This window comes from Anarrhichthys ocellatus, unplaced genomic scaffold, assembly GCF_004355925.1.
Source record: "Anarrhichthys ocellatus isolate YVR2014 unplaced genomic scaffold, GSC_Weel_1.0 scaffold23, whole genome shotgun sequence".
In the NCBI taxonomy this organism is placed as follows: domain Eukaryota; kingdom Metazoa; phylum Chordata; class Actinopteri; order Perciformes; family Anarhichadidae; genus Anarrhichthys; species Anarrhichthys ocellatus.
This window is the reverse complement of record NW_022280053.1, coordinates 3,568,422-3,638,653: the sequence shown is the minus strand read 5'-3', so window position 1 is coordinate 3,638,653 and position 70,232 is coordinate 3,568,422. Positions and strand designations below refer to the sequence as shown.

Sequence of the window (70,232 nt, the reverse complement as noted above, 5' to 3'; positions counted from 1 at the left end):
TTTATAATCTTACACATACATTAAGAGTCTTGCTTTGCATGTTACAGTGACGAGGAGGAGTTGAAGAGCTCCGTGTTGGTGGACGAGGACGCAAGGGAAGATGCGCCGCTGCGTTCAAAGGCGAACCCCTTCCAGGACGTTCCTCACGACAAAACGGCTTCTGTGGCCAAGCAGGGATTCCTCCAGAGAAAGCTGCACGCCGACATCGACGGCAAACGCAGTGAGTGAGACACGAGCAAAAGTCCAGATTTAAAGGCGCAAAAGTAATTTAGTTCATTTATAATCTGTCGGACGGGGTTTGGTGTGGGGTGTTGAGGAACACAACGTCACAGGGAACTGAGGATTTCTGATGTTTGGCTCTGCTACGGTGAAATGTGCTACTTCTCGGACATGTTGACGATGCAGTAGGCAGCTTCAGCTCTTCATTACTGATCATTTCTGGTCTCATTCGCATTAAGTGGCGCTCATCATTGAGGCCTTTTTATATCAATACTTCCAAAATCTTCACACACCTGCTGCATGTTTCTGTGTGGCAGCTCCGTGGGGAAAGAGAGGCTGGAAGACTTTCTACGGAGTGGTGAGGGGAATGGTCCTTTACCTGCAGAAGGTCAGTAACTCATCCAATAGGATTCTCAGTAGCACGCCGTGTCGTCATTACCTCTCCCTACAGTGTAGATAATTGAGTGTATTTATATGCGTCAGGATGATTATAGGCGGGATCAGCCGATTGACGAGGAGGTGGTGAGCTTGCACCACTCTCTGGCCGATCAGGCGGCCGACTACACCAAGAAGCCACATGTCTTCCGTCTGCAGACGGCTGACTGGAGGGTTTTACTCTTTCAGGCCTCGTAAGTCACAGCGGTGTGTTCGTGTGTGTGTGTGTGTGTGTGTTTGTGTGTTTGTGTCAAAGAGTCGGACAGTCAGTGCCACACTGTTTGTCTTCCTCTCAGATCCAAAGTGGAGATGTATTCATGGATCAGCCGCATCAACCTGGCCTCGGCCCTTCACTCGTCGCCCCCGTTCCCCGCCGCCGTCGGCTCTCAGAGGAGATTCTGCAGACCCATCCTCCCCTCATCGCAGTCTGCTCACACTCTGGTACACACTCGTACCTCTCTTGCTTAACTCATTTTGAGTATGACTGTGTTTTTTGGTATTTGTTATGACTGTGTTATGACTGTTATGAATCTAGCTTGTGTTTAGCCCAGTAAGACTTAAAATACTTGTTGTACGATCCAACTTCAACTCTAAAGTCACAATTCACATGTCATTTACAAGCAACTACCATAATATATATGTACAGCTATTTAAGTAAATTTCCTAAAATCGCAATTGTTTCCATTTTCCATCTTCAAACACTCGCTTTTGTCCTCTTAAAGCAAGACAATGTCAATTTAGCTTCATAAGCTACTGGTCATAAGAGACCAATCAAGGCTGTGGCAGCAAAATCTGAGGGTACTGAATGAAGCAAAGGTACATTTTTATTGTTGAATTGAATTCAACTTCATTCACAGCACAGACATGAATCACGGAGATGCACATCTTTACATGATACACATCTGTACTGTAAACTCCGGGAACGCTTCACCTCTGCAGCTGGAGTAAGACAGGGTTCATACTTTCTGTTTGTTCCTCAGCAGGATTTGCCTGCAGCCTCTTATCTGTCGTGCTGCTCTTCTCCCTGTGCAGGACCGTCAGCTGCAGTCGTATGCAGGAACGCTGGGGTCCTTCAAAGAGGACTTGTCGTACCTGCAGCAAAACCTGCCAGAGGGCAAAAGAGCCAGAGCCAAGGAGCTGGAGGAGCATCGCGTCAGAGCGGAGTACCTGCAGCACGAGGTAATGAATGCGCTGCGAGTGAACGTGTGTGTGTGTGTGTGTGTGTACAAGTGTAAAAATCCCCATAAGTGACCCCGTGCATGTGGAAACCCTTGCAGATGTGTCGCTATGAGATCTACATCCAGGGGTTGGAGGCGTGGAAGAGCGTGAAGAAGACAGGTGGCAGCGTGTCGAGCGTCGCGGACCTGAAACGGTTTGATAAAGCAGTGTGGGCAGACTCTTTGATGGAGGAAGACGAGGTTGAAGGCATGCTGAAAAAGTCCTACTCCAGCCCCTCTCTGGAACTGGAGCTGGCCCCTCCGACGGTGATCAAAGTCAGACGCAACATCTCAGAAAGACGGACTTATCGCAGGACCATCATTCCCCGGTGGAATAAGGAGGTCTGAGCGTTTAGTTGTGGACGCACTGAGCAGAGAAGGAAAGAAGCACCAGAGTCGTATATCTGAGGCCTCAGCGAGTTAGTGTTTTGTTTCTGCATTTTTATCTTGTGTACTTTTACAAAATTACACCTCAGGGAATCCCAAACCCTCAATTTCTCTCAGGAAAGAAAGCGGGAACCTGATTCATTTCCTGAGTGACTCAAAATGTCTGGAGCTAATTTATTTTTGTTTAGTTGTGTTAACTTTGGTCTGTAGTCGTGCTCAACATTGTACAAATTTGCTTTCATTTGTTCTTTTTACTTTGGTCAAAACTGTCCCTTTTTAAAATGTCGACCACTAGAGGGTGCTGTAGCACAGCTCATCTGTGAGTGAACGGAGGGGAACAGGATGTGTGTTGAAAAGAAAAGAAGAAAAAAATCCTAATTGCACTTTCATTGTTTTTAATATTGTCTGTAATATGTTGATGACATCGTTACATATTGTTTCCAAATGAAGGATTTGTTTTTTAAATGTCATGTATTATTTTCCCTTTGGGGAAAAATAAATTGTTACTGCTGTTCTTCATTGAGACTCTTCATGAGCGTCAACACTTCAGGTTTGAGGGCCTGGAATTCAGTTTAAATTTAGATACGACAAACTGTGATTCAAACATTTGCTCCACAGTTACAGGTTTTGTGAGATGTAAAGTCGGATGCAAACATTTTTCCTTTCACCACGAGGTGAGTTGTAACACGAACAGATGCAGCGACACTTTTTCACGAGTGTCACTTTAGTAACATTTTCAACGTTTCAGTAATCAGTTTTTGTTTGATTTTTCATGAAAGAAATCTGCTTTATTATTGATATTCAAACAGTAAAATGCTTGTGGTTTGTGTGTATGTGTGTGTGTGTGTGTGTGTCATCAAGCATAAAACAGAATCTTACAGTGTTACACATTTTGAGGAAAACGTACTTTTTAATCTTAAAATATATCTTTTTTTGGTATGAAACTAACTCAAAGACTTTTACAATATGAATCACGAGGCCACAGTGTGAGTTGCAGACTGATCAAACTGTATGACAACAATTACTTTGTCACTTTCTCCAAATACTGCAGGTGTAAATTTAAATGATTCCATCACCTCAACTACAAAAAAGACAGAAGATGAAGCAGACCTGCAATTGTGTGTGTGTGTGTGTGTGTGTGTAATCGCTCTCAGTGGCACGGGCCCCATTTTGTTCTCTTTCAGCCTGACATGTTGAGCAGCAGTCGACCTGGGGCGGTCAACAATAAGAGCAGGATGTCTGGAATTAAGCCCCCCACCTCCCCTCCCCTCCCGCTCCACACACACGCACACACACACACACATACACACACACACTCACAGGAATGTGATGTGACAATAGGAAACGCAATGAAGAACACAGACAATACAGACGGGGACTGTTTGGGTGCCTGAATCGGATCAAGGCACCGGACAAGCGGACGTTTCATTAGAGCCGAAGCTCCTTGTTCAGATTTATTTAAGACTTCTCCGCCCCGGACAGACAGGTGAAACTCTGACAGATCATCGGTGGTGCTTAGTTAACGTGATAAAGCTCAACCTCTTGTCCCATGAAAGGAAGCGGCCTCCATTCATTCGCAGGAATAACAACAGCTCATTAAGATAAAGTCAGATTCAGCAGATGAGGGTGACTGATGGGCCACGTGAGTGACAGGGGCTCGGGGCCATCATAGCACCTTGAGAAGGGCGGGGAGGCGACGCTGAGAGGCGACGCCATCTTGGCTAACCTAAATGCTCTCGGGCCCGTGACGAAATGTTACGACGAGAGGCGGCCATTAGTGCCCGTTGTTCTTCGGATCAAATTGAAATGTTTAATAATGTGTTATGTTCCGACTGGGGCATGAGTCTGCGCTTGGAGGTTTTCTCGTTGTGCGCTGGCGTCACACAGGAGCTCTCCAACCAAAAGCTTCTTCTCACATGGCCTGTGGACCATGACTTCAGCGGCGGTGGTGGCCTTGTTTTGGAGTGCCATCTCTCTTCTCCTCTCTAACAACAATAATGACCGGCTGCAGCAGCAGGGGCTGCATTAGCTGCTGGGTTCAGAGGGCACCCTTCCCAAGGAATTGGCCTGTTTTTGTTCCATCTGCACCACTCCATTCTCAAGCTTTGTGCGACTCAGTCAGGCCTGGGTGGGTAATTAAAAAGGCAAGAGCTCAAGTTGTGATCATTAGGGGCTTGTCCAGCATGGGCTCCAAAAAAAGACCCCGACACCTAAGGTCACCCTCTTTTTCTGTTTTTCCTCCTTCCCCTCTCACACACACACGTTGTTGCTTTGAACATTGCTCTACATCCTCAATGGCTCTGAGATGCCCTGTAAATATTAACACCTGCAAACACTGCCAGCAAACATAAACGGTGCTGTAAACACTCACATTCATCCCTGGGATTCTCTTTTTTTTTCCTGCCCTCAATGCTCCTCCTGACGCACATTCTCCATCTGCTGCCGACGCGTCGCACGCTCTACTTGTTACTTTTGATCTCTTATCTGCACCAAACACTTGATTTCTCCCACTCTGGCTATTGAAACAAAAGATTTTTTTGTCTCACTCTCGGTGTCCTCTCCCCCCTTCATCCTTCGCTCTTCACTACTGTTGTTGTGATTTCCTCGTCTAGAGCCCTCGAAGCCTCTCTGCGCTCCTTTCAGGGGTTTTGTTTTTCCACTCGGAATCTACTCGCCTCTTTCCCTGAGACATTAACTAATAACTCTCTTCATATTCTCTCCGAGCTTCCACTTGTACCAGACATCTCCTGTACTTTTCTGCAAACGCAGTCAATATATTTGGCTTGCGTGTGAGTGTAATTTCCAGCGGGAAGTGATATTCTTTTATCGCTGTAACTTGATTTGAATGAAATGGGAGGCACTGAAGAAAAACATCTCCCCTGCCTTGTTTCCCCCCACAGACTGCACTCATTAGTATTGCTTCTCCCATGGCCAGACATTTTCATTTTATTTGCCTATCAGACCCAAACATGAATCACTCTTTAGATTTCATCAGAGCCGACCCTCCATACCTCTTATACAAATGCTGGCTTTTTGTAGCAAAGGAGCCTCTCATTGAGAGAGTTAAGGCAAGTGCCTTGCTTAAGGGCATTGAAACGCATGACCTCTTTTTGCCCTCTCCTCTTCCACACACACACACACACACACACACACACACACACACACACACACACACTCCTGCCTCTGACAACACTCCTCGGGCACAGACTCTTTTAAGGCTTTTAAGATGCAGGACAAACACACCGGTCGTCGCTCCATAGGTTGATGCAACGTATAGAGCAGATCAAGAATGTTAGTGAAGTTATCTCCTCCATCTTATCTCATTTCGTCTTTCAGCTGGAAGCAGGAATCAGTTTGAACTTTAATCCAAAGCTATGAATATTTGCATGAATTCATGATGCAGTTTAATTCAAGGATAAAGCAGCATTATCGGGATGTGTGCGTGACGTTGAGTGAGCTGTGTGTTTGACTCCCCCGGCCTCCACAGGTCAACCCTCTCCCTCAGGGCAGTACCTGATACCTGGCAGATTTTATCCTCCTCCATGTGTGTGTGTATAGTGTTGAATGTGTGTGTGTGTGTGTGTGTGTGTGCTTTGAAAGGTGCGTTTTTCTTGATGTCTTCCAGTCAATAGCAGCTTCCTGCCTTCAGGGCCTGTGTGTTGTTTAATAGGCTGGTCGGACACAGGGCACCTGTGTTTCCTCTCTCAGCCTGCTCCCAAACAGAAACACCCTCTGTTTCACCAGTTTGCTCTGTTTGACTGGCACATTTGTTCCAGGTGCATTATGGTTAAAGGTGGAGGAGATTAGATAGCTTCTTGAAATTTGAGGAAGGTGTTTTCTTCTGAAGACCGCTCAGGTGTTCGGAGGCCCTTTGGCTCTTATGCCAACGTTCGGTCGGTCCCGAACCTTTGATGGATTGTCAAGACATCTTGCACAGACATTCGTGGTCCCCAGAGGATGAATCCTAATGAATTTATTTAATCTTTTTCTTTCCATCTGGCACCACCATGAAGTTAAATGTTTCAATTACCCAGTGAAATATCCCCACACTTATTGGATGGATTGGCACAAACTGTTGACTTTAGTGATCTCACTTTTCCTTTAAGCGTCACCATGAGGAAGAGACTTTTGGTTGTAGTGACAGCGATTCATTGTTTAGTTTGGAGGTTTAATTTAGTCCTCGAAAACAGAAACAAGGATGAGTGTTAATGATGCTTTCAACCACAAGGATTTTCCGCTGAGGAAGGTCGCAATTACATTTAGCAGGTGTTCATATCCACCTGAGGATGAATTGTAACATCTTTGGTGATCCTTAACTTTTCATCTAGTGCCATTATCAGGTAAAATATTGTGTCCAATGATTTGTTGTTTGTTTTATGACAAATACCTGCAAAACTAAGGCATTCCCTTCAGCCCCAACATTCCTTTTACTTTACTTCTTTTTGTACATGCATGTCTCTACGTAAGAATAGTAATTGAAGTAGTTTCAAGTTTAAAAATGAACAAATAGAGCTTCAGAGAGAAGTTAAAATTCTGCCTCCATTCCCCTGGCTGCACACCGTCTAATCGTTGCGTAAAGTCGGCGAGATTGTCAGATTGTTGGTTTCGGACTGTTGAAAAAACTGCCGGACACAGCTCCCACAATTCCAGCAGTCAGAAAGGTGAGGTATTGATTGTTAGTCCTGTTAAGTAACCAAAGGAGAATCTCACACTCTGGAAGGGGCTGCTAAATATTCAAAGACAAAGAGGATGGTTTAATGCAACAAAAAAAAGATGACAAAGGGTTCAAAACAATCAGCCAGGCTTCGGCTAAACAATTAACAGACAAGGTGATGGGTTCACTCACACAATGTGGGTTTTCTGGAGGGCCACAAAGGCGCCTGAACCGGGGCGGGGCCCACACTGCGGTGCTGCCATTCAAAGTTTGAAACAACAGCGTGTTCTGCAGCTCATTTGGATGGACAAATTCTGTCAGCCTACATAATGCTTATTTGCCAGGCTGAGTTGGTTGGCCCACTGTCTCGAGCCCAGAGATAAGTGGAGAACTTTCCAGATGACTGGCGCAGGACAACCCCGACCCGTCAGCCCACTGATTGCCACACACTCCTCTGCTGCCTTTTTGGCAGAAATTTCTCCAGGGGCCCCCATTCTGTCTTTGAGTTCGTCCCCATAATGGTGATGGGACACATGCCTTCTCCTCCATCCTACACACACACACGCACACACACATGGACACAGTGTTAGTATGGCTCTGTGTTAAATGTAGTAAGTCCCCGTCCTGCCAGCTTTGTCTGCCCTCAGCTGTTCCGGCCCGGTGCCTGTATTGTGCTGCCGGGCTCATTACCAGAAGCATTGTGGCCCGAAACCTCCATCGCTAATAGGCCCAGAGAGAGACAGAGAAGAGTTATTTCTGCTGTGGCTCGTGTGTAGCAGTGTGATGTTTTTGTTTTTACTCCTCTGGCAGTGAGACTGTTAATGTTTAACGTTAACTGCTGCTATTTCTCTGGCCGGCCATCAGCTGGATGAGGAATTTGAAATTGGGTTCGGTGAAAAGGTTTACCTTCGCCCCTGTGAGGCGCATCAACTTGAAAAGCTCCTCTGTATGTATACGAGTGTATATGGATTTGTGTGTGTGTGTGTTTCTGCATGCCTGAGCAGGGAACTGCAAAGAATGAAAGAGTGTCCAGTCAGTTGATGGGCAGGAGTGGAGTGGGGCAGGCCACTTGGACAACAATGGGATGAAGTGCAGCTATTGTTTAAAGTTTACAGGGTGTGTACAGTAGTGCGGCTGCAGGAGAGGGATACAAAGAGAGGGGTGTAAAGAGGTGAGTCAGGAAAAGGGTGAAATGTGAGGAGAGGGGAGGCTTGGAGGAGCAGAGAGAAAGAGAAGTGCATACTGTAAACAGAAAGACGTCAGGGCCGATCTTCATCAGCAGACAGATAGCGCTCCGACTGAACTGATATTGAGGACTTTAAGTGATTGTCTCAGAAGTCAGACAAAAAACGTCATTCAAGAGTTATGTAATTAGGCTTGAGGGTTTCTTTACTGATGAATTAGGCCATGAACCACACAGAAGGTCTTGAACTGAGAGTTACGGTAGAGGTTGCAGTGGTCTAATGAGACCAAACAGAATATAACCCAGCACTGAAACTGGAGCAAGTTCAAGCGCATGTTTCCCCACTGATGGGAATCTTAAAGTTACTGGATATGGTTTCATTTTTAAATATATGTGAAAAATAAACCCATAAAAACAAAAATGTGTTTTTTAGCAGGTCATAAAAGGCGACTCGATAAATAAACAAGTGAACAAAAAAAGAAATCATAACTATAAGCAAACATAGTAAAGTAAATAAATACTTGACTTTACCTTGGTAAATAATATATTTGTTATATTGGTAAACTTCTGGTCAAAAACAACAACTGTGCTAAAACATCTGTATATTTTCTTGTATATAAATATATTTTATATAATTCAAACTCTGTCTACATTTAGTTTTACATTTACATCACATTTGTTATTAATGAATCATATGACATATTTACAATGCCACGAAAACTGCATCTCCTGAGGAAGACTGTGCTGTGATGAAAGCTCCAGAATGGTCTTTGTGGTGAGATAGTTTGTCCACTATTCATATGAAAGCAGCTGCTTACTAATAAACTAATTCATAGTCAAATATAGACGGGTCTGAATGCTGTTGTATATGATGTAAGTGGAGTAAACAAAGGGTTTTAGGTTTGTTTTATCGCACATTAATCATCGTTGTTTTCATAAAGGATAATTCATTGGATTTTAACAATAAAAATAATATATAAACTCGAAACTCATATCTGGTGATACACTCACTGATACAATATCTGCAATGTATAAGGCTTCCTGTCTGAGCGCGCGCCTAAAAAACAACCAGTTTCACGTGCTGCAGGTCTCGGAGATGGAGCGCGCGCGCGGCCTCTCCCTCTCCATCATCCTAGCGCCATCCCACGCGGCGGCACCAGGTGGGCCGCGGCACCGCCGAACCGTGGCGTCGTTAACGCGCCGCAATTATGAGGCCGCAAAGAGGGACGAAATAATTGCAAATAAAACTACATGATGCAGAAAATAAAAAAAGAAATTAAACAGATGCGCGTGTTTTCGGGATCGTTGCTTTCGTCCTTATAAAACGCTGAGAGGTGCAAAAAAAGAGAAAGGAATGCAACATTTTTAGGCAGCTTTTAGCGTGTAAGTATAAGAGTATATATTACTACAAATACTCATAATATAATAATAATTAATAATATTAATCAGATATTTAGAATCAAATGCTCTTGTAGTTAAAGTAAACTTTAGCACACTAAACAAGCTCAGTTGACTAAAACTAACATATTAGACTATCAGTACTGTTAGCTCTACACCAAAGTAATGATTTCAGAACATATAATTCGTTTATTATTATTGTATAGTTTGTCAAATCAAAGCCATTCTTTAAAAAAAGACCACAGTAAAAAACACAGTAAATTTGTCATGCTTTAATTAAAATAATTCTTTAGAAATTCATTATTTACATCTGCAATAATATTAATAACAGTATAAGAAAAAATAGTCACAGTTCTTACCAAACATCAGAACATCAGCATGACAACAAACTAAATTTATTCGAAGCAAAACAAATGTATTTCAAGCCTTGTTGGTTTTTGTAGCCAAATCACCATCATCCTCCCACCTCATCAGTCATTCTCTGAGTAAAATTGCATCACTTCCCCGTGAGTAATTCATCATTTACAATATGTACATATTGCTAGACAAATATATTAATTGTCTTGGAGGGGCATATGTGGGCATTCTGTTGTAATTGTGATTGAATGTGTCACCCTTTAGTCTATTTTCACTACAGGAAAAGCTCTTGAGATCTGAATTGATGGTGAAAACAAGTCATACAAATTAATTTGCAAGCAGACACAGATCAAGAAAAGGAATAAATTTGTGAAAATAGGACAGAAAGCATTGTAAACAAAAGCAGGCATAGTTCAGTATCAAGACGTTGCATATCCGTATTCACTGGATCAGTGGTGTCAGGTTGCAGATGTGCGAGGAAAGAAAGTCTTTGGCCAAAACAGCATTGAAGAGCTCTAAACTGAAAATATGCACCTTGATCTGAGACGACAGGCTGAGTCTCTGGAAACAGGCCCCGGCATGGGAGGAGTTTGGGCAATGTGTAAACGTGCATGGGTCAGAGTCACCCTGGGCAACGGCATCAGTAGTGACAAATAAATAACATACGAGTAGGTGTGGTAAAATAACATGTGTTGCTGGTTCATCAGCAGAGTCTCAAGTTCACATCCTGCTGTGACTCTCATGCCTCGGTCCGTAATCAGAAGTGTCAGCTGATGTTGAGCTCTCCAGTCTTGGTCCTGGTGGAGTCGGGGTCCTGGTGGACTAGAGGTGGTCGTAGGCGGCCGAAGACGGTGGAGCGGTGCGGGAGGCGGTGCTGTAGTAATAGGGTGAACCTGCGGGGGGGGGACACACAGATGGAGGCCTTCAGAACTGGGAGGCGCTGGTGTTGGTCAATCAGACCTTCTTTATCTTATCTGAGGTTTTACAGCAGATGGTTGAGCTGAAAGTCTGAGCTGCTTGGACTGTTTGTCCTGCAAGACTGGATTGAGTCTTACACCCTCTCATGACTCGAGAGGAATAATCAAAGAGATAAAAGAGAGGCAGCACTTTCCCTTATCTTACCAGGTTGATCGGTAATGCAGTGGAGGAGATTTCCCCCAAAACCCAACTGACACATACTTCTGAAAAAGAGCTTCTAGGCTCATTTACACCAGTCTGATGCCATGCCATCATAGTCTACATTATCAGAGCAAAAACAGGGTGATCTCTTTCTTTTAACTTGCCTTGATTTTTTGTTTGTATAATTTTGAAACTCAGCGTTTGATGTTATCATTACATCTCTGCTAATGACATAAAATGGTGCAAGTTGATCTTGTAATCATTATCTTCGACCTACAAGACACAATATCCGCTGTGTGTCCCCAACGTCAGGTGGAAGAGCTGATCGTTGTGACACTTATCCTTGTATGAGTCTCATTTGGATTGCACCTCATTGGGATGTTGTTTTGGACAAAAGGGTCGAATGAATACATGTCAATGTAGTGACGTATGATGGTGTGAGATGGGAAACAACACCTTCATAATATCTGGAACGTAAAAGGAATTTAGATGGAGTACCTGATTGTAAATTTGGTAAATGACTTCTGTCACTGTTTATTTGAGCCTCTTTTGTTTTATCTTTTGCCTGATTTCTGCCTGCAGGCTGTAAAAGAGGTTTCCAACCTTAAAGGAGCCGATTACATATGGGTTGAATAAGTGAAAATAACACAAACATTGAAGTAATAAGCCTTTAGTGGCAGTTTGAACACCACTTCCTGTTGAGTCTCTCCTCTTTCCTGCAGCCGTTTTTTAAAATTACAGTCATGAGGAAATGTTTGTGAATCATACAGTCAGTAGAAGTGATTTTTTTAATTCTTAATTCTCAGGGGACGTTAATGAGCAGTTTGTCTTTTTATTGTGGAGGTCAAAATGATTACCTTATAGTGACACTAAATACATTTAGAGGTAATGTGCTGGGTGCATGAGGTTGTCAGCAGTAGACATACATACCCAGTATGCTGGAGTTGGTGAACCTCCAGGCTTCACCGTAGGTGTAGGGCGAATGGCTGTAGGTCTGACCCGAATAGTCTGTGCCGGCTGCGAGACAAACAAAACTTCATCAAACACCAGATAAAACACATCAATACAACAAAGAGCGTTATTAAACGGGCAAAGCTAAGATGTCGCCGAGGGCTCTTGTACAGGGTTGGCTTGTTTGTGTGTGTGTGTGCCAGAGTCTGCTCAGGCTTAGCTCATAATTCACCAACAGTTAGTGCAGCCTGTAAACCATTAATCTGTGGTGCAGGTGGATGGCTGAGGGTAAAATCCCTCGACCCAGTGGTGCATGCAGCCAGCCTCTACGCTCCTCCTCCTCTCCTGCACTTCCTGCTTTAGCCTCTCTGGCACTCCTCTTTCTTTCTTTTCTCTTTTTTAATATCTAATTGGTAATTATGTTGGCTGGAATGAATCCCTGCACCCCCCCCCCCCCCCCCCTCTCTCTCCCCCCCTCCTCCTGCCCTACCCCCCCCCCCTCCTTTCACTCAGTAATTGTGTATCAACGCTTCCTCACAGCGAGCCCACCAGAAAAATAATAAATCAGACCCTCTCATTTCGCGCTTCGGAGGGCAGACTTCAAATAAAAAAGGCACATCACACACACACTCTCTGGTCGTATGCAGGCATCCTGACGTAGACACACACAAACGCACACACACACACACACCACAAAGACCTCCTCCTCTTCGCTCATGCCCAGACTTTACACCCCCTCCGCCCACCCTGCATCTCCCTCCTGGGCCCCCTGGTTCCCATGGCAATGTGTGGTCAGAGGTGTCTGGGTGGGGGGTGTGGGCAGCAGGGTGGAACCCCCAGCCTGTTCCCTGTATACCCCCTGGGCCCATGTGCACACGCACACACACACACACACACAACACAGTTCACCTCACTGGCAAGACTACTCATTGACTCAGCCTGTCTTCCTGTTAATCTGCAAGCCTCCATTCACTCCTTCTTTTCCTGCCTTCATCACCTTTCCTTTCCTTTCTTTCTACCTCTTTGACTCATTTGATGCTTTCTATTTCTCCCCTTAATTCTCAATTTGACTTTTTAACTCTAGGAAAAGGGAAAAACAAGCTTCATTGTTTTTTTTTCATTACCTGCTACCATGCCCGTGATGGCAGAGGATGAGTATCCTGACTGGGCAGGGGAGGGGATGTGTGGAGGGTAGCCCGGCAGGGTGGAGCTCACCATGTCACGCCCTAAAAACACACACCAAAACACACACCTTTAACATACAGTTGAGTTATTAATTTACTATTCGTTAGAGCTACAAGATGGTAAAAAACGGTTGATCAGTTATTTCTTTAAGGAAAAAATGCCCAAAATGAACTGGTTTCAGCGACTTTGACGTGAGTATTTGCTTAATTTCTTTGTCTTATGATAGTAAAGTTAGTGTTTTAGAGTTCTAGGCAAAACAAGATACTTGAAGAGGAAGGGTTTAGCAAACTGTTCAGCGTTTTTTACTATTTTCTGCAGCTCATAGACCAAATTATTAATCGCATCCAATAATTGGCAGATTAATCAATAATGAAAATATACATGCACTAATTGCCCTTTTGTTGTACAGCCCGGATGAGTGTGAACATGAATGAGATGGATGCTGTGATTACCTGAGATGATAGACTGACTGCTGAACTGCCCGTACACTGGTGCATGATGGGAGAATGAGTTGAAGGCGTTGGGGTAATGGTTGGAGTTGCTGCAGCTGCTGCTGACAGATACGGGCTTCTGCAGCGCCTGCAGCTCCACGAACGCCAGGTTGGACAATGCCATGTTTGGGGAGGGGCTCGTGCTCGTCACTTCTGGGGACATTTCCTGTTTTAGACAGAGCGGCAGGGGCTGTAGGGATTCTGAGGTGGTGACAGCCAGCGTGCAGGCGGGTGAGAAAATGAAAACGAGTGGTGAACATGAGTGGAACGAAAAACTTTGAGTGGAATGTCAAAAACAAACAAAGAGTGAGCGGTTTCAGGCCTAACAGATGCCGATGGTAAGAGTCAGCGTGTTGAGGTGCTTGACGCGGGTCAAAGGTCATCATCTAACGTTAAGAGTCTCACCGGTCACCATGGCGTAGCTCTGGTGTGCCGTCAGATTCCGTCCAATGGCAGAGCCGGATGTTGAGAGGCTGGTCTTGGCCTCGTCTAGGCTGCCATTGATGAGGGACAGCGGGTACAATGTCTGAGGATGATGAACAGGGATTAGCTATTGGTGTAGAGTGTGCTTATGTATGAGTAGGAGCAAAGATGCATGTGAGCAAGTCAAGAAAAGAAAGGCAGGATTTAATATTTTCAAATTACAGTTCCAAATTGCTCTTCACCACGAATTCCTTATAAACATGTGTGCATATTGGATGTAACACTTGCTTTTTTTACCTGCTCCGTCTTGCTGCTGGAGGCGGAGCCGAATGAGTCCGGGGGATAGTGGTGACGATCGAACCCGCAGTCCAGATGTTGCGAGGCTGCAGAGAAGTGATCCACTCTCATTTGTTTCCTCGGGACGCCTCCGCTACCCTGAGAGTCCACGCTGTGCCGACAACTCTCCTGATCACCTGAGAAGACGGAGGAGAAGAGGGCGGGAAAAAGATGTTGACGTGTGATGCGTGTGGTTTCGGTTAAAGGTTTTCATTCACACATTTGTGCTGGCAAGATATCAAAAATACAAAGAATACTTTGTTGAAATTTAACAATTCTTTCATTTTTCAAAAATGACTCTGAACCATTTAACTGTAAGAAGACAATATCGAAGATGAGGTTCTTCTTTTAAATGTGTGAATAAATTGTTTTTCTAATGCTTGCAACACGAGCCCGCCTCAAATTGCCCTTTAAGGGACGAATGGAGTATTTTGAATGCAATCTAAAAGAATTTGTATTAAACACTTCATCGCTCTTTGTTTTGTGCCTCTTGGACCGTTCTCCCATGTGACAGAAAAACTTGTTCTTGATGAGTTTCAGGTAAACTAAAGGTCAAATTAGTTATTAAATAAAGCAATCTGCAGAGTGAAGGGTGTTTCTCAGCTTTTTGAGACATGATATTTCAGAGTGAATGACTTCCGGCTGAATGCTAATACACTGTATGCAACGAATCTAGTTGAGAAAGTTTGGTGAATCTAAGTGTTTGTATTTAGAAATTACTCCAAAACTATCAGATAATTGTTGTTTTCGTAAAAACATCACGTCTTTCACACTGATACACATCTCATGGCAACATGATGCCAATGGTGTGGTGTCTCCTTCATTTGATCTAATTCTTACTGTCATCGTGGCTTCTCTTGCCCTCGGCGCTGGGTTGGGGGATACCCAACAAACCGCTGATGGAGTAAGTGGAGCCCAAAGAGTCCGAATGTGGAGACTCGGGAGGGGTGACTGCTGAACTCGGGACTGACAGAGAGAAAAACGAACACAGACAGATTTGAGACGGAGAACGGAAATGGTACTGTATGTCTCAGTAGTAGCCACAAAGGTCACGAGCTCAATCCTACACAACAATAAGCACTTTAACCTTAAACCTTCAACATCACATTATAATGCTGGGTGATATGGAAGGCGACACCAGCTCCATTGTGCACACGTGTGTGTTTGCAAATGATAAAGACTTACTTAAGGTGTGTGGACTCAGGCCTTTTCCATCCAGAGGAAGATTGAACGGCTGTTGGACCTTTGTGCGGATTATTCTGAAACAAAAAGAAGAAACGCAACTAAGTGAGCGATAATTTCACATTTAACTCTGTGTGTGAAGGTTGTTTGGTGGATGTAAGCATTGCCACAATGATAGCATATAAAGGTTGAAAGAAGATCTTCAGTAGATGTTGATTTCATAACTTTACTAATGCACTATAGTTCTTCTAGATATCTACAAGCCGCCCGAGACGCAGCGTCATATCTGTATACCTCTAACATGATTTCATTCATAATTCAGTATGTCACCTGTTAATGGAGCTCACGCTGGGCACCGTGTCGCCGTCACACACTCCCTCCGCCAGCAGTCTGTCCCGGATTTCCCAGGCGAACATGGTGGGATTCTGCCTCTTGTAATCTGCGATTTTATCCACAACCTTTGGGGTCGCCACCTTGGGCTTGGAGCCGCCGATCACACCAGGTTTGATGCTGCCTGTCTCGTAGTAACTGGAAGAAGGTTGAGGATTTCAGTCATTACTTTATTGTTCCCGATCAGTAAACAGACTCTCATAGGTTCATAGAACACGACCAGGCGGATCGACATGTAACAGGAGGTTGAGCAAGGCGCTCGCTTACCGTCCCAGGATCTTGCTGACGCAGCCGTGGCTGACTCGGAGCTGCCGGGAGATGTCACAGGGCCGAACCCCTTGGTGGGCCATGTCCACGATGCGTTGCCGGATCACCTCCGGAAGTGGACGTCCATTAACAAACATTCCACCTAGTTGGTTAAAACCCCCATGACCTGGGGGAGGAGGGGGGATGAACACTTATAAATGTCATGGAACCCGAGGTCTGGGACACGCCAATGTTACCGCACTCAAAGTCACACACACACACACACACACACACACACACACACTTGGACACACACACAAACAGAGTGCTGACCAAAGACTAACCTAAGAAAATATTTTAGCAATTCATTAATTACAATTACAACAGAGCACTGCTCAAACACACAAACACACTAAAGCACAGCGTTTCTGTCTATTTGAAATGCAAGTTTAAGTCATCAAATAATTTAATGCTGCGAGTGATAATGTAAGAGAAGCTGTCAAAAAAAGCATAAAAACAAGAAAAAAAAAGCTTCGGAAAACTTAGTGTTATAGCTTCAAGGATTTGATCTAAAACAGCAAAGTAATTAAAATATACAGACATTTCTTTTTCATTTTCTCAAACTGAATATGATGTTGTCCCTCGTTTGCAACGACCTGCAAAATTGATCAATCATTCTTTAACAAGCTGAAGATTAGATGTGTCGTAAATAACTGTAGCAGTGCCGGCGTTGTCAGGTGCATAGTGGACTTTTGCATTAAAGAAGTGGAGGACACAGGAGGAGCTGAAGGCAGTGAGGAGAAACAAACCTTCACTGCAGCGAGCAAACAAGGCGGCTGTGAGTGATGGTGGACGTTCATGTTTCAGGGTTGATTTATTCACTCTTATTTTAAAAGAAGAGATTTAAGGTGAATTGATCAATAAAGTTGGATTAAGTCTTGAGATGTCTACTTTCAACGCATTGAGACTTTTTTATTTGGGTGTAAAAAACCTGTATCAAATATTAATTATGTGAATATTATTAGTGCTTCAGATTATTATATTATGCTCCTATTTAATTTTACCCAGCAGCAAAGCTCATACTTTTAAATGGACTATTGTTTGGTTAATTGCAGATTAATCACCTCCTTATAAATATGAATACCTGCAGGCTTATTCTCACAATTCTCATTTATATGGCCACTAATTTGTTTTGAGGGCGACAGTGAAGGTCCTTATTGTGTGCCTGTAGATTATTAGGAAACATGAGATTTAGTAAATAATTCAGTCTATAATTATAAAGAATAATAATGATTATTATACATGATCTTTCCTCAGGAATAAGACAATTGTGGTATATTACTTATTCTTTTTATTTCATATAAGCTTTTCCCAAATATAAGATATTTTGTTTTTCATTTAAGACATATCCATATCAATTACATTTGTATGCATGTGAAGCTGGTACTTTCTTATTTTGCGTGTTGTTTTGATACCAGTGTATCAAATGCTTAATATATTGTTAGATCAGTGAATTAACTGACACTGTGATTAAGCCTATATTTGACTGTCATAAATATCAAATATATAGCACGTGCATTAGTCGAAATAAACCCAAAAGATCTGTCAAATGTGGCTCCTGCAAAAGAACGTGCAACACTAACTGGTTCTTCCGGTAAACAGCAGCAGACAAAGCGCGCGCTGCGTTCAACCAGCAGCCTCCACTATCTTCTCTATAGACTGCACGGTGGTGACTCTGCAAGAACACCATTGCTTTTAATTTAACCCATTGAAACGCTCCTTTTTTCTCTCTCAGCCTTTTCCCAGCTTTCATTTCCACATCAAACGGCGTCCGGAGGAGGCCGAGGGAGGGGAGGGAGAGAGGGGAGGGAGGGGAGGGAGGGAAGGGAGGGGAGCCTCTATTAACGCTGCCAGCGGAGTGTGGAAAAAAATCTCCCGGCCAAGCTTCATCAACCTGCAGGATATTAAAGCCGAGCAGACCCGGGGGGGCGGCGAGCACGCACACGTGCACGCGCACGGTGCACAGACACCGCGAGCACACCAAAAAACAAAGCGTGTATTCATTACGAGAAAACTTAGATAGATAGATAGATGGATGGTTGGATGGATAGATGGATGGATAGATATATAGATAAATAGATAGATGGATGGTTGGATGGATAGATGGATGGATAGATATATAGATAAATAGATAGATGGATAAATAGATAGATGGATAGATGGATAGATATATAGATAAATAGATAGATGGATAAATAGATGGATGGATAGATGGATAGATACAGTATATGGAGGGAGGATTGTTCTAAATTCTTATCTGACAGCTTTTAGTGTCAACCAAAAGGACCTCAATATCCTGCACAACAACCATAGAAGAAGACAAGAATTACAGTGAGCAGACAGGACACCTATCTGAATCCCATTGTAGGCTTACATGCTCCAAAAAAACCGTTTCATATTGGTCTGAGTGTGACTGTTACAGTCATGCTACACAGCCAAACATGGTTCAAACCCATGTGACTCTATTTTAAACTCCAGTGGAGATCCCAAGGATACGAAATGTCAGGCCGGATATCGGATAAGTGTATAAAATGGTGCACAACCTTCATGTTAACATCAGGTTCAGTAGAGAGCTGGAACAAGCTGATATGGTAACTTTAAGTCACCCTATTTAGTATTTACGTAAACATTTAATAAATGGTTTATCTAACACACTGCAATGGTTGTAAGCAGATATAAGGACTTTATGTGACAGTGCCTTTTAATGCTCAGTATATGTCAACACCTATCTTATGAAGCCTTTTGACTATTGTCCTGTTTTATCTGTATAGCAGCCTCAACTTATGGAAACTCACAGAGGGAGTTCTAGTTGTTGACAAATACATAAATAAACACTTATATCTGCTTACAACTATGTGTGAGTGGGTGTGATATGAACCATTTATTATGTGTTTGTATGTGAAAAGGGGATTTAGGAGATTTGTATTTCTTTCCAAACTTCAAGTTACATAAGGGGAAATAAAAAGGGGAAAGTCATGCGAGCAAATGCCGAATGTGTTCAGCTAAACTGTTCACAGGAGTCCGAGAGGCCAACTTGTGTTGTGTATTTACCTCTTCCAGCGTTGTTGGACATATCCCTGAGTTTTTGGTCCTTGCTCCACCAGCTGAACGTGACGGTCGCCTCCACGCTGTCCCAGTTAAAGTGTTTTTACTCCCCGTCCTGCCTCGTCTGGCATGAGTGTGCTCCTGAGCGCACTGTCGACCACACGCTGCAGGAGGACAGTGGTTTATCAAACTGGCTGTTTGTCATGTGTGACGCCTCTGAGCTCAAATACTCAGGCACTCTGTGTGTCTCTAAAAAGATATACAGCTAAGATTCTTGTATTCAAACCATCTGCATGTGTGTCTCCCTGTATGTTTCACTTTAACGCTACATAGAACAGGCCTGTGTATCTGAATTTGCGTGAAAAATACTACAATTTAACAGTATTTGTCACCCTCTCCCCCTTTGGCCAACCCAGACGGCTGCCCCGTCATACATACAATTTCCCTTCATTAACAGCTTTGTAATCAGGAATGACTGGTTGCATTAATCGGCTTATTAGAACCAGAGAGTGTATTCTATTTTGGGTAATATATTTATCATGATGTGGAGGTGTAAGTGAAAAAAACTGAAGTTTGAAGAGAAAGACTTGCTGCAGTACTGCGTTCAAATCACTGATTATTTGACCTTTTGAAAGAAAATGACAATTAAAAGGAAATTAAGCTCAATCCAATCACTACCATGAAGTGAACATGAGTAAAGGGCTTTTCTGAAAGATATCAAGTGGCCGCTTCATCTCTGATTTGTTGATAACAAACAAATAGGAAACAACACAGATGGACTTCAGAGATGTGACAAATTATCATAAACTCAACTCCTAACTTAAAGATGCTAAATCGGCTGTAAATGTGGTAGCTGGCAGTAGTTTTTGCCCATATGTGAGCTTCGCTTACAGGCTCCATCTGCTCAGCTGCTGCATACCTTTCCACTCTGCTGAAGGAACTTCCAGCTCCACAGTCAAAAAAAAACAACAACAAAAGAAGGGTGATATATCACCCTATCTTTAATGCACAGACTCAGACTGCTGTTAATTTGCATCAACTGCAATTATTGGAATAGCATGATTAAAAAAGTGGAAAATAATCATGTGAAAATGATTGTTAATGTTGCTGTGAGGAACTGTTTTAATGCCATTTAAGCGTGTCAGGTGTTGTCATGTCCTGCTGGGTGGACACTTTAAAATTAACCAAATAATTAGCAGCCTGTCACACACTGTTAGATTCGATGTGATGATTGACACCGTGAGTAAGTTAAGTCAAACTTATTTTGATTTACTGCCTACTGTGCATTGCCATGTTTAATTAGCTTCTGTCTTCTGATAATAATGCATTTATTAGAAAGTTTTTGAAAATTAATTTTAACTTTTTGTTTGGGTTTTTATGTTCATCATGAACATTTGCAGGTTGTGAGTTAATAAATCTCGTAAAATCTAAAAATGATTCCAAACTTAAAATACAAAAATTAAAGCAGCTGGTCGGTATATTTAAAAATTGCCCATTATTTAAAATGTGAGGTATGTAATGATTTTACTTCTTGATTGTCTGAAATAAAAATGCAGCAAAATCATCTCAGTAATTAATAAATCACCAATTCATGAGATCAGTTTTTGGGACATAAAAAACAAGGAAAAATGAAAACAACTAAATGTAACTGTGGCTCTTGAAGTTATAACTAGCCTTTAAACTGTTAATACTACATAACAACTGTTATTAATTGTTCCATTTAACAGTCATAATTAATCATTTTTAGCCTGCAAGTTAACATGGAAATTTGAACAATGACGTCCTTTATTTTTCAACAGTTAAACATCTCATGTCATTTTATCTTATTACCTGACTTTTTGCATTTTAACATAATGTCTAGCTCGCTTTTTGTGTTTTCTATTTGAGAGTTTCTGTGAATTATTTACACTTGCATTAGTTCACTAATTGATTAATTAACAGTTTCTGTTACGGAATCTTTTCTTATTTTCACTTTTTAATAATAAAAATGATCACAGTTTTATTACAGAGTTTAACTTGCCTGCAACAGATGACAGACATTAGATTAGTACTGTGGCCCGTAGCTTCTAACTTGGGGGCCCTGCGGTTATTTTGTGAGGATCATGCATGAAGCTGGCGGAGAAAATGAAAACACAAACTGCGATTCACTCCGGAAAATTCACCACAATTGTTCTGCTCTTTTGTGCAATAACGAAGCGTGCATGAGGTGAATCTGAATGTTTTTGCTCTTTAAAAACTTTCCGCTCATCAAATAAACTGGTCTTAATGCCTCGTTTTTTTTCTACGAATCCCCAAAAGCAGAGCGACAGTAAGTCTACAGTGTTTTTTTGGGGGGATAATTGAAGCATCCTCTGTTCCGTTTTACATCTCGCTGTGTTGCCGGGACTGCGGACGGATACAGCCGTTCAGACATCACGCCACGCAACTAGATAGAGAAGCATTGAAGTGAGAGCTTACCTTTCAACGACGCCGCTCAAAGTAAAAATGTCCCCCTGCAGATATTCTGATATTATCCAAAACGACGAGGACTCCGGTGGTGTAATAGAGATGACGGTGTGTGTCCGGGCTGTGCTGGAGGAGGCAGGGCTGCTGTGCTGTGTTGTGTGTGTGTGTGTGTGTGTGCAGCCAACACTCAGCCAGGTTTTATCCAACCGGGGCTGCGCACCGGATGGAGCCCTGCAGCCATTGGAGGAGGAGGAGGAGGGGAGAGGAAGAAGGAGGCGTGGTCTTACGGAAAAGTGAGGAGCACCCACCCTAAAAAAGAAGAAGAAGAAAAAAAGACAGGATGACTGCCCCTGTGTTTTGATGGCATTACACCCAGTGAGTGACTGTACGGGGACGCTTGTCAGGGAGACGGCTTGTTTTCCATTCACCTCCAGCTACAGCCCCGCTTTAATTAGACGGTGTACGGCCGTCTTTCACACACTATTTAGTACCTGATTTTCTGCAATCAGTCACAGATTGTTCCTGACAGGTAAACTGAGGATCAGACCGGCACTTTGACCCCGAATAGATTTCATAACGTCTACTTGAACAATAGGGACTATTTCGTACAAGAAAGTGGAAGCAGAAATATTTTTAAAAAGATTTCGGTCCAAACCATTGACCTCCAGTTAATTATATATAACATTAATGTGATTTGTATCGCCAGTTGCTCCTTTTCAAGCTCTGACAGTGAAGCAGGTCTTTTAAATAAATGACAAAATGTCCCTCATACATCTCTTTGTATCATATGTTACCAGTATATTCATTTGTCCTGTAAAAAAACATTTTTTTCTTTTACTTAAATGAATGAAAACATCTGAAATTATGAAACAACTCAATCTCAAGTCAGGCGATTGTTCTTCCACAGAGGCATCTTTTACATTGGCCCAATGTGTGTTTAATTATATCCTAATTCAGATAAGTTTGGAATCGAATGACATAGTGAAGCGAAACACTAACTTTAAAGTCCGTGGAACACGTTTGATTGGGCATTCTCATCTTGCTCTTCTCCTGAAAAGCATCTTGAAATAAATGAGATCAAAGCACAACAGAGGGCCAGCCTCTCTGCATCTATTGGCCAGATAACATTAGTAATAAAACACATATAACATCGTTGAGAGCGTGCATGCAACAGCGGTGATGCTACTTCAGGGTTGCTGCGGAGATTTCTGTGCTATATGCAGAGTTCTCGCATGCATGAAAACGACTTGAAGCTCCAGGGAAGTGAGTTGATTTTACTTTCTGCACGCCGCGTGAAACAGGGCTCGTATACACGCGTGATGTCACACCAGGGTGTCAGGGTCCCCCTGAGTTAAAACGCTGTTAATGTTGTCTCTCACGAGTCCGTAAAAACAAACACGACACCTCTAATGACAGCCGTGGATGGCTCCGTGTCGTCTGATGGAAAAGCAGGTTTATTCAGCCATATGGAGCGATTATTAGGAGGAGTTGTCACGTGAGAAAATGAGACACATTTAAGTAAATTATTTATATTGGAGTAAGTTAATCCGCGAGAGGTAAACACTAGTTTTAAACATATGTATTCGGTTTAACGACAGGTTTACAATCAGAAAAGGGAACCAAAATTCAACTTCAGTCCTTATCGCGTCAGCCATGTGATTGAAGTCCGTCTTTGCTTGTCTTTAAAAAGCCCAGTGCCTCTGCAGGACAATGGGGCGAGTGTTTTTAAATGAATAAAACCGTCAGGAGACTAAAGGGAATCATAACCGGAGATGGAAACAGAGACAGTCCTCTGTAAAGTGACCAGAGAGAAATGACAAGTGCCCGGAGGGGCAGAAGTGGCAGAAGAAAGAGACAGAGAGAGGTTAACGAGAGTTTAACAAGGGATTAAAACTCACAGATTGGTATCTATCGTGATGATACTGTGAATTAAAATAGCGCTTAATTATATGGGTCCACTTGCCAAGGGGCAGGAGTCACACACGCCCTAAAACCCCGGACTTTCATAACGCATGCAGGCCGATATTTAGAAAAGCTCCAAATGAATCATCTTCGTGTTTCCCTCAAGCTTCACGTGAATCCGTTTTCACATCATTTGGGCTTATTTAGGATAGCTGTCGTTAAGTGAGAGACATTCTTCATGTTAAATGCCACCAGTTCGCCACTGACATCTACAGTGAAAGGAAAGGAATAAAGATCATAATGTGAGAAATAGACTCAGAGAAATCCAAGAAGACAAATACATTTTCGTTACAATTACTGCAAATATTGTCTATGAATATTGAAATAGTTCATTTCGAACGAAACAAATGTGCAAACATATACCGTGTCTCAATTTAAAACTAAAGCCATTGTACAGTTTATTAAAGAAACTGCATTTGTTTGTGTGCAAATATCAACTTTCCCATATTTGTCCTAATAAACAGATATGTTAAAAATATTTTACCCACGTATAGGCCTAGTGAGAGATGTGAAGAGCTCAAGAAAATGCGTTGTTAATGCTGACAAGGTGCAACTTGGGAAATAAATTCAGAATATAACTTTAAAAGGTACAACAGTGCTGTGCTAACATGTCTTTTGCATGTGCACAGGCTGGCACATTATATTTAATTTGTTTCAATTTCATAATTCCCATATACATTCATACCTCGTCAGACGTGATTGTATAAGTTATTTGATGTTTTCCGCAACGCCCCATCGTGTCAGTGCAATCCCACTATAGTTACAATTATGTGTCAGAAAGATTCAAGGCCAGACTTCATAAAACCTTTAACACACTCACCGATTCAAGTCTGCAGTATCATTTTCCCTCTTCAGCATGCTGCTGATTTTCTGTCGAACTGTTTCGGCTGCAGGTTGAATTTACATGTGAGAAACTGCGTTATTAAAAGTGCCTTTTACATGTTAGAAACTGCGTTATTAAAAGTGCCTAATCATGTCAGTGGAACACATTCTCACTTTAAGGAAAACAACTGAGTTTGCTTCCTCGTTAGGATGTTCCTCCCGGAAGTTACAGGAACAAGGCGACCTTATACACGCTAAGGATGAAAAGAGGAAAATATGCCATGTTTGTGCCGTTGTTCTTTCTTGTCTCCGGGTGTGTCTTGTTGACGGGTGTATCTCCGGATTTACTTCCCCGAGCAAAGTTTGTGTGTCCGCTAAAAAAAAAAGCAAAAAAAAAAAAAGCAGCGTGACCTGCGGCGACAGGTGGCAACAAGAGGTGAGGGTAAAAGGTCAGGGCGAACACTTCCGACTGCAGAGATAAGACATGCATAACTGTGTTTTCTGTTTGTTGTACTTTGCTAAAGGTAACTGCTTGGATGCCACACAGCACAACATAAATTGGACACGATTAAAAAATGCCTTGAATTTTATTTTGACTTCCGCAAAAAAACAGCTTATAGATAATTCTGCACGTCTATAATTCAGGACATGTATTTTATAGCAGAAACTATATTAAACTTTACAGGCCAAAACAAATTATATATATATAATAACATGGAAAGTAATATGGTCCAAAGCCCTTATGAACAAGTTAAGGGTAGAGTGCACCTGGAGGATATTAAAGCGAAACCTGTTGAAGATAAACTATGATTGACACACACATAAAAACCCTCCGAGAGTTTTATAAAAGTCAAATTTGTCCTTCTCCGTTCACCAGCAGCGCATGCTCTCTCATCCTCCATCCCTCACTCAAACTAAGAGAGGTGTGACTGTCGGACTCGCAGTGCGCGCTCCCGCACTGATGCGTCGCCTCCTGCTCCCCTGCGCGCTCCCGTAAAGATGAATGCTTTTCGGGGGGGGGGGGAAAAGCACCCACTTAATGACAACTTTTATAAATCTAGCCCAGCGAGCGCACGTCTCCTCTGTGGCCAGCGAGTCGAGATGAGCCCGTAATTAGGTCATAATAGCTGCAGAAACACCTCACTATTGATGATCCCATTATAGGCGACGGTCTTGCCAGCTCACAAGTGGCGAAATGTGTTCTGCCCTGTTCCTGGTTAATTTAGACATTCACAATAATAATATGGGTCTTTTTTGCAAATATAAGGGAGAATACCAATCATACTTTATGTTTATTTACTCAGATGTCTTTGTATTTCATTTGTGGGTTAAATTAAATATTATTTTATGGGCTTTTTGAGGCCCTTAAGTGTCCCAGTATGTCACCATGAGAACTGGGACACAACACATAATCCTTAAGTTAAGTCCATACTACTATTAACTTAATAGTAAGCTAAGGATAAGGTGATATGATGATTCTTGTTTCTCTTCTGCATAGATGGTGGTCTATGTGTTGCCTATTTGTAACCATATGGTATTCAGTCATAGGTGTATACTGTCATGATGCATGTGTTGCCAATAGCTTTTCAGCTTGTTCCACCTTCGTCCTTTCAGTGCCGCCCTCTTTCTCTGCGACCAGCCTTTACCATCTGTTTGGGCTCCTCTCCATTCTGAGCCCTCATCTTTTTCTCCTCATCTTCCTGTGTTTTGTGCATCCCTCCAGCTTTGTCTGTCTTAGTCCAGCCCCGTCCATTGTTCCCCCTGTGCCTCCCATTTCCGCTTTGGTGTTGCCCTCTGACCCCACAGCCTGCCCCCTCCCCACTTTCCCTCCTGCTGACGTTCCCCCCCGTGCAGGACCCCAAATCTTCTTGTTCTTCTCTTGACTGCTCCCCCTTTAAGTTTTTTTTGTGTGTGGGGGGGTGGGGGGCTAATAACTGTTGCCAGCAAGCTCCACACAAAATCCCAGCGTGATTGCTATTGTGAGGCCTACAATGGCATACAGGCAGTAATGGCCATTAGCAACAGCGGGGCTCGGCCTGTGAGCTGTGTTTAGTTGTGTTTAGCCCACATGCAATTTGGACCGGTGGTCAGATGTGAACTCTTCAATCGAAGTTTTAATCTGCTCAGTCTCCGTTCCTGACCCTCTCCCTTCTTTAACGTCTCCTAAAATAGTGTAACAGTAAAAGAGGTCCCCAACCTTAGTGATTTATATGAATGAATTCAATGTGGGTGATAAAGGCCACAAACAGTCACACACACACACGCACCCCCATCGACACACACTGGTGATTGCAGTAGACTTTGATGATCAGAGCGGTCCATCAGAGTGGACCTCGTCCTCATGCCTGTCAGTCAGAGTCGGTCTCCAGGGAGACGGGCATCACATACGTGCCAGTTGGCCGTGGTGTTATTGAGGCGTGTGGAGATGAAAGTCCTGATGAGAACTCAGGTGCCGTCTTACAAGTAGAGAGCACCGAGTTAATCAAGTGGATGGCAAAAGAGCCTCTTTATCCTAACAGCAGAATGCAGCTGGAGTGCAGAAAATATCAAAGCACAACTAAGCAGGCTGAGTGAATGTCAGCAAGGAAACCAAAACACTTTGTGTCATCTTGTCAGCTTTCTAATTTACTTGCTGAAGAGACCCAGAATTGTAAGAACTTTGATTTTTCATCCAACGCCATCATCATGTCACAATTGTAATTTGTCCAATACCTTTATGACCATATACCTTTAAAACGTCTGGCGTTCCCATCTGCCTCAGATGCACTTTGTGTTTTAGTGCTAACTGGCACATGCGAACCAAGATAACACGATTAAAACTATATCTGCTAAACATCAGCATGTTAGCATTGGCATTGCTAGTATGTTACCAATTAGCTCAAAGCAGCTCTCTGCCTAAATAAAGCCACACATATAGCCGCTACGGTGTGAAACTTTTTTATTGTCAAGCTAGAGAGGTGTGTAGAATAGAAGCGGGTAGTTAGGCATGCATCTATTGTCACATATTTCATTTCATATTTATTAGACTGATATAATGTAAGTGTGACTGGCTTCAGTATATTTGGCTGTCTCTGCTGTCAACAGACGATAAAGTGGAAAGTAATGTTAACACTGTATTTGGTAACAGGCATTAAGAGAGACAGGGAGAGAGAGAGAGAGAGACAGAGAGAGAGAGCGCCTGCAGATTTACTGCTGCGATGTCCCACTGATGCGTCGTGTTGACGATTATGGACAGCCCTGGGTAATAGCAATGTAATTAGGCCTTTACTGTCGTGTAATTCTCCGTCAAGCACATTGTCAATAGCTTGGTTGATGAGGTTGAAAGTGAGATTGGAATCCAGTGACCCGGGTCAGCCACCGTAATACCGGCACACACACATTAACACACACACACACACACTAACACACACACACACACACACACACTCAGGCAGAGTGCTTGTAATGCAGTGTTGATGCTGTGATATTTGCTTTTGTCCCAGTGTTGATCTAAGCTGACATTATGCTGTATGGCCCTGATCGCTGTTTGTCTGAGTGTTACATTTGTCATCTGTGGGAGGGCAACAGAGGGATCAGGAGGACCGGAGAGCAAAGTGAGAGAGAAAGGTAGAGAGGGCCTGGCAGGTAAAGGATGGAGGAATAGAGGGGGTGTGTGAGGGGGGAGGAGAGGAAAGGGGGTGTATGTGCTCATCTCTTGTGTCAGTTGCAGATCTGCTGGTGCGGAAGCAGATCCTTTCCCTCAGTAACTCTATTAATTTACCTCATTTATCTTAACCACCTCCCCCTCCCCCCAATAAATACTGGAGACCTCAATCCATGTGTGTGTGGGTGTGTTAGTGTGTGTGTGTGTGTGTGTGCGCGCCAGCGCACGAGTGCACGAGAACAACCATATATCTGTATGTGTGTGTGTGTGTGTGTGTGGGGGGGGGGAATAAAAACACAGCAGCTCCCCTTTCTATTCCCAGAGGACAAATCCGTGGCGGAAAAACTCATTTTCCTGCAAATAGTTTGTCAGCCAAGCTAGGAGGAGTGATAAATTATCACAGACGTTAGGTGAAGGAGGGTGACTGGAGGAAGAGGGAAGCCCTCTCTCTCTCTCTCTCTCTCTCTCTCTCACACACACACACACACACACACACACACACACACACACACACACACTCCTTTCTCTCATCCTCACTCACTTTCCCAAACTACTGCTTCCTCCTATCACTTCTATTTACCTCTGATTTGTCTCATCCTGCATCTCACATGTAGAGAAAGCTGTCATCTCAACATGATACATGCATTTGACACGCACAGAATAAACACACAAACACAGACACGTAACAACACACACGCTCACACAAACACACAGACATAGTGCGAGTTAGAATTGGGAAAATGGGGTTGCCCCTACAACTCGAGTGTGACTCCACATTCCAAATGATAAATTGATGGCCAGAAAAATGGATTTGTTTTCAACTAGTAACACATCAAAGAAATAATAATTCTGTGCGAGGGAGAGTGGCGGGATGATGAATGGGGTGGACAGCTAGATCACAACGGAGCAATGGAGTGAGTGAGAGAGAGGGGGAGAGAGAGAGAGAGAGAGAGAGAGAGAGATGAAGGAGTAGGATGTGAGAGAGAAACTGTAAAATCAACACGCAAACAAAACACTGTCAAGACAGCTGAAATGTTTTTGTATGTTTTGTAACAGACCAACTCTGGGCGGACAAGTCTGATCCCATGCAGTCTCAATTGAACAAATCAAAGTTTTGACACCTGACTGTTAGGTCTCTACCTATTTGGGTTTGTTGGACATCTCACTCAAAATCCACGGGCATTAATATGCTGCTATGACTGCTTTTTCTCTACAGAGAAGATTCTCACATTGAGCCATGAGGGGCATTCGTGCATTCAAATGTATCACACAGCTGATGGATAAGGGTCAGGGCCAATCAAGTTCATCCACACCAAACTGGAAAACATATTTCTGGTGGACCTGGATTTGTTAAAACAGAAAATGGACTTCCCCAAAAGTGTTGCACAGAGTTGGAGGCCAACTTTTGTCCAAATTATCAGCGTATGATGTAGCACTAACATCCCAAAAGAGGAAATAATGAGCCAAACGAAGACCATGAAAAAGCCGAAATATAAAGTATACGGACACGGCTGTCCACAAACAGGTGAGCCTATATTCATTAAACAAATTGTATTCAATGTTTTTTTTATTCCTTCATAATTAAACCTTTAAATATGACAGAATACATGCATACTTTATTTCTCTCTTTGTATTTGTAAATGTTTAAATAGTGATTCAAGAAAAAGTGTGTGAAAATGATCCAGTTAAACTTAACGCATCATAATTATAATAATATAATGAACTATTCTTCATATGGAGGAAGAACTTCATATTGTTATACGTTTAGTTTGCAGTAAGTTTGTAAAATGAGTGAGATGTTCAGGGGACTTCATTTACCCTTTAATTGGTTGAATTGCATTTGTACACAAACATATTATACTTACAAATATGAAATCCTACTCCATATATTTGTATTGTCTGTTGGCTAAATTAAGGACAATGTGAAAATACACTCAGTGCTTCACGTTTAATATTACAGGTGAATTGTCGGACCACTATGGCCCTGTAATTTAAATACCTATATATGGACTGTACTAAAATACTTCCAATCCTGCTTCAACTCTCAGAGATGTCCCTTAAAAAAACCCTTTGGTTTGGTTTCTAATGCTTTAAACAGAAGAGTGAACACAGAATCAACCAAAGCTATTTCCTTTAATTAACATTTCAGTTTCAGCAGGCAATTGTAAGCATGTAGCCTAAACGGACGTTTGATATCAGGACAACAAAAAGAATCAGGTGTATTTCAGTCACCATCACTTTTCTGATCTGAATTTAAGGAATACATTTAACCTAAAAAAACATCTTTATTCTTTCTCTTGCAACTCAATCCTCCCACTCAACTCTCATCCCACTCAGATAGTCATCTCGCTCAGGTAATAACCGTTAGCATAAGCACTAAAATCACATCATCATGATCATGATCATTATCATCATCGTCCCTGGACCCAATACACTTACAATCATAGTTAGAGCCGGTAATAACACAATTGCATCCACATATTCACACAGTATTCAGGATATTATTTGGACTGCCATCGTGCACAGCAGATCATTAAATGGAAGAGGTGTTCTTCCCACTCGTTTGATTCCTTCCCTCCAGCTTTTTAAAACTGTGCGATGTCTATACCCAATGTGTGTTTTCATCCCGCTCATTTTTTCCCCAACCATATCTTATTTCTATTCTTTTTTTATTTTTTTTTATCCCACCCTCCCTCTACACACTCTTCTCTCCCCTTCGTAGTGATTGATGGAGTTAGGCAACGGAGCACAGAGCAACGTGTGGCCAACAGTCCAAGACAGCCTGCATCTGAGAGGGAAAGAGAGAGAGGTTGGTGTGGTGGTGGTGAGGAGGAGGAGGTGGAGGAGGAGGAGGAGGGTGGGGATTAAACGAAGAGAGAGGTAAAAGGGAGGGAAGAGAAGAGGAAGGGAATGGGGAGTCTGAGTGAGAATGAGAGAGAGAAGGGGAGGGAGGAAAAGGGAGAGTATGAGAGAGAGAGGGGAGCTCAGCTGAAAGCCACAGACTTAATTCTATGCATCATTAAGCAGTCTCACTCAATGCAACATCCCCTATACATCATCCACGCTCAGTAAACACAACGGTGACATTACATTAGCAACTGCAAATGAATTTTCTTTTTAGAAGGAAATTGAGAATACTCTCTTTCTCTCCCTCTCTTTTACCCTCTCTGGCACTCGCAGAGCTTCAGCATAGGCCATAAAAGGCAGGGAGATATAAACAAAAAAAAAACAAACAGTATTTCCCTTTTCTCTACTGCCTCTCTGATGGCACACACACACACACACACACACACACACACACACACAAACACACTCACAGTTTGTCAGACACAACAGTGCAGAGATGTGTGCACAAATACACACCACTGTTCTGCTGTAATTTATTTAAGCAACATCATGAACATGAACGTTTTACTTATACTGCTGCAGGCAATACAGATTATTTTTATTTAAAGATAAGGTAACACTTAAGCTGTTTGTGTTTTGATATCTCTCAATTTGTTAAACTGCATCTAGTCCGAGAAGTGGTTGCTCTAGCTGTTCATAAATTAGCCTAGTTATAACGTTAGTGTTGACTAAGTGGATATTTGCATTTACTTTGTACCACTACATTTAAAAAGGGTTGCACCAAAGAAACTAGTTCTCACATAGAGATTAGTTGTTACTGCCAGATACTGTGTTACTGAACCAACTGTCAGAACTGATGTGCTAGTTTATCACGTGTTTAGACTGACGAGTGAAAGAAGTAATATGGACGATATAACTGATCCGACACTTACTCAAAATGCTGTTTAATAAAGATGTAAACTTACAAATGCCTAGTGCATAAGTGGAAAATGTTATGGCATCGTTAGCTTTAATGGCCAAATACCACAGCTAGGTCAGCGTTAGCTTAATCAGATATTTCCCTATCACTTTAAGCATGAATACTACTCGCTTGTTGTTCAGGGTAGTTCTCTTGATCTAAAAGCTGTTTAATATGGATGTAAACTTACAAAAAAACTAAAATTAATTAATGTTTTACCAGCATTAGCCTAAACGTTGTTTAGGTTAACGTTAGCTTAATCAGATATTTTCCCGATCACTCTTATCTAAACCAACTACATGAATACAAGGGGGACTTCACTTGATCAAAATGCTGTTTAAGATGGATGTAAACTTACAAATAGCTCAAATTAGAAAATGTTTTGGCAGCATTAGACTAAATGTTGGTTTGGTTAACATTATCTGAAGCGGATATTTCCCTATCACTCTGAATTAGATGAATACTACCGACTCACACACATATTTGTGTGGATATATAAACAAAACAGATTCAGACCTACGTTTAGAAAGGATTGTCTGGTTAGTCATACAAACCCACTATAACTGTTATTCTTGGCAGTAATGTAGCTTTCTATTAGACGAAGTTACAGCATTTCAACAACTTCAACTGAGTAAGTCATTACTATTGCTAATACTCACGTTTTAATGGTGGTTAACTCGATTTAGTAATCACTAGACAAGGTAGTAGTTATTAATTTAAGAACACACAAACTTATGAATGGATTCATCAATACGGTGTCACCCAATCCTGAGCGCACACAACATGCGCACACACAGAATTCACACACACACACACACACACGTACATTTTAGCTGTAATGCCTAAGAACATAAATTATCAAGCAAGTCAAATGAATAATTATGTTTTTATTGCACAAATTATGCCCTGTCCCCTAAACTAGCCAGTCTCTGAAGCCTGGGAAATCTATTAAGGCTGTGCTATAGATCATCCCATCCACTGTGGCGTGTATATAGATCGGTCGGCTCATTTGAGGAATATTGAATCGGTTACAGTAAAGTAAGCCTCTGGATTGAGTCAAATGTAAAAATCCATGCATGTGTGAGGAGCTGTCAGTGTGTGCTGTAATGACGGATGGCGCTGGGTCTCTGTTTCAGCGAGAGGTGATAAAAAGTGTTATTATGAGTGCCGGGGAGGGACAAGGAGTGTGGGGGAGAAACAGAGAAAAGAGAATTGGACCAGATCCGTCAAATGATAAGAGCAATCAGTCAATCTGCGAACGCTTCGGACGATGGAAAGTGTTATTTCCTCCCAGCGCAGTTGGAGTCAAGGGTCGGTGAGGGGTCAAGAGTATGACCTCTGACCTCGTGCTATAGTGAAGAGTGAGACACCAGTCAGTCAGTTATTGATTCATGTTCCTTACAGTTAACCCATGTTATTATCTAGTGGACATGATTGGTTTCCAATTGCAGTGATTTGTATTGAAAGTACTTTAACACAAAAGGAGTGACAAGGACTTGATTAGTGAGTAAAAATCATTGTTCTGTAAAAGATATTGGAGCTCTTCATCATGCTATGTTCTCTTAGCATCTTGAATATCACACTGTAACCCTGTTTTAAAAATAAAAAAACAAAAAAAGTTTATGGACTCCCAGATTTGATCTTATACGTTTTGTAATAAAACCCCGAAGTCCAGAAGCACAATCTGAAACAGGACGTTTCCCAGATCCTGACCCCAGTACTCTACCTGCTGAATTAGCTAAATGTGAAGTCAGTCAAAATTTGTGGTAGCATACCACTCACTGTACTACCACAACCTCCTGCTTCACCCTGACGTCTCTCCCTTTCTGCTTCCTGTCTCATCAAACAGAGCCCTGGACCCCCTACCAGGCCGACCCCCTCGCACTCTGAGACTGACCCGCTCCGAGGTGTGAACTTCCGTCCCCCACCTGATAGAGCCCCCCGATCATTTTTATAGTCCCCATCCCTCGCTGTTTATGACTCTGCAGTTGGATTATAGCAAAGGGGGCTTGGAGAGGTAAGAGCCCCGGAGAGGCACACACACATCAAAGGAGCTATGAGAGGAATGTGGACATTTGTTGTTTGTTTTATCATCCAGTACCAGCACTTATCTGCTTAATCATAAAGGATTGGCCTCGGAATGAGGCAGGAGGGACGCTGTGCTGGCCGAACAAACTATCCCCAACACTGTAATTGTTACTGGAGGGATGAGCCAGATTCATTTTGGTTGTCGCAGCTTACAAGGTACATGGGAGTTTAATTTGAGGGGTGAGCAGAAGAACACTTTAACGTTACAAGTCCAGGCAGAGGGATGTTGCTGTTACGGTAAAGATGCATCTGAGTGATTCAGCTGCAGCAATTCCACTATTTATGCTCCTTTACATTACAGTTTAGATAATGCGTTATCTTTTTTGGGGGGTTGAATAGGGGTGTAATAAATATTCAGTAATATATGTTCTCTTGCAAGACATTATTGCTACACAGTTAACAATAGTATCATGCGTGATTAGGGAAGGAACTCATTATTTTCATTATTGATTGATCTGCCAATTATCTTCTTGATTAATGGATAAATTGTATGGTTTATTAAATGTCAAAAAACATGTCCCTCACAAATTCTCAACAAAAAGATTTTCAATGTTCAATCAAATGAGAGAGAGAGAAAAGCAGCAAATCCTCATATGAGAGATGCCAGAATCAGATATTTCCCTTTTATTACAGATATTTTTTTCTGGAAATGTTTTTTTTTGGGACTGTATTTACATTTTAAACATGGTGATCCGCTGTGTCGACCTCTAACGGGAACAGCCGAAAGAGGAAGAAGAAGACATTTAAATCATGGTACAAACATACATGCGTACATGCATGCCCCTGTTAAATTAGCTGAGATCTAAGCTAACGCTAAATGTAGTCCTGCTTTAGAAGCACTTCATGTTTAGGGTGTGTTTTCCTCCTCGGTAGTACAGATGTATTAGTGTATTGTAGATGTCTGCCTTGTAATATATTGTATCACAGAATCACGTAATCACTGGTCAGCGTGGTTAACTATATATGAGAGGCCACACAAAGTGCATGTACATGTTTACCTTTGGCTCAACTACGGGTCTGAAAATATATAGTTCTTTATGACATTAGCTGCACACAACTTAAAAGCACCGATGCAATTTTCTTCGGAAGTGGTTGAGGTCGGAAAACTGAATCTCAGCACTGATATATCTCATCTTGCTGCTGTAGCACCAAAGTGACCGAGCTGTAGTTACAGTGTGTGAGATACACAACACTTTAATTAAGTCACAGGACCTCGCCACCCCCTCCCCCCCTTTTCTCTCTCTCTGGCCCTGAGAGTCAATCAGACTCTCTGCCCTTCGTTTCCCCTGTGTGGGAGGCCGGTGTGCGGGCCTGAGTAGCTGGGAAAGTCCCATGATTTATGGCCCTTTGCAGGCCTGACTGCCCCTCACCTCGCTGACGATAGAGCCAGAGGTAACGAGGACTGGTTGCTCCAATCCACTCTTCTATTTGCTAAATCCAATTTTATTCATTTGGGATTTAAAGGCACTTCACACCGTTTGCCATGTGATGCACACACTATTGGTAGATAAAATTGGAAAGATTTATCAGAGTACTTCTATGTGTAATTGGGTATATTTCTTACAGGCTGAGCGATAATCACACAGATTAGATGTTAATGATTAAGCACTCCAAGGGAAGAGACGGAGCATTTTATCCTCAGTCTCACATGGTAGGGTTTCATTTCCTTATTCATTACTTTTTTTCTCTCTTTTGCTGTATGCTCCATAGAGCCTTGAAAAAGTGTTGGACGCATTTGCACGAGCAAATTGAAAGTAGCTTCAACTGGTCGGTATGAAAATCTGTTGTGGCTTAATATTTACTTTGTGACTCTTGAGTCTGGTCAAGTGTTCGACACCGCGGTATCAACAATATTCAAGTTTACCGTATTGCCGATAACACACTACCACATGAGGCTGAAGCCCATATTGAATCGTCATGAGGCATTCCACACTTGTTTCCGTCTCCATCGGAGGATCGAGCAACTCTGACATATTAAAATCAACCAACCTTACATACATAGAGGGACACACGCGAACACACTCACCAGCAGCAGCAGGGCAGTAACTCAAGGCCAAAGGAGGAGGTTTATTTTTATCATGGGTAAAGGCGCCAAATCATGTTGGTATGAAGGGGGCTATATAAATGCAAATTGTATTGGAGAGCTATTAGTCCTGGAAAAGGTTTGTATGTAAATGCCCTATAGGACCACAGCGGCGCACTCGGCCAGTTCAGATTAGTGGGGTTTGTGGCAAAAGTGCTGCAAAAGACAAAACTGAAAGAATAGACAGAATATGCAATTGCCTTGTGGTAAATCACGGTGAACAAGGTGAGCAGCTGAGTAATTGAATGACCGAGGTGTTTCTGTATGGTTTATTGTGTATGCAAGGGAGAAGTATTGAGGTCCGTCACCTGTGTGCATTTGTAAGTGGCCATGCTTTATGGTCATTTTGTTCATGTACAGATTTCTTTCTGTACCTAAGTAGAACGGAGTGAGGCCATAAGCAGCTCTGTGAACGTGTGAATTGGTAAAATGTTGAAGCATCACTAAATACTGCCTTGTTTATGGCCTTATACCTCAAGACTAGACTTTGTGGTTGGCAATAGAGCATACTATATTGACTGGAGAAAGGATTGGTGATTATGAAATGAACAAATCAAATATGACACGGGATGCCACAACATTCATGGCCAGTAGTAGATTTAATAATTAGACGTTTGGTTTTTGAGAGACAACACAAGCGCAAGGCCGCCCTCTAGCTTTAAGTACAGAGACTCACAGTCATATATCAGTCATGAATCCAGCATGCAAAATACAGAATTTTATTCTACATACCAAGTACAACATTACAAAAATAACTGTATGCAGAACCAGCAGTTTAAATAAAACTTTTACAGTATATACATTACAAGATATGCATTGACAAGGTTAAGAAGTTTGCGTCACTATCTTAAAAAACATCTACTTAGTTTTTACACTGACAAGTGAAGACAGACAGACAAAAGTGGTTCATATAAAAAATGATTATTGTCCCAGACAAAAAAGTGACAGCGTAGGTAAAACTCAAAGTGCAACTGTAGTTGTTCACGGATCTTTTGCTTCCTGAATTATTTCTTTCGAAACCTTATATTTCTGCAAACCCAGGTCATGCCATCCTGGAAAGAAGCAGACAATGCGTTTGTGCTGTTAAAATTAGTGAGTGTAATCCATGTGAGCCGCAGCTTAAAAACATGTTTACAAACCAGGGTTTGTTGCTGATTTTCAGGCGACTAAAATTTGTCAGGAAATAAGACTGTAAACAATTTGATAACTGGCAGATGGGATGATGTTGTTTCTATACAGACATTTCTATATATACGATGGAGACACAACAGCAAAGCCTCTTTGGTTGTTAGAAACGTGCTTAACTTCGGACCTTTAATCCAGGCAATCTTATAAATAGCATGTATAATTTGAGTAGGGAGAAATCCTGTTCTCAGTTCAACTCCCAGAGTAGGCTGAAAACAACAGAAAGTAACTGCAAAGTTGCTGCTGGCTAGTCAGTTATATGAACACAGGAGGTTTTAATGTGACATGTACAGAAGCAATATTAATGCTGTCTCAACTCTTGCTGTGTTTGCAAACTGTGTGTACTGTAGTTACCTGCACTCCCTCAGCAGTCACTGCTGAGCAGGCCTGGACCTGCCACATACGATCCCGGATAGTGTGCAGATGGAGACTCTCTGCCAGCTCAGACGCCGGGGTGGCTGTCATCAGGTCCTGCTTGTTGGCAAAGATTAGCAGTGGCACAGCAGCGAGGTCTTCCTCCTCCAGCAACTCAGACAGCTCCTGGAGGAACAGACACACAAGGGTTGTCAGTGATATATGTGTATTGGAGTCAAAAACTAGATTATATTGACTTTTCGGCTTTAATTGCACCCAACACCATCAGAAAATATGGTTAAAATTGAGTCTCAATGACAATATTTGTATTATTATTCACACTAAAAATGTCTCATCATTGCACTCCTTTAAAGAAACGGTAATGTGTAGCTCACCAGGCTTGTCTCTTCCAACCTTTTCTTGTCTGAGCTGTCAATCACATAGATCTGCAAACAACACAGTCATAGATATTAGCAAAATGGTTCATAACATGGATGATAGATGCTGAATTTGTTTAATTCTGGCTATTGTAACAACCAGTTTAAGTAAACCACAGACAGCCTACCAATACATCTGTGTTCTCAAAATAATTCCTCCAGTAGGGGCGGATCTTGCGCTGACCTCCAATGTCCCAAACATTCAACTTGAAGCCAGATGATTGAACACTCTTGATATTGAAGCCCTGTTGAATAATGACATAGATCATAGATAGATTTTACACAGGCGAATTAAAGCCTGATTACAAAATCTGGTGACTGGAAAAGGAAGAAATGTGTGTGTGTGTGTGTGTGTGTGTGTGTGTGTAATTTGTACTTGTGTGGGGGTGATGTGGCTGATATCTTCTGCTGCCAGCTGTTTCAGCAGAGTGGTCTTGCCAGCGTTGTCCAAGCCAAGCAACAGTAAGCGCACCTCCTGTTCTGGAGACTGCTTCAGCCTCCGAAGTATAGACAACAGGCCCTTCAGGTGGATCAGAGTGCATATTAGAGGTGATGGACTTCAATGGACCGGCAGGTTTAAAGATGACATGGGGAAACCTGCAAGCACTTTCTCGTTTTGTTGTTACATGACCTCAGCTGCATCGGGTAAAGCACCGATCCTCACATGCCAACATGGCGCCAGGGGCTGGCAGAGGAACCGCAGCATGTACAGGAGGTTTAATGCTCACCCCACACCGACAACCTTCTAGAGCGTGAGGACTTAGCTGTTAGCCGACCTACACATGTATCAGGCCAAAAGCCCTTGTTGGCCAAGATTAAGACATGTGCACGGTGAATGGGTTGTGTACACAGGGTGGTAAGAAAGGCTTTGGCTCAAGCCATTTACCTTGCGGGGTGCTCTGTTAAAATGACAATGCTGTCTCTGAACTCTGTGACATGGAACATGTGCACTGTGCCAAAGAAACAACAGATTTTAAACAGATTTTGTTTTCTTTGGCATTTTCTTGATTTTGTAGCTTTATAATCTGTGGTTTGTCTTCTTGTTTTTACATATTGTCTTATCTGTCTCCAGTTATCTATATTTTCTTTCTCCTGTAAAGCATTAACTACTATTAAGCCTGTATTGTTGAGAGTGAATAATCCCAAAATGAGAATAAAACATAGTTTAGATTAAAACTATTCGAATTTGAAATTGCTATTTTCAGTGACAACTCATATTATCACCGACAGCATCAGTATTAACCCATTGTTGACATTTTCACATTAATAACTAAACAGTGACACAAAACTAATGTAGTAGTTTTCTATTCAAACTATAGCTAATTGCCTTTGTTGTCAAAGCATCAACATACTAAAGTACACAATAATATTAATATGAATTTCAACACAACATTCACTGTCTGTCATGCAATGTTAACTATCATTCAATCAAAATACAGACTAAAATGTCCATGATATTTAATTGATTGATTCCAAAGCAGCCCCGGCTGTGAACCGCTATAACTCACCATGTTTTCTTCAGGTGTGGTGTTGGGTTTAGTGGCCGCCTGCTCAGACTAAAGTGGATTAGCATCTTTCAAACCATGCTTCTTGGTGAAACAACCGTGACGTCAGCGTAAACAACGTGACAGCATCTCTCAGGACCAAAAATGCACCATGCTAAATAAGACCCTTTAAGTATTTGTATGACTTCTTGATGAATACAGAAATAACCTTTGCACTTTTTATTTGGTTTTACTGTGGAAATAATTTATTTTTATTGATTTATTGTTTTACTATTTACCTATACGTGATTTACCTATTGACCTTATAAAGCACCTTAATCGCATATTATGTAGTTTTGTTCAGCCAATTTAAGATAAGATAAAATAAGACAAGATAAGATAATCCTTTATTAGTCCCGCAGTGGAGAAATGTACAGGATTACAGCAGCGTAGTGGATAGTGCAAACAACAGACATAGTAAAAAACAACATAAAAAACAAGTATTATAAATAAGTAAATAAGTAATCTTCTGCATTGAACAGTAATGTCTTCACCTATCGACACAGGACTAATTACAAGACTTTAACGCGCCTTCCGGTTGCAATTCGCCATTAAAAGAACAGGAAGAATTGAACTGTGTGAAAGTGAATTTATATGTTTTCCTCATAAATTCATGGGTTTCACAGACGCATACACAGCGCCCTCTAGTGTTCAAAAGGCGACTGCGTTTCATGTTACTACTACTGATTCCGAGTCAAGGAACAACAAAAACATGTCCGAGTGCGGCTGAACGGTTAACCTGCAACAGTCACCTCAATAGTCAACGATTCGACCGACTGCTATATGATTCCCGTCGTGTTAACGGCCGACAACCCAGAAAGATGCCGCAGAAAGCACTGGGATCCATTGTAGGTCTTCTTTGTACCGGGACCTGTCTGGTGCAGGTAAGCCCGTCGCTAGCGCACCCGGGGTCGGCTGACGCTCTCAGCCGACGCCGCTGCTTCTAGGGTGGGTGAAGGCCTCCTTCCGATCCCTTTTTTTTTGTCTCCTCCACAAAGGAAACTGGGCACTGGTTCGCGGATGACGTCATTAAGTCAAAGTTTTAATTTATATTTCGACAGTTGACTTGCTGGACTATTTTTAGGTTGTAGCTCTAAGATGCACGAGTGTGTTTTATTGCCTCGATTTTGACAAGTTTGAACCAAGTGTGTCAAGATTAACGTTAGCCGATGCTAACTGGTACCCCGTTGAAATGGACGTGTTTTATTCATAGTTGTTGATGTTAGCCAGCGGGACAAGCCAGTTAGCCCCAGTTTGACCAGTTTGAGTCCCTAAAAAGAACCACTATTTAAACTTAAGTCAAAAGTACATTGATAACGAGATTAACCATCACAATTTAGCATTTTATTTGCAGATTTGTTGACCTTGTTTGGCAGCAACATTGACGTCAGCGTCATTGTTTTATTGCTACAGGTTACTCTTAAAACTACTTTTAATGTTATTGATAATTGCACACATTTAGCAGTGACTGCTGGCATTCCCTCTGTAATATATTAAAACATCTGAATGTAAATATTTTCCTTTTATACAGAGAATTAGCACGGACGTGCAAACGTAGTAAATTACCACGGTTAAATATATTCTAGAAATAGGTCAGCCTATCAACGGCTTGCTAAGCAGTTTCTTGTTGACTTGTGTGATTGAATGTTGATTTTCACGTTGTGTACCTCTTGTGTGTATTTTAAGGGGAAGGAGTTCTGTTTCGGGGTAAACAATGAGCAGTACCGCTGTGAGATGGGGTACTGCTGTGGAGAGACAGAATGCTGCACCTACTACTACGAGCTCTGGTGTAAGTTACTTTTTCTTTTCCCAATTATTTATTCATATAAATCCCATGTGTTTTTGTTTGTATCCCATTCCTATTGTCCATTTAATTCAGATGTTGGAGATTTAACTCTAAAGTTTCATGGACTTATCGCCCTTTGCCTCAGGGAAAGCCTGGCTCGGTTCACAAGTTACCTGTGCATGATGATAAGATTACATTGAGTCTGTCTCCCCCTCCCCACTCATAGGGTTCTGGTTGGTATGGACCCTTATCATCATGCTTAGCTGCTGCTGTGCCTACCGACACCGGAGGGTTAAGATGCGTCTTCAGCAGGAGCAACGTCAACGTGAGATCAGCCTCATGGCCTACCAAGGAGCCTCCAGCTCCTTCATTACCCCTCCACCGCTCAATCTAAGTGAGTAGTCTTTGAAGAGGGCCAGACTAGGAGTTACACACTGGGTTGTGGTGGTGTAAGAATAGAAGCATACTCTTCTGCAAATGGCCTGAGTGTATATCTGAGTGTATGATTCAAAGATCATCATCTCACATTGTCAGAAGGGCATCAGAGAGCAGAGATGCCTCCCTAATGTCACTCCTGACGTTGGCTGAAAGTTGATATTGTGTTCCCTAATATCACAAACAGGAGTGGGACAAGGTGTTTGCTTGGTAAGAGTCACAGGCCCACAGTGAACATGTTTGACTTAAAGTCAAGAATGGGAACACAACTCTACCCTATCATATGCTCTTGGAGCTCTTCCAATAGGACGTCATGGGGAACATTGTTCTAGGCTTATTTTTCCAATACCCGACGTAATTTATAAAAAACGATTTATTGTTGCAGCTCTACATAGATGCACAACTGCCTTTTTATAGGGAGGATTGTTTGAAAGCTAAAGCTGTTTGTATTTGTGAACTTTCAGGGTTCTGGAACGACTGCAAGCTTCCGGACTATGAAGAGGTCGTAGGTCACCCCCCGACACCACCTCCTCCTTACTCTGAAAACCCCCCCGAGACTACTCCAGCACTCCTTCCTCAGGTGGTTCAGCCGGACGCCTCGGTGCCACAGCCCCCGCCTGAGGCAGACCTGAGGGTGCACAGTCAGGCCTCGGGCTCATCCTCAGAACAGGAAGCAGTGGCGATGTCGATCCAAGCACAATGTCTGGCAGAGGAGAACGTGGAGGCTTCACTGATGGTGGAGGATGATGAGGATGATGAGGATGATGAGGATGAGGAGGAGGACGAGGAGCTCGTCACTCGACGTCGCCACGTAACCGGCGACTCTGGGATTGAGGTGTGCATCTGCCAGCTGGAGGTGGACGAGGGCTCGGGGCTCGAGGAGGAGGAGGAGAGCGACGAGGAGCACCGGATGTGCAAGGCCACCGGTCGGGACTGCTGCTCCGGGCGCCAGCAGCAGACCTTCAGGCAGAAGGAGCACACCTCTGAGCTGCCCAGCCAGACTGCCGGCACCAGCACGGGAGACCACATGGTGTGATCCACGGCGTAACTTAACCAGCCGACCGGCGTGGCTTCCTGCTTCACGCAGCGTGACGTTATCATCATCAACGAACTAACACACAGGCGTCACGTGATGATAACTAATCCTTAACGACTCCTGATGAGGAAACACGAATAACATTGTGTGGACAAACTCTTTTTTTTTTTTTTTGTCTTGTTTTTTTTTGCTTTTCTTTAAGTGGGGAAACCAGCAAACACATTTGGTATGTTTTTTTTTCGTAGTGCTAAATTAGAGAGCGTCATGGGTAGCGAGACGACAACAATTGATTGTGACTGAAACCAGAATGTGCTCTTGCTCCCACCCTCTCCCTGGGCACTGCTGTCATGTTTCCGTCTCTTATCCTCGGTCATAACATTTCTGGCCATCTGACATTTTACCTCCGGTGGGACGGTCAGCTGGGAGCATACCAACACGGTCAACGACATTTCTCCCCTTTCTCCCCTGTGACTTCCGAAGGCAGAGGAGTCAAAACAAACAAGCCTCTTGAGAACTGAAGTGACGACTGGAACACACATTTCCTCTTTTTTACCCAAAGCTGTGTGCGCTTTGATATCTAGGGCACAGCTGCATTATGATGTCAGCTCTGAGGTCACTGCACCGAGCGTCTGGTGTGATGTCTGTGGGATCAAGAGTGGGGGAGACTATTCACCCACAAACAGCAGAGGGAGATGAGTTCTGTTTTGTCTCCTCCCCCACCAGCTCTTTCTTTCTTTTTGATATCCATATTGTGGCCTCCACAGCTCTGTGGTCACCAATTAGCATGACTGTAGGTGAGGAAGGATTAGTGATTTATCGACTGTGCACACCGCATCTCCCCACTTTGGGTTTCTGGCTGCATTAAATTCATCGTAGCAGCCAAGAGAGAATAAAAAGCCCTGTGGCTCTGTGTGTGTTTTAGTTACTGTTTTATGTCAGAGTGTAGCGGCAGCATTTTTTCTCATTCTAAACATAAGTAGTAATATAGTTCATAATGCAGGATGTACTTGCTTTTTTGTTTTTTCATTTCATAACCAGCTTTGCATCAATAAAGGCCGCAGGTGTCACTGTTAACAAAGCTCCTGGGGGGGAGGGGGTACTAGTCCGTAAGGAAAGGTTGAGTCTTGTGCGTTTTGTATATCTTTATAGTGCTGTAGCACCTGGTTGTCGTACTTGCTCAGCACTGAGGTGGATTAACTATTAAAAGCACCGGTATTTTGCATGAGGCATGAATTTTCTGTGTTCATATTTTGAGTTCATTAGTATTTTTCTAGTAGTTGGGCTGCTTTGCTTTGCTCATCTGCGGACTACGGTGGCTACACAGCTGTGCGCCCAGATGTTGGGGGGGAAGACGTGGACTGGTGGTTTGATCGTGTTGTGTGTGTGTGTGAGCCACGCATTGCTGTGCTGGTGGCTCGTAAGCTGGTGCTGCTCTTCTCAGTGTGAGGGATCTACGGTGGTATTTTCCATTGGCAGCAGAGGGAGAGGGTGCATTAGCAAGTCGAGGTGAATGCAGGCTCTGCAATCCAGTCGGTGTTGGCACAGCTGCAGGATCTATTGTGATTAACTGCCTGCTTCTCTGTGTTGCACGTCATTTTGCCCCCAATGTGTCGCACGGCATGTATTCAAAAGGATGGCAGTCAAACTGGTGGTGAGACGGGAAAAACCGCCGCAAAAGAAAATTGTGAGATAAAAGTCTGCGCAAGAGACGACAAATCGGCGAATGTTTCATCGAGAATTTAGTTGCGGAACAATGTCCGACGTTTTATTTGTTTGCTCTGATGCTGCGTGTCGAAATGGGCACAGTGTAAAAGACTCGGGTCAGTCGTTCTGCTTCACACTTATACATTTCCAAGAAATTATTTCAGGTATTAAAATGAGACCGTTGACCTCGTAACAGGAGGTGACACTGGGTTCTGCACACGTTTATGGTTGTGACTCTTCCATTTAAGCTGCATACCACACACTGCTGTGGCTCAAGTGTAGGAAAACAATACAAGAGGGGCCAGTGCACCCACAATGTCAGTAGAGAGTGAAACAGAAATGAATACACGGCGGCCTAAAGGCTTCAATTGGAAGAAGATTTTGTTTCATGTTTATTAAATGGGCCTAATCAAACATGCCGTTAGCGGCCCTTTTGTGTTCTCGTAGTGGAGCAGGTGCTTAGATGTGAAGCCAAACCGACATGACAACGACCTTTTCAGAGGAGCTGTTACACTGTGAGCATGACTGCACACCCATTAGCAGAGGTAATACGAGACCAACACACCTCAAGCTGCCTCTACAGAGCTAAAGTCCTGCTTATGGAGCTGCACATTAAACAGACGTGCTGCCGCCTTATTAGAGTAGATGTAGGTTCTCTTTAAATGGTAATAGTTGTGTTGTTTCTAGCATGGTTGTGCTTCTGTGGTAACAGAAAGTAGCATCTGAGCTTGTTCCGAGGAAGTGCGCTCGCTTCATGAGAAGAGGATGTGGTTTAAAGACGCTGAAAGCCACACGAGTCAAACTGTCCTCTGTTGTGTAGAGTTTTACTTGCATTGGTTTTTGTATCTGAGGCTGTTTTGTTCTTTTGTTTGTTGACTTTAAAATACTGTGTGCGTAGCGGTTGGTTGTGGCACTGATGGAATTAGTCAAGACCAGATTTTGCGCTCCTCCTGTTTTTGTTCTACGGATCTGGTCCCAATTAGTTTGTGATGTTAACTGGCTTGAAAGAAAAAAAAATATTGTTTTTGTTTTCTATTGTTTTGTTGTGATTCATCCTGGTTTTGTGTCTGGAGGACAAAAGTGAACTCCAACAAGAGGTTGCTTTGTAACCTTCTTGCTAAGGTGCATTTAGCTTATTTCTGTACATATGTAGACGCAATATTCTGGGTTGTTTTGTGCATGAGTGAACTGGAGGTCCATAGTTTTCCCATTGTCAAACAACTACTATGCCTCTCTGGTTTCCACACTTTTACAGAGATTAAGGGCTATACCGGTCATCACGCATCCATCCGTGATTCTTCTCCTCTGTGTTCTTCACTAAAAGCCACAAGTTGCCGAGATCCACTATGCGAGCATGGTCGGGTTTTGTTTTGGGGGGGGGGGGGGGGGGGTTTGGATGATATTTCAATGTTGTGGTGGAGCTCATATATTTACCAATAGCTGATTGTATACGACTGTGTATGTTTGTGTAATAGGCTTTATCTTTGCCTTTTTTTCTGTTTCGTCAACTGGAGGTGCAAGATTTGACCCCCCCCCCCCCCTCCTTAATGCTAACGATCCTTTCTTATGTAACTGCATGTGTGGTTGTGACGGAGAGTTTTTACATTTGGACAGTGACTTCACCCTCCGCCGGGCTCCGTCTTGGTAACAGAAACACATTTGGGCTCATCCACTCATGCAGAAGAAGTGTGGACAGAATAATCTGCCATCTCCGTGCTCCGCAGATCGTCATGACTTGGTTTCCCACTCTCAGGGTTATCTTTTATTAACAAGCAGTGCTACAGTACAGAATGAACACCACCAGTCTCATAACAACCAAAGCAGTTCTTTCATGTTAATTGTTTTCTGCTGTTATTTCTGCATCTCTGTAGTCTATTGTACTTTACTCAACTAGGCTATGCAACAACATCAACCTACTGTTTATATGTCTCTCTCTCTCTCGTCTCCAGTACAAGCAATATAACTGAGTACTTGTGGCACTGTACTGTAATCTACTTTGGTTGGTGTGCGTACATGTATTTGTTTAAGAAAACTTGTAAAAACAAAACAACTTGTAATTCTACCTGCAATGATGTGAGGATGTAGGCTTCAGTGTCAGCTGAGGGGCTTGAGTTAAGAAGCCTTTCTAGTTTATATATATTATTCTCTTTTTCCCTCTTTTTGGCTTTTTCCTCCTGCATCCTGGACCACTAACCCTTTCTACTCCTGACGTATGGATAAACCACATTAATGAGATATTTAAACCAGAGGGGAAAAAGTTGAATATATTGTTTTCCTTTTGGAATAATTCATGTTCATCTTTAATCCGTTTGTCACTTTTCCATCCCTCAGCTTTGTTGCACTAATTCAACGTGTCGGTTTTCTCAGTTAAAACGACGGCTTTGTTCATTTTCATTCGTGATGAATTTTCACTGACTGTTGCCTTTTTTTAATCCTCGGTTGTTACAGTGCCATCAATGTCAAAACTTTTATATATTATACATATGAAAGACCTCAACATGGAACACAGTCAGCTTAAGTTAGACACATTTGTCATTGTTTCTGTCAAACAACTTGTTTTTGTCTCATAGATTAATACCAACGGATGAGATGCGATGGTTGAGCTATTTTCTTTTGCCAAGATGAGAAACATCCTAGCTAATTGTTTTGTTAATATCTTCTTAAACAAGCGTAAAGTGGTAAAAGAGAAAACTGTAAAACACCGATCGCTTTAAAATCCTTGGTTTTAGTAGAAAGTCTGCTGTGTACTCGTTGGGTCATCATTTGTATTTTATTTTTTTAATAAAACAAAGCTTGGCACTCAACTGACCGACGCTTGTATTTCTCGTCTCAAAACTTCATCCGTTTTATCCTCGTTGCCTTTTGCTCCACCCTGATATGCTGTTGTAAACATTTCCATAAATGAGGATGTTGTAGCTCAAACACACTGAAAGCTTAAATGAGGTTTCAACAATGGGCTGTTTACTCTGAACTGTGTGTTGTTGCCAAACATTACATATATAACCCACTTCCTGCAAGAGATCATGAACGATATCCACGGTCGGTCTTGTTTGGTCTTTAATGAGGCGATAGAAATAATTCAGGACAAAGACACTGGATGGATACGTGAGGCACACGGGTTTTCATACAAACATACAGAATATAAATAAAGTAGAGCAGCTGTTAAAGTGGCTACAGGGGGGGGGGAAAGGAAGTCCTCAGTCATTGCACAATTGTAAACAAAGCACCACCTACAGACACATCTGATATTGACATGAGGCCTGTGACCATTTCCACAACATAAAGAAGAATAACTGGTCCGGGTCAACAACAGCTCCATCCAGACGAGGCCGCCTGAGGCCCAACCAGCATGTTTGTTCGGTTCTGCGAAAGCATATACGTCGCATGACGCACAGACACAGAGGTGGACCAAAAAGTCATTTTAGTGTTCAATGTGCAAAGTAAAAAGTGTCTTCAAAAAAGGGAAAAAATAGTCCCAATAAATGAGTAGTCGTTAAAATTCTCTTCAGTGCAAAATTTGTTCCTGGCATTTAAATGTATATTTTAAAGAGTTTGCTCTAAACTGATTTTTTTTTCTTCTCAAATACACACACTAACATCTGGGGGAAGGGAACCGATATTAAATATTTTCCCGAAACACACAAATCACCACATGCATCAATGAGACTGGTCAGTTTTCAATGTAAACCAAGCACGGCTCATAAAGAATAACCTCAACAAATGTCATGCATACTACAACTACAGGGTGAGAATATACAGCATACTCGTGTATATATATAGTCAAAATGATGAGTAGGTAAAAAGCACAGGTATGCTTTTCCTAAAGCAAAGTAGAGATGCATCTTTAGGGACCAACAGTAAGGATGGCAATATTAGCTTTTACTGCTATTTGGTTAGTGCTTCAAGTCGTAGTGTAGAGTAGGAAAACACTGGATACTTATATATTTATATTTCTCAAAGCCATGAAATTTGTCAAATGCAGAAAACGGTGCCAGAAAACAGCAGCTGCTCATCAGTCGTCATACTGCACGTATGCAAGTGGAGACGGTAAGGCCGAGTCGGTGTGTGTCAGGCAGGGGGCTGTGGACAGAAATAAAGTCCTCCTACTGCTTCATCACTACCAATGGCAAAGTTGGACAATGGCTCTTTGTAGCAGGTGATACATCTACTCCGTCTCCCGTCAGGATAGAGCAACCTGCTGCGCTCTACTGACCCACAGCAGGGTCTCACTCTTTGTCTCAGTGCAGTTGGGTCCACGGACCACAGCAGTCCTCGCAATCTCCTCCTCCATCTTTTTTTCTTCGTGCGTTTGTCCTCTCTCAGTAGAAGCGCTTGCGTCGGCTGTCGTTCCAGTGGCCGTAAACCACCAGGCCGATGACGATGAGGAAGATGAAACCCAGCATGGACAAGAGCGCGGTGAAGAAAATGGCTATTCCACTCATCCCCTCTTCACTCTCACCCACTGCAAGAGAGAACGACAGTCAGGGCGTTCGAAAGGGAAGGAAGGAAGGAAGGGTGAAAGGAAATGAGAAATAAAGCAGGTGGACGGAGAGATGACAGTGAAGGAAAGAGTGACAAGCAGCAGAAGAGACAGAAGGAGAGAGGGGAAGGAAGTATCTTTCTTACGTTTGAGTAGCTCAAAGTTATCCACGCTGGGTATAGTTATCTCCTCTTCATCATCCTCCTCCTCCTCCTCCTCTTCCTTTGGACTCCGCAATACCGTCAGTTGGTAGAGTTTCAGGGAAATGATATCATGGTTATCTGCACATTGAGAATAATAAAATATGATTATAGTTAACACTATATCATTTAGATCTGATTATCTGTACTTGAGGAGCAGTTTGTTTTTGGGACAGTGAACGCGCTTCACCTGAGAGGTCTCCCGTGACGGCTGTCGCTCCAAAATAATAGCCTTGGGGAAGCCGCACCCCGGGTATGTCAAGGCAGTCCCTCCACTCATGTTGTCCGTCGATGTCTATCATCACCTGAAGAACAGAAGCAATTCAGGGACTTTGAGACGGTCACGGAATGTAAATACCCGGGCAGCAGGTTTACTGATTTATATGAAAACGTAGAAACCCCTAAAAATCTTGGACATGGACTTAGCATTTAAAAAAAAAGGTGGCTTAAACAAATATTAGCGGGTCAAACTCAGTGCACCCAGCGTATGCAAATAACAGGTTGGACCGTGGCGGTGATGAGCAGTGTGCTCGGCACTGTTATTATCGTGGATGATTGCAGACGGACAGAGTCTCTCACCGTGAGCCTGCGGCGGACGTATCGGATGAAGAGGAAGGTGTCGTGTTTGAGGTTGCGCACCATGGCGTTGCAGCCGCCCACCTCCGTGGGCCGACCGTCCCGCTCGTGGTCGTAGCTGATGCTGCCGTTCCCGACCATGGCCAGGACGAAGGGGAAGATCCTCTTGTGGGAGGAAAAGAAAGAGAGAGAGAGAGAGAGAGAGAGAGAGAGAGAGAGAGAGAGAGAGAAATGAGGAAATACTCCGGACTTAAACTAGTCCCTCATCGTGTGCTGACACAGCGGTGACGCTTTTACAATTAGGTCATGCAGGCTGAGGCTGAAGAAAGAAAAGATGCTCTACGTTATTTTTTTACAAACTTGCATCGACTGTTTCACTTGAATGACACATGCTTTATTTGTTATAAAGTCTACAACGACAAAAACATGTCGGTATTGTTTCAAAAATAAGGGTATGTTTGAAGTCAGATAAGCATGCTTAAGGACCAACAGAGGCTGTACGAAGACGTAGGATTGGGATCATCTAAAAACTGGTTACCTGTGTGCGAGGAGTATATCTTTTCTTCTGCGCCTGACTCAAATGGTTGCACAAAAGAAAACAAAGACAGCCCTTTTACACACATTTGCAAGAGACACTTGTCCACCTAAGGTGTAAGCAGTGCCCCTCCATCATACCTCCAGATGTTTCTCCTCATTGGGATATGTGTCCACAAACACACCCAAGCCAGTGAAGTTGTCTATATTTCCAAACACAGGACCTGTAAAATAATAAGAGGACAGAGTGTTGAGTTGTTATTTTTTAATGGGTTGAGATGAAGTAAGACGTCCTACAGCGCTCACCTTTCTGCACACGTTCCTTAGTGTACCAGATGGCCAGTCCATCACCATTCAGGTTCTTCTTTCCTTGCCCGTGAATCTTAAAGTGCACCTGCATCTCCCAGTCCGTCAGATGGCAAGGCTGGAAACACACGGGTTAAATAAAAACACATAGTGATGCTCCAACGACTTCGCAAGAAACATACGAGACCAAAATAACCTGATGACCAAAGAGTAAATAGAAGCCTGGTTTCACTGTAATTTGTTTTTTTATTTGTAGCACTGTGTCACGCAGACTAATGGTTGGGTTGAGGCCGAGGCAAGAGGAAACACAAATCATAGTGGCATATTAGAGACATGAGGTGTTTTTGCCCAACCACAGTAATGGGCAGCAGCTGATGAGGGTGTTTATTGTGGTTAGTTCAAGATAAGATCAGACAGGGTTAGATCATCAAAGATGATGTCAGACTGTCTGAAAGCAAAAACCAGATGTTAAAACATCATCCGACACCAAACCCATACTTAATCTGTGTTTCACTGGCTAAAAAACTGTACAAATCTTGTTCATATTTACAACCCTTTGATAACTTGCTTGTTATGCACTATGTTTATTGGCATTTATAATGATACGGGTAGAATAAATACTAGAAACACCTAAAATAAACTTGCATTTAAATGTACAAGCCTGTTTTTTTACTTCATCTAGTATTTGAGGGCTCTAACCCTCCCTCTCATCTGCATCCTGTGTCTCCTGGCTCTGAGTATAATAGCAAAACCTTGTTTATTGAAATACAAATACAACACTGTCATAACACACCACATTTACCAGTATTTGTATACTCACAAGGCGGCTCCATACTGCCCCCTGCCTGCTCTGCTTGTCAGGTGTGAGCCGCACCTGGTCGGTGGTCACCATGGCATCTCCCATCAGCTCCCAGTGCGAGGAGCCTAAGGAGCCCACACCTGAGCACACAAACCAGCATGAACAAAGATGACACCGCACAATAGAGAGCAGTGACCCTCTGCTACTAAACAAAACGTCTGTTTAAGGGAGGAAAGGTATAACTAAACGGTCTTTAATGAAGCACAATGTAAGGTATTGAATATGGTATATATATACATATATAAATATATATATAAGGTTAAAAGTATAAAAAGCTTAATGTTACAGCAGCAAGATAGAAATACACGTAGCTCGTTCTGGAAACATCTGTCCCTCAGCCTGCCCCACTGTGACCGTTTATGGGGTGTATAACGGGTGAGATAGCGTTACCTTGGTACGGCTTGGAAAGCGAATACTCCCGCTTCAAAAACTCTTCCATTTCGTGATCATCGTCGGCAGAACACCGGCTCGAGGCAAAAATAAGGAAAGCGAAAGTCCAGTACGATTTAAAAGACATTATTTTCCGTCTGAATGGTGATCTCGGCTCCCAGTAATTATCGCTACTACTGGTGGCGGCCATCGTTGGTATAAACTCCGCCCACTCAATCGTCAGCTTCCTTCCCATTGGTTGACTGTGTTGCATGGCTCGCCGCCATTGGTCCGTGTGAGTGTCAATCATAATGCACGCTTTTAATTGGATGTACTGTACGATCGTCGTTTTGGATAGTGTCAATAGTGAGAATGAATCAATTGATTTATTAAATTGGAAGTATGCAACTGGTGTAATAAGGTAAACTATGAAATTGTGATCTGTTTATTTTTTGTAATTCTGAAACTAAAGATGGAGCTGCAGAATCCTTTTAAACAGTACGTTTGCTGTGACACACACACACGCACACACACACACACACATATATATATATATATATATATATATATATATATATATATATATATACTGTATATATTTACCTCTGACAGGCTTTTTCTGTGACCTCTCTATCTGCTGACAGCTTTTACTAAGCTTGCACTATAATCTACAGTACTACACCATGGCTGGAGAACACACATTTGGATGGCCCCAGGGCAAAATTGAACTGCGGGCCTATATTGACCCACATTGGCCCTCCCATGCACTTTGCATTGTGCATATCTTGTATTCTGTTTAATACTCATATATGCACACAGCAGTAGTCGACACATAGAAGCTTCATTAAATTGTGCCCAGAGCCCCAGAAACCAACCAGTACACCTGCTGCTGGAATACTACCCCACCCTATAGGTTTTCTGTGATTCAGATTTTTTTGCTGATTGAATTAAAAAACAATGTTATTTAGGAATATGCACCATGAAAGCACAATATCAAAACTAGACAGGGCACAGGGGCAAAACACAGATTCAAGAAAGAGGCACAAATGCAGTTTATCATGCTAAAATGCTAAACAAAGTCTGTCAGATAAGTGTAGTGGAGCAAGTAGGCCTAGAATATTTCCCTCTGAAATGTAGTAGTGTAAAGTAGCGTAAAATTTAAATGCTCAAGTAAAGTAAAAGTACCTGAAATTAGTACTGAGTACTGAGTACTACTAAATTAGTACTTTATATGTAGTTACGTTTGACTACTGTGTGTGTGTTTGAGAGAGACTGAAAATAAATATATTTAAATTAAACTTTATTTCAGACACATGGGTCCATATCAAATAAAAAATAAATACAACACAATGTATTATGTATGTGCTGAGCAGCTGTGGAAAACGTTTAGACCACGCCCCCTTCACACTGGCTGCTGTAGAGTTAAGACCGCGCCCCCTTCATGGTCCCTGCCGTGTGTCGGGTTTCTCAGTCCTCACCGAGTTTATGTAGTAACGTTACAGCACTGGGGGATGGATTGAAGGAAGGAAGGCATGGATCCCATTGAAGAAAAAACGAGCAAAGCGGTCGACATATATCGTGATACATGGATCCGCTTCCTAGGTATGTATTGGTATATTTGTATAATTTTTCCACTGTAATGAACAGTGTAGGACAGACACTTAACGTTACACTGGAGCCGTCATGACCCTGGAGCTGCATGTCAGATGCTAGCCTGCTAGAAGTTAGCATAGCTGGCTATAACCTCTGTTAAAAATCTATTTATAGCAAGGTCACTTTTATGACCACAGGACGCAATGGACGACGTCCAAAGACTGGACGTCAACACCGTTGTTCGTGCTTTGTTTCCATAACGTATTTAACTGTAATCTATAGCGTTAGAGTTGTGTCTGTAACTCAGGTCTGTAACTCAGGTCTGTAACTCAGGTCTGTCTCAATAACGGTTGCTGTTGAGCAAGGTGAGGCACTTTGACTCACACAACCACAAAGAAACGCCCGCAGGCATGCCCAGACTGAAAGCTGACACTATTCCTGTGGAAAGTACAACTTCCTGTTTTCGTTGCTGTTCTCTAATTGAAACACTGGGGGGGGTTACTTACATTGGTTACACTAGTATTAGCTGAGAGGGGCGGGTACAGTACTGACGGTCATTCATTCATACTGCAGCAGCAGTTCTCCTGGTGAACATGCCCTAATCTCCTGCTCCTCCACAGCCTTCATTGGCCAGCAGTCATGTGAATCTGTTTATCCTCATCGAAATATCATAATCTATTTGCTCACATCTTTAATCCTGTCTGTGCAGTTGCGTATCTCTATTGACATGCATGGACAGGAATGTGAAAGTGTTCATATTTGTATGGTTTTGGTCTGAAAATGAGCCTTGAACATTTAAAAATAATAGTTAAATTCATGGTGTTGTCAAATTTCATGCAGCATTATTAGACAGATATTTAACATTAATATAATACTCTGAATATTATATTTTCTCCTTTGGAATTGGTACTTTTTTTGCCAAGAATAATACTTTTTTTACTACTGTGGAAAAACTGTGATGATGGATATGCAATAAGCAATGGATTTAACCTGAATTGTGACTGTTTTATCAAACTGAACTGTGTTTGGGCACAGACCACATATTCGCTGACACAGACATATAAAATAGTTAATCACAAAAATGTTTTTGCATACAGATCATAATTTGAACCCCAGCCCATTATGCCAGGGCAGGGCATTTGTGTTATCATAACTGTGTGCCTTGCTGGAAGCTAATCTTATCTGGGCTGTTGTTATCATGTTTTATTATACAGCTCCTATCATCTTATGCTCACAGGGGCTTCTGGAGCTCCAGATTCAGTCGTTACTTTGTAGTATTAAAGCTAGCAGCGTAGAGCTCCATAAAGTTGTCTTGTTGTCTTTTTTTAACAGCAGACATTTTTACTTGTCCTCCTCCAGTGCTTGCAGGAAAAGCACAGGAGTAACATTAAGGATAAGTGTCCCAGTAAGTCGTGACAGTGTGCCAGCATGCACAGTACCAGGACCCTGAAATGGAAATCAACTTTTCCCGCTGTGACATGTCGAAATGTCCTTTTGTGTTAAAGTGCTGTACCAACAGTTATGGATATGAGCAACAACTACTAGGCTCTCATCTTGTTTTTCCTGTAAATTGTTCCCAGTTTTCAGGTTGAAATATATCAAGAGAGCATCATATGTAAATAACTTGGAACAAGATTTCTAGATTTTATTCTCTTGTTCTGTGCTCATAGTGCCGACAGCTGAGATATACAGATCTGGTTTGGGATGTTGGGTTAGATGCAAATACCGACTTCATGTTATTCAAATTTAGAATAACAAACGCATATCGCACTTGTGATTTACTTGTACTTCATCTCTCCCTCTTTACTGAGTCAGTCGGTGTCCTGAATATGTTCTTGTGGTTCTTAGCAGTGCTGAGTTTGGAGTTCATAATCATTGTTGGGAGTAAAGCTCAGCCCTAAACGATTCATTTTTTAGAATTGAAAAGGTCTTTGACCACCGCTTAGAGACAAAAGCTGTCATGTGATTTCCTCTTTTACTGAAGCTGCGGAAGCATCATTCACTCCTGCATCTCTTATTAAAGTCCGAATTTCAATGACATTACACCAATTAAGCCTTTTTCTCTCCTGGGGCCAACACCTCAACTCATTCACTCAAACACTCATCACCAGTGTTTCCTTCCCCCAAATTCAGATAGATCACATTGCATGGAACTCATTGGGATCATTTTTTATGTAAGGTAACATCTGGCCAGTGATTGTGGTGGACCGCTGTGACTGAATGGTGATAACTCTCAAGCACCTAATGATGCTGTAGTGCACAGTGATTATCTTAGTTGAAACCGAAGATAAAAAAATCATATTTATCTAATAATCCACTAATCGTAATGTCATCTTGATTTGATTGCCTTAAGCGGAGAATTAAGACTAAGAAGCAGCAAATACAGTGGCCACGGTATTTGTCTCCACCACACACTGATAGTTCTGTCACCATTGAACCAAAGATAATACTTCCCGTGTGACCGGAGTTCATTTCACCAGAGGTTTACGTTTACTGTAGTGGGGCACAGGTGACTTCATAATAAGGTATCAAAGGTGTCTGAGTCAATCAACTCTTGTGGAATGGGTATTGCATAGTTTTCCAAATGTTGCTCTCCATTTTCACCGACTCAATGTCGGAGATAAAGTTGAAGTTTTTACAATCTTCTTGTATCTTGCAGGATATGTGCTGGAATTTGGAGTGCTCTCAAATGTGACATTACTGAAAAACTGAGCTTCTGAGTGTTTAATGCGCTGCTTTGTTGTTTATAATGGCACAGTTAGCTTTTCATAATCGTATGGGACTAATGTGTTTTTATAGACCTGAGGGTTAACACCTGTTAGCGGGGTGATTAACTGAAGTTACGATGAAATAAGAGGAGACTAAAAAGGTTGAAGTCTTATGTGTATCTTTGCATGTGTGCCCACATAGGCTATGCCAACGAGGTCGGGGAGGCCTTCCGTGCTCTGGTACCAGTGAGCTTTGTTTGGGGCAGCTACGCTGTGGCCACCGTGTACGTTACTGCTGATGCTGTGGACAAAGGGAAGAAAGCAGCTGCGGTAAGATTTACCATTTGTGTGTGTTATCTTCATTGATTTGTTACATTTAGATTATTATGGAATGAGAAAGAAGTATGAATAAATATTAGGTCAACATTATTTTAGTTCAAGATTACATAAAGGTATACTTATTTTACGTTCTTCTTGTGTTATTGGATATCCTTCTGCTGTTTCAAGATGTTCTTATGCTGCATCTCTTCCTCAAGGCCCACGGTGACAACCCGGGGAAGACGACGCGGGTAGCGGCGGCAGTGGTGGACACGTTTGTGTGGCAGGCCCTTGCCTCTGTGATCATACCGGGCTTCACCATTAACCGAGTGTGCGCCGCGTCACTGCACCTGCTGGGCAAGACAACGAAGTGGCCCCTGCCCGTCCGCAAGTGGACCACGACAGCTATCGGCCTCTCTACAATCCCCTTCATCATTACTCCTATAGACAGGTGGGCACATGTTTATGTGGATCATGTATGTGGCTCATTGTGTTAGATTTAATTTGAGTAGTAGTTAACAAAATTAGTGAGAAAGAAAGGAGGGAGAAACAGACATGGCTGGAGATGGGTTGACGCTACCTGTACTTTACAGAGCTGAGCAGATGATATGAAAGAGATGTGTTAGCTTTGGCTACCGGTTATCTGAGGCAGGGACTTAAATTGAAGTGCAAGGGGTGGGTACTGTGGCATATAATGGATTCTGCCTTCTTTGACAACTGTTTGTTCTGCAGTTCAGATCGATTTTTCTGCCGAATGCCAATCATTTTGCTGCCGACTCGTCACCACCCTCGTTAATGAGTCCTTTCTGTGTGAGGGTTGATGGAGGCAAACCAGAAAATATTGTTTGAGGGATGTTTGCTGAAAACTACAGTGCTCAGCTGTTTTTTTAGAAATGACTGACACTGTATATTTGTCAGACATTTTTATGTCTTAAGTCGGAAAAAGTGGGTTTGAACTGAGCACAGTGTTTCGGTCCTTTCATGGAATCTGTTGACAATAAGAAAAATGTAGAATAAGAGCAGACTTATGAAGATTTTCGATAAATAAATGTCTGTTAAGTAACGATCTATAAAGTTTATTCTACTCATTCGAATGCAGTGACTGAGTTATCGAGCCACAAACAAGGACAACAACATAGTAGTTACATATACAACTTTAAGCGTTGCTACAGTTGCTGTTGTTAGGCGAGAAGAAGTTTTCATAGATCACTTCTGCTTTCATGAAATGGATTCAGAAATGCTTGTGTCTGACATCACAATGTTTCCCTTCTCGTACGCTGTAGGTCAGTGGACTACCTGCTCGATTCGAGCATTCGGAAGATCTACCACGAGGACGAGAAGCAGAAATGAGGACGGATCATCCACCCCGCTGATACTAGAAACCACTCCAGCCCACGTAGACCTGTTCTTGTTCTCCACCAATGTGAAGCACTAAAGAATGCTGAAGAAGAATTTCATGGAGCAAGACTCCCCAGTTAGCCACAAATACATATAATCAAATAGATTTTAGTAAGAAATTACATCATTTACATTCATATAAGTAAGTTGAAAGGGAATTCCTGCTTCATGAAATATCTTTTGGGATCCTTAACTTGAACCTCAAAGGGCAATCTTGATAGCGACACCAAACAAAAGCTTGAACAGGAATGTAACAGCATGAATTATTTTTAAATATTCGCAGTGAAGTTCTTCTTAAAGTATTCTTCGGCAGGGACACAGTGTGCTGTTATATTCCTGTGATCCTCTTTACAGAGATCCATGGTTGCCCTCATGGTTCAGAGTTATAAACTCACCTCATGTCCAGATGTCGAGGATTTAAATACAAATCCACACTTGCTGTGTTTTATTAGCCATATTCAGTGGTGCTGTGATGCCAAAAAAGCCAGTTTGCTTTAATGTCCCTCTTATTCTTGACTTCCTTAAAGTTCATCTTTGACTGTTTCTTTCTGAAAACAAAGGTGTCTGTTACTTTAAATACATGTTTCAAGTGTCTTATGCACTTTTCACTATTTCATTTGACCTGACTGTTGGTGTTGGGAGCCAATGTTTGCACTGGGAGCATTTTATTTACACCATGGTTACAATCCATATTATTCTGAATGGTATATGGTTATCTTAAACTAAGAATATTCAAGTTGAACTCCACAAGTATTTGAATTATTTCTCACCAATATCTAAACTGTTGCTCAATAAGTCTGTAGTCAGACAGTCTTGATGTACAATGCTGTAACTTCTGTAGTGTGAAAACATTCAACATCTGTAACTAGTTTAAAGCAGCTTTGAAACATACTTGTATGTTGTACGTACTAGCGTTGAACTTCTCAAATACATGTGGAGGTCAGTGCCACAGAAACGGGTTTAAGGGATTCTTTTAGCAATATGCAGATTCTATACGTCTTTATTATTTCTTTTCTTTGAGGAGCCAAGTCATATACTGTATCTCATGCTGAACTATGCAAAAGGGAACCTGGGAAGATGTTGTGTACACATGTGAGCTTCTCAAATTACAATTAAAATGTGATTTAAATAATATAAGAAGGGATACTAAATGTAACATGAACATTAGAGAAAGAGGAGCTTGCTGTATTGGGAATGGTTATCATTGTCATTTTTTTTCTGTCGGTGTAAACAAGTGTACAACTCGAGCAATAACTTCTTTCGTGTCGCACAATATTCTCTTTGCTGTGAGGGATGCTGTTCAGTTTATCGTAGAGAGAGAAATGCTGGAAAAAAGAGACTGTGATTTGTAACTCGGGGTGCACCAACAATGTTTTGACTTGCTGTAGTTCAGTAATATTTAATGACCAGATCAGGACACACAATGCACAATGTTTTTTTTTTTTAATGTGCGTAAGGCTCCAGTTCATTCACTCAAGTGAAACTTTTTCCTTCTGTAAGTTTAAGGGTACAGACCTTTATTTATGTCGGGTAACTTGACTTGTCATCGCAGGGAAAGCACACGAGTCCAGATGGTTTCTTTAAGTGTCCCAGTAAGCCAGTGATTCAATGTGTATGGTAACATGACTGGGACCCTTTACATGTAATGCACACATCATCTTATTAATGTGCTGCTCCTGCTTTGATAAGCGTATTGGTGCATCCCTTGGGAAAATCCATTTATTCATGTTCAATTGTAACACTTCAGACTGTACACAGGACTTCATTGTATTTTCCATTGATGCACGCGCAAAATGAACGGTTTATTTTTTTCAATGTTTTTCTCATGTGGCAGTGTTTTTCAGAAGTGGGTTTTATGAGTCACATTTTCAGCCTTAACTGAAAAAAAAGGATCAAACCTCAAACTGTTTTTTGTGTGAAAGCAGCTGTTGAAAGCTGAAGCTCCATTCATTACAATGGTTCTGTAAGAACGTCTGACACACTGGAGAAATACAAAATATAAATCTGTCTTGAAATAAATCAAAGTTTAAAATACCATGATATCACTTTGTGTGGAGTTCTTGTAAAGTCTATTGGCTTGTGTTTTTTTTGTGTATCATTCCTGCGATTATGTTCTACATTACAAATATTAACGACAATAAATGCAGAGCCACTTTGCAGCTTTAGGAAGTAATGATTGACAGCTCAGTTTAATGAAAGACACCGTAGCATTATCTACACGCAGTCTGCTTCAAGGCCTTCCTATGAGGACACCTTTCCCACAGTGTGATTTCAAGTGGCAGCACAGCAACTTGCTCTTTGTGCAGGCACGGTTTCCACTTCCTGAGTAACTGCTGCATTCAGATGAAAGAGGCGTAATCCAAAGGGGCTGTTCAACCAATGAACTTGGAAGCACTCAAAGGCACATCAAACCTGAAGTGAATTGAGAGGTTGCAGTTATTTATCTTGATTGAGTCAGGAGGCCACAGCTGATGCCAATGCTGTAAATGAAGAGCCCACTTAAAGGGCTAAGGAAACACGAGCAGCTGCGTGCGCAGTCATGTCTCTGCTTATTCTTGTGTTCGTGACTCTTTTGGCCTCAACAACTGCTCGGGCAGGTAAGAAGACAATAATATTTATCTTCATTTGATCAATTTGCTTAATTTTTTTTTTTTTGTGTGTGAAGGCTCTTGCTCAAAGTTTTCCTTCCGTCTCCTGCACTCCTGACATCTTACCATCTCCAGGCATTCCTCGGTACATCCATGGCCAGTGGGTTATCACTGAGGATAATCCACAGTATGAAGAAGACGCTGATGAACAATTTGTAACAGTAAATGAGAGGATCTGGCCTGAGAGCCCACCAGAAGTTATTGAAGTGGTGACTGAGGAGGACCAGAACTTGCTGACTACTCCAGAACCATATGCTATGACGGAACAAGTGGACGGTAATGCATTTATAATCCAGAGCGTCCGTCTCTTTTGAAACTGCTCATTACAGACTAGCTACATTCACAGATTTGTGTTCCCTGTTAGATCCAAAAGGAGGATCGGCAGTGTGGAAAATCGTCCTGGTAGTGGTCGTCCTGCTGGTGTCTGTAGTGGGCTCTCTGAGCGTGGCCTACTACATGTGTTTCTGGAGAGGAGGCAGGATTCACTATCGGCCTCAGAAGGCGGATTATGCTTAAAAATAAAACTTTTGTGGAGAAACTATTCTCAAGGAGTCTTATGTTTTTGACATTGACTTTATGTGATGCTTGTTCCCTTTACTGATCTCTGACAAAGAAATGCTTTGCAGGAAGCGCAGGCTAGCAGAATGTGAGTGGTAAATGGGAGTTTTTGGCTTGTAAATTTTGCTTTAATTATTTCAGTGGACCTGTGCGTTGGTAATGCAGTAAAGTGAGTTAGTAATGCTGTGTGTGTGTGTGTGTGTGTGTGTGTCCTAAGTTTTTACGTGTTTAAAGGCGTTGTACTTGCGCTCATATGTTAACTATTGTCTTTTGGGTACTTTTCACAGGCAAAACGGTTGCGTCTTTATGTAAACAAAGTATCACAAATGCATGTATTCATGGAAGGGACTCTGTAACTTTACATAGCATGTCGAGGGTTTGTCTTCTTGACGATGGCACATACTAATCATGCATAAAGCAGCCTTGAAGGTATTTTTCAAATTAAATTGTATTTCTGTTTTAAATTAGAAATAATCGAATGTATGTAAAAGCTTCTCCTTACACAACCTTTCAGACAAATCCTGTGTTCAGTTCTTGTAATGGCCACTAGAGGTCATCACTACCGTTGTCTGTGCTGTGCTCCACCTATCCTCTTGAAGGACTGAAGCCATGCTGCCTTGAAAGAACAGTTTCACTATAGAGTACAGTGCATTGAACCCCTCACTTTGGCCTCCAGCACAAGCTTTATGACTCCAACCTCAGTTAGGCTTTAGTGCAGGTAAGTAGATTTGAAAATAAAAAGATAAGATATAAATTTGGATTAATTGAGAAACTCTGTGGATAGCTTGCCAATTGCTGCATTACTATTTCTGATATATTTGAAAGCCAATGTTCTTTTTGTTGGCCAAAGTAATATAGATCACTCATTGTGTGAACTTGACAGTCTCATGCTGTAAGGCCTGAAGCTGCTCACTATTGTCTTTGCTTTGATAATATCTAACTAAAAGTTGAAGTCCTGCAGTGATGTGGTTTTCTCATGAAAAGACTTCTCTGGGAAACAGTTACAGGGCCTGTATTTTCTTTAACCACCAGCCAAAGCTCTTCTCACTTTGCAAACTTCAGTTTACGTTATTGTTCGCCGCCTTTGGCAAACATTTTCTTCAGAATTCATCTTCATCAAGATTGGCAGGCAGGATGTTGGCAAAACCAGCCTTTACTGCTAAAAGTAAAGTAATGTTTTAATTCAGTGTCGAGCAAACCGGCTCAGATCAAATCCACAAACATTTATAAGTCCCCCTTGAGCAATATCAGGTGGCGTTAGGGGGCCCAAGGAGACAAAAAGCTGATGAATTGAATAAATCTCCCCTCCCGTGATGGATGGGGCTGGAAAATGGGGCCATTGTTCATCTGTCACTCAGATTGCCATGTCCCTCTATGATTTGTGCCTGGGTTGTGAAGGCCACAAGTGGCCAAAAGACCTCCCTCTCTCCTTCTCACTTGTCTCAACCCTTTTTTTTTTTTTTTTTTTTTTCAGGAATTCCCAGCCCTTCAATTGCCCCCACCCCCACACTGATATCCATACAGCCATTGCAGAAAAAACAAGTCTTCTCTCAGGACAAACAAACACAAATATGTGTCACTCTTGCTTTATTTTATATACAGTTTTGGGGGTGAATTGTAGTTTTCAATGTGTTCATTTCAGATACGAAATCCCCAAACTGTGCACACACTGGACTAACTCATCATTTTCAAAAGGTGTGTAATAGCATTACAAAGCATAATATAATTTGAATTAAAAAAGAGTTGTATATTTTCCACAGTATAATGAAATGGAAATTTATTTTAACACACAAGTGGATTATTTGTACTATAAACTGAGCATGAAGGGTCCAATAAAAGGTCTGCTTAATACATGTCAAATATAGAGAAGTTGCTCCAAAAAAGTAATATTTCCCTTTGGGTTTACATGCATTATTCTGTTGTGTTAAAATATGTCTTGCAGAGAAACTCATGTCATGCCTTAATTAATCGTCACAATGTCGGTTGTAATCCTCTTTTCTTGCTTTAACTGTAAGGTCCATATAAGTACAAAGTGGATGAGCTTGGCTTGTACCTGGAACTCATTTGAGTTGCCTTGTTTGGCTTTCCAGACTTCCTTGCTGTTATGTTTTTATTCAAGATTACACGATTAACATGTAGAGCGTTCTATGCTGCTCAACGTTTTATACCAACAAACAAAATGTGATCCAGTTTTGGCAATGAACTTGTCTTTTTCCTCTCTTTCCTAAAACACAGAACCTGTTGGTCCCCCTTGGGGGGTAACCTTCTTGGCTCTGAGTCTTTAGACTCCATTGTTTCTCTCAAGCACCTGCCCCTTCAAAGGCACCTGCCCCTCTATGGGAACAGGTGCTAAAAGGTGACTCAAAAGAGGAAACAGAGCTCTGATTTCTTCACTGCTTTTGTGCTATGTGTGGATTACAAATTGAGATAAGATAATATCTGCTGCCTGAGAGCAGGAGATACTGGAGAGGATTGAACGGGAGGCAAAGCACTAGCTGCCGTGAATGAATACTGTAAGTAAGCGACTAGATCGATGTGGCTCTGCACGGGTCCTTGGCCGAGAATCACCGAATAAACTTTACCAGAAAGTAAACAAGACAAGAGTGGACAGCCATGCTAGCTTCTCTGTAGTTTGTACTTGGGCAAAGGGAGGCTTCGAGCTAAATGCTAAAAGTCAGCATGCTAACATGCTTACAATGACAATCCCAACATGCTGATGTTCAACAGGGATATATATATATACATATATGTATATATATAAATATTTCATTAGCTACAATGGTGGTTGCACAATGCTCCTCTTCCTGTCTATATATATATACTCTCTCTCTCTCTCTCTCTCACAGCTCTCAGTGCCCCCCTTTAGTGAAGGATATGTTTGCGTAAAGGCCACTTTAAGGGCACTAACTGAAATGTTTAATGCTCACTTGTCGATTTATTGAGGTCAGCAGAAGGCTACGTTTTGAGAAACAGAAGAGCGGGCTATGTTTGGATTGATTTTCATGAATGATTTTATGCTGTGAGCAAAAGAGAAACAAAAGACAACCACAAAAGAAATAAGGCAAAGCCACATAAAAAATGAAGGGCAAGGCCAGAGCCATGTCACTGAACATTAAACTAATAAATAGCAGTTTGTGTCTGTGAAACGTGAAGACAAAGAGCATGACGAATTCTGCTGAATTCTGCTGTTATGTGGATTTGATCAAGTTCTTTACACTGGAGGGGGTTGAAATTAGCACTATAGGACATTATTGGTATTGTAGTTAGTGATTTATTTTGAAATAGTATCTTTAGAAATTAAAGACAAGCAACATATAATTAGTTACAAGATGATAAATACAATATTTAAGCTAAAAATACAGACACATAGAAATAAGTTAAATCAAATTAAAAATATAACTAATATAATTTTTAAAAACTTGTATGGTACATTTAAGATGATTTAGACAACCGCACAATACAGCATATATTGCAAAACCAGGACCTTTATATCGACAGAGTTACTCCATGATTAATTTTGACTCATGTGGATCAATATGCATTGTCTTGATAAAGATTCAATAAGGTAAACAAAGAGCAACGCGACAGCGCTTGTTTCGACAAAGAAGCTGTCAGTGATGAAGTGGTGATTCCTGATTTGACAGCGTACAGCGTGAGACAGGCTGTGTGCTCTGTATGCTGACAGAGAGCTCCATCTCCCTCTCTCTCTTTGTGAAATGAATTAGGTGAACATGAAAACTGAGCAGACCTTCAGCGATACATTATGTATGAGGAGCTTGAAGGCTCCTACTGAATTCTGTTCAGGTGGCATCAGAGGATGCAGCCAAGTGGAAATGCTGGCTGGTCACTTAAAGCACACTATCTGTGGTAATATTTCTACATGAAAGCGCAGCATGCAGGCTTGGGCTACATTCTTCTACTTGCAGGTTGAAATATGCAATACTACCAGGTTTCTATAGTGGCCACTGAGGTTTACTGGGGCAACAGGGGATTAAAGGCCTTGCTCTAACCTTCAGGCTATCTCCTACCTTGCATAACTGTAAACTGCCATTTGCAATTTAAATTAAAATCTATATTTTTTTCTTGCACTTGATTTACTAGTTGCAGTATTTCTGCAGTTATCGTCCTCATCAGCAGTGTAAGAGGAGGCACACATATGCAGCACACATATCTGTGTATGTAGTTTGACAGCTTGACATAATTTCAAAATCAGATAACAAACCATATGACCCCCCCCCCCCCATCATCTGTTGTTGTGAGATAACATCTAATTTCCGTTCTCTCGAGTAATCCTACAAAGACATCGTCTGCTCACTGTGAAATCAATATGCTGCGGAAACACCATTACAACAGTCTTCACAGTGCGTGAGTGAATCATTCGAGATCACAGATGAACCTGCACACACAGGCAGACGCAGAGACACACACACACAGACAGGTACGCATACGTCACCTCGCAGTGTATCCTTTGATACAACCGGACTAATTCAAAAGTACAAGAGTGCTCAGTGTAATTCAATTGTGTCTCAGTGCTTATGACAAGTCTTTGGCATGTTGAGAAATATGCATAAATCACACGAAATGGAACCAGTATTAGGATGAATTATAATTGGTGTCGTGGGCTCACAAGGGAGAGGGGCTCATGGTCAATAGAGTGCATCCTTTGCTGACAGACGGACAGTAGCTATTGTCATTAGTAGCAAAGTATAGAGGGAGGACACATCTATCATCACAAGACAGGACAGACAAAATAAATACATCAAAATATGTCATCGTCTTAGCATGCTAACATTAGCTAATTAACACAGCTAATGAACACAAAGTACAGCTGGGGCTGATGGAACGTCACTGGTTTAGCAGGTATTTGGTCAGAAAACAAAGTATTAGACAAAAAGGAAATGTTGACTTGCAATACATGAAAGGTCAGGTAATCAAAGATGGTACAATTCATGCTCTGGAGACCTACCACATTTTACAGCAATACATCCAAGATATTTAAATAAAAAACAAAAATGCCGACGGCGCTGAAGGAAAAGTGAGACTGATCACCAAAGTCAGTATAGGATTCATCCTCTGAGGACCATGAACACGTCTGCAAAATCTTGTGCCAAACCATCAAGGATAGGTTGAGATACTTCAATACAAACTAACTTTTCCTCCTGCTGGTGGCGCTAGAAGACAAGTGAGGGGGTTCCTCGAAGTCATTGGGATTCATCCTCTGGGGAAAATGAATTCTAATAGTCGACTAGATATTTTTCTAGCAAAATGCCAAACCAACACTGATTCCAGCGTCTTCAATTGAAGGATTTGCTGTTTGGTTTTGGACTGTTGTCCTGCCATTTTGTAGACTAATTATCATAAAAAAATCAATAATGAAAATAATCTGTAGTTGCAGACTCAGTTACAGGAATAGAAGGTAGACAGACACAAAACAAGCATTTGAGTAGTTGAAACAGACAGAGGTATATTTAAGGTAACAGACATTTGGACAGTTGCAGTGGGTATACAGTAAACTGACAGGCAGACAAACGGTTTGACAGTATCCTTCTGAGGGCAAAATCAGAAGTGGAGTGGACAGCTAGAAAACCACAACAATGAGCGTATGACATTAAGAAGAGTTAGACCTATAGACGTCCTGTGATTTACAGTCTCTCGCCCTCTCTCCTTCTCTCTCTCTCTGGCACTGCTATAATTTTCCTGGGTGGAATGATGGATGGGGCAGTGTCAGCCCATGTTCATTATAATGCACACCATCTATTCTTCTCAGCCAGACTCTCTGCGCTCCAGGAAATGCCAGAGAGGTATTGGAGCCGCGGAGAGAGGAGAAACTCTCATCTGATTTTATGGAGAGAATTTGCTGCTAGGTGTGTGTTAACTTAGCACACGGTGATCCATCAATCACTAATGAAGATACTGCGAGGCTACTGCTTGTTCCTAAAAAAAAAACACAATCCTCTCTGGGTATGAACGATAAATACCCTTCCATGTCCATATAGTATCCCTTGCAATTTGCTCGTTCTACATTAATAATGAGCAGTTAGCTGTATGCAAAACATGCAGAACAACATGTAGAAGGAGTGTTTGTCACCACGACCTATTTGTAATGTATGAAAGGCCATGAAATTGTTATTTTCTCAACCTCTTACTAGGAAAACAATGGGAACCTTCAAGGGCACATTTTCTGACAGATTTGGGTTATTTTCCATTGAAGATTTATTTTCTTCTGTTCTCTTTACACCACTTTCAAGTGGGCGGGGCTCTGTTACATACATATTCATGCACCAATCAGGATCAACATTTGAATCAAAATGTCAACAGTTGTGGTTTGCTGTCAATCAAATCTGGTCATAGACATGCAGATAGTCCCGATTGATTTCCACCAGCTATTCATGAATTCATGACTAAGTTTGTGTGTAAGTTCATAGCAGCTACTAGCTATATAGTTTTAGACTAGTGTTTTATTAATTAAGTAAGGGCATCTGTAGCCTTGCCCCAAAAAAGCAAACAACCGTGTAAACTGGAAGTCACTGTATCATCACAGACTGTAACATAAATTCATTTATTTTTCAACTCAATCCTTTGTAAATGTAGGTATTACTTCATTTAAATGGAGAAATATGTGTGACAGAGTTAATAGCATTAAATATCTAATTATGCTAACCTAACCAATGCTATTTTGTGGATTGCACTGTAATATCTTCCCAGTTGACATTTACATAATGCTGCATTTCAATTAAGAGACAGTTCTGATGTGTCTGTCACTCTTGACTCAGCAATGTTGTGCAAATCTCCACTTAGTAAACGTATGGCTCCTGCTTAAGCAGATTACAATGTTTTCCAAACTTTAATAGTATTTGATATTATAGATACATATTTAAGATTTGTAATAAAGTTTTCAGATCCTCTAACAAACTGGCATGAAATCTTTAGAGAGTTCATTTTTTTTTGTCACTTATATTAGAATCCAGTTTCAATTCAGATTCATAGGTTTATTCAACAATTGACACGTGGCCAAAAAGACAGAACAAAATTTTAACGAGGCGAAACATTTAAAGGAGAACTATTAAACCCGTAAATAACATTTTACGTGTTGCAAAAAGACGTGAATATAGGTTTGCATATATTCATGTGAGTGTACGTTCACAGTTTACTGCACCTTGTCCGTTTACATGACGGGAGACTAAATGAAATAGCCACACATTCTTTAACAGAGTCACACACATTAAACACACACACACACACAAATAATCATCCACTCCATCTCGAACAAGACTAAACACATTGTCTAGACAAACACATTATCTTTAATCAGAACCGTAATGCATCTTTTCTCCTCTCACACAGATCAAGTCAGCGGGGGCCTGATGAGGGGAAATATGTGGCATAGTGAAATAGATTTTTTCAAACTGATAGCATCTCATCCTATCAGCTCCACGCCAAGTGTGCCAAACCGTGTGTGCCAGTCTTTTGAAAGCCTTTAAAGAATGTATTGAACAAAAGGGGGGAAAAAAGTCTCCGAATGAGTTCTGGATCATTCCTGGAGCAACGGGATCAATAACTGCCAGGCTAAGTCCTCGCTCATCCATCTGATTCATATCTTCCTCCCCTGCTTTTCAGATATAAGAGGAATCAGTGGACTGAAAGGCTCCCTCTCTGTGGCAATATGTACCATATGCAAGCTGCTTCCTCCCATACGTAAAGCTGTATAAAGTGATTATTGACAGAATTGTGCTTGTATCATAATGGCTTTTATACATCAGTAGGCCTATGGTGATGTTTTCCAGAGATGCATGGCAGCAAAAAGAATCCACAGCAGTCTATAAATAGCTCTCTTGGATTTACACTTAGAGGTAACATCTCTTCCATTCAGCCTGACTGGCTGTAAATTATGAAGCAGAAATCAAACTCGTGCCACTATGCAGCCATTTATACACATGATGGTGGGATGTTCAAATGTCTCTCTGAGAAAATCTGAAACTCCCAATGCTGCAACATATAAATAAAACTCCTGTGTTATGTATTTAGCTGATTAAAGTGGATCTTGTGGTTAAATAATAGCGGTTAAGTCAAATGTCAAGGCTTAGTGGAAAATCTGGCAGGGAAATGAAACTTCTTGTGTAACTGTTTATAAGTTATTTAAACATGGTCTCAGCTGAGTCTTCATACAGTCACAGTGACATGCAGAATAAATCCCTGGGACAAGAGCCTGATAAAGGGATGAAGGGTTTGGTAATTTGGGCATTTAAAAAAAGCATTGCACTTTTATGACTGCAACGGAAAAAAAGTCCATTCAATTCAATGTGATGTGTTTTCTTTGAGGGACAATGTACTATACTATTTGATATGTTAAAGACCTCATGTGCTGATGTTTTTAGCAATTGGACTATTCATTTTCTTCTTTATTCATGACTAAAATGATATTTGAGATAAAGCAGTCTCCAGAGTTCAGGAAAACATTCACTTATTGGTCGAATAAAACCAGCAAATCTGGTTATATTTTTAGTCCAAACATAAAAAAGATCCAAGCATATGTAGCACATATTTATGATAAAATAGATGGTTGATAACAACACAAATATTTGATGCACTGACTCCTGGATGGCCTCCTCTGTCTACCTCAGGAAACTGGGGCTGCATTCATAATAATCTTTTGTTCTTCAGCCTCAAAGGGTACCACCTGCAATCTTGGAGAACAGAAAGAGCCACTGAAGCTTTTATAGTGTAAACAAAACCTCCAACAATACGTAAATATAACAATGGATAGTAGGAAGTTCGGATATGATCAGCACCCTAGTTTCCATTGAGGACGCGATGGTCAAGTCTCCAGTGGGGCTAGCAACCTTCGGGTGGAGTATTTTTTAGTGTATTTAAATTTTGTCAACTTTAAACCAACAAAATTTGTAAATAAATAAGGTCTCTGTAATCGGGTGATATCGTTACAGGACCTCATCATGACCGCAATATTTCTAAAATCTATGGATATGAATACAACCTGGATTCATGGATAGTTTGGATAACTCGCAGGATAATCAATGCTTTATTTAAAATAGTATTCGTACGGATTCATTATCTGTGATT

At 41.8% G+C, this 70,232-nt stretch overlaps 6 protein-coding genes across 13 annotated transcripts in view; 3 read left to right on the top strand and 3 right to left on the bottom strand.

Annotated features, from left to right (window-relative positions):
* Positions 1–2,777, top strand: part of LOC116390439 (PH and SEC7 domain-containing protein 4) — a 9,910-nt gene extending 7,133 nt beyond the window's left edge. For all 6 annotated transcript variants that reach the window (XM_031860143.1, XM_031860148.1, XM_031860147.1 and 3 more), the window contains 6 exons: positions 48–220; positions 537–607; positions 703–848; positions 951–1,095; positions 1,687–1,833; positions 1,932–2,777. In XM_031860143.1, coding sequence (XP_031716003.1) covers positions 48–220; positions 537–607; positions 703–848; positions 951–1,095; positions 1,687–1,833; positions 1,932–2,219 — 970 coding nt within the window. In that variant the 3' untranslated portion in view covers positions 2,220–2,777. The remainder of the gene's footprint in view (positions 1–47; positions 221–536; positions 608–702; positions 849–950; positions 1,096–1,686; positions 1,834–1,931) is intronic.
* Positions 2,778–9,850: 7,073 nt separating this feature from the next.
* On the bottom strand, positions 9,851–21,813 carry pax8 (paired box 8). Of its 2 annotated transcripts, XM_031860127.1 has the most exons (11): positions 21,736–21,813; positions 16,195–16,360; positions 15,868–16,065; positions 15,541–15,614; positions 15,196–15,321; positions 14,317–14,492; positions 14,002–14,122; positions 13,558–13,797; positions 13,045–13,146; positions 11,900–11,986; positions 9,851–10,743 (listed from the first exon to the last, which is right to left on the bottom strand). In XM_031860127.1, exons 2-11 carry the CDS (start codon positions 16,329–16,331, stop codon positions 10,673–10,675), a joined length of 1,332 nt encoding a protein of 443 aa, XP_031715987.1. In that variant the 5' UTR covers positions 16,332–16,360; positions 21,736–21,813; the 3' UTR covers positions 9,851–10,672. The 2 variants fall into 2 exon arrangements, with proteins under 2 accessions (XP_031715987.1, XP_031715988.1); XM_031860128.1 differs by lacking the exon at positions 13,558–13,797.
* A 15,317-nt stretch (positions 21,814–37,130) lies between these two features.
* LOC116390482 (ADP-ribosylation factor-like protein 3) lies at positions 37,131–39,636 on the bottom strand. Its single transcript, XM_031860217.1, has 6 exons — positions 39,611–39,636; positions 38,479–38,622; positions 38,231–38,347; positions 38,061–38,111; positions 37,666–37,851; positions 37,131–37,178 (listed from the first exon to the last, which is right to left on the bottom strand). The coding sequence occupies exons 1-6, from the start codon at positions 39,611–39,613 to the stop codon at positions 37,131–37,133; spliced, it is 549 nt and encodes a 182-aa protein (XP_031716077.1). The 5' UTR covers positions 39,614–39,636.
* A 674-nt stretch (positions 39,637–40,310) lies between these two features.
* wbp1 (WW domain binding protein 1) lies at positions 40,311–47,415 on the top strand. Its single transcript, XM_031860237.1, has 4 exons — positions 40,311–40,530; positions 41,333–41,435; positions 41,659–41,826; positions 42,332–47,415. The coding sequence occupies exons 1-4, from the start codon at positions 40,318–40,320 to the stop codon at positions 42,901–42,903; spliced, it is 1,056 nt and encodes a 351-aa protein (XP_031716097.1). The 5' UTR covers positions 40,311–40,317; the 3' UTR covers positions 42,904–47,415.
* Positions 47,416–47,566: 151 nt separating this feature from the next.
* Positions 47,567–52,142, bottom strand: lman2la (lectin, mannose-binding 2-like a). Of its 2 annotated transcripts, XM_031860235.1 has the most exons (9): positions 51,953–52,142; positions 51,524–51,642; positions 50,704–50,821; positions 50,539–50,621; positions 50,402–50,434; positions 49,867–50,028; positions 49,478–49,592; positions 49,234–49,368; positions 47,567–49,069 (listed from the first exon to the last, which is right to left on the bottom strand). In XM_031860235.1, the coding sequence occupies exons 1-9, from the start codon at positions 52,140–52,142 to the stop codon at positions 48,927–48,929; spliced, it is 1,098 nt and encodes a 365-aa protein (XP_031716095.1). In that variant the 3' UTR covers positions 47,567–48,926. The 2 variants fall into 2 exon arrangements, with proteins under 2 accessions (XP_031716095.1, XP_031716096.1); XM_031860236.1 differs by lacking the exon at positions 50,402–50,434 and having other exon boundaries at positions 51,953–52,141.
* A 1,273-nt stretch (positions 52,143–53,415) lies between these two features.
* Positions 53,416–60,027, top strand: mtfp1 (mitochondrial fission process 1). Its single transcript, XM_031860179.1, has 4 exons — positions 53,416–53,533; positions 56,435–56,562; positions 56,769–57,001; positions 57,834–60,027. The coding sequence occupies exons 1-4, from the start codon at positions 53,464–53,466 to the stop codon at positions 57,898–57,900; spliced, it is 498 nt and encodes a 165-aa protein (XP_031716039.1). The 5' UTR covers positions 53,416–53,463; the 3' UTR covers positions 57,901–60,027.
* The last annotated feature ends 10,205 nt before the right edge of the window (positions 60,028–70,232 follow it).

What these genes read in the sequence shown, in the direction of transcription:
- pax8 (XM_031860127.1), bottom strand. Translation starts at nt 16,331, where the DNA reads ATGTTTGTTAATGGACGTCCACTTCCGGAGGTGATCCGGCAACGCATC. An exon ending in CCAGCAGCAAGACGGAGCAG is followed by an intron (nt 14,123 to 14,316) that starts GTAAAAAAAGCA and finishes CATCATCCTCAG; the next exon opens with ACATTGTACCCGCTGTCCCT. An exon ending in GAGCTACGCCATGGTGACCG is followed by an intron (nt 13,798 to 14,001) that starts GTGAGACTCTTA and finishes TCACCACCTCAG; the next exon opens with AATCCCTACAGCCCCTGCCG.
- LOC116390482 (XM_031860217.1), bottom strand. An exon ending in TTGAGAACACAGATGTATTG is followed by an intron (nt 38,112 to 38,230) that starts GTAGGCTGTCTG and finishes TGTTGTTTGCAG; the next exon opens with ATCTATGTGATTGACAGCTC. An exon ending in GGTTGGAAGAGACAAGCCTG is followed by an intron (nt 37,852 to 38,060) that starts GTGAGCTACACA and finishes CTGTTCCTCCAG; the next exon opens with GAGCTGTCTGAGTTGCTGGA.
- wbp1 (XM_031860237.1), top strand. Translation starts at nt 40,318, where the DNA reads ATGTTACTACTACTGATTCCGAGTCAAGGAACAACAAAAACATGTCCG. An exon ending in CTACTACTACGAGCTCTGGT is followed by an intron (nt 41,436 to 41,658) that starts GTAAGTTACTTT and finishes CCCCACTCATAG; the next exon opens with GGTTCTGGTTGGTATGGACC. An exon ending in CCCTCCACCGCTCAATCTAA is followed by an intron (nt 41,827 to 42,331) that starts GTGAGTAGTCTT and finishes GTGAACTTTCAG; the next exon opens with GGTTCTGGAACGACTGCAAG.
- lman2la (XM_031860235.1), bottom strand. Translation starts at nt 52,142, where the DNA reads ATGGCCGCCACCAGTAGTAGCGATAATTACTGGGAGCCGAGATCACCA. An exon ending in GGGCAGTATGGAGCCGCCTT is followed by an intron (nt 50,822 to 51,523) that starts GTGAGTATACAA and finishes GTGTGTTTCCAG; the next exon opens with CCTTGCCATCTGACGGACTG. An exon ending in ACGTCCGCCGCAGGCTCACG is followed by an intron (nt 49,593 to 49,866) that starts GTGAGAGACTCT and finishes TCTGTTCTTCAG; the next exon opens with GTGATGATAGACATCGACGG.
- mtfp1 (XM_031860179.1), top strand. Translation starts at nt 53,464, where the DNA reads ATGGATCCCATTGAAGAAAAAACGAGCAAAGCGGTCGACATATATCGT. An exon ending in TACATGGATCCGCTTCCTAG is followed by an intron (nt 53,534 to 56,434) that starts GTATGTATTGGT and finishes GTGCCCACATAG; the next exon opens with GCTATGCCAACGAGGTCGGG. An exon ending in ATCATTACTCCTATAGACAG is followed by an intron (nt 57,002 to 57,833) that starts GTGGGCACATGT and finishes CGTACGCTGTAG; the next exon opens with GTCAGTGGACTACCTGCTCG.